This window comes from Geotrypetes seraphini, chromosome 8 (genome assembly GCF_902459505.1).
Source record: "Geotrypetes seraphini chromosome 8, aGeoSer1.1, whole genome shotgun sequence".
Lineage (NCBI taxonomy): Eukaryota > Metazoa > Chordata > Amphibia > Gymnophiona > Dermophiidae > Geotrypetes > Geotrypetes seraphini.
Window position 1 is genome coordinate 66,037,941 of NC_047091.1, and position 72,089 is coordinate 66,110,029.

The 72,089-nt window shown below is 45.3% G+C and overlaps 1 protein-coding gene across 3 annotated transcripts; it reads left to right on the plus strand.

Annotated features, from left to right (window-relative positions):
- The first annotated feature begins 1,951 nt into the window (after positions 1 to 1,951).
- On the plus strand, positions 1,952 to 54,641 carry RIN1 (Ras and Rab interactor 1). 3 transcript variants are annotated; one of them, XM_033957244.1, is made up of 11 exons: positions 1,952 to 2,104; positions 5,490 to 5,633; positions 16,014 to 16,194; positions 20,688 to 20,802; positions 23,818 to 23,890; positions 24,013 to 24,104; positions 39,152 to 40,219; positions 40,933 to 41,238; positions 42,326 to 42,451; positions 45,870 to 46,027; positions 51,954 to 54,641. In XM_033957244.1, the coding sequence occupies exons 1-11, from the start codon at positions 2,004 to 2,006 to the stop codon at positions 52,299 to 52,301; spliced, it is 2,712 nt and encodes a 903-aa protein (XP_033813135.1). In that variant the 5' UTR covers positions 1,952 to 2,003; the 3' UTR covers positions 52,302 to 54,641. The 3 variants fall into 3 exon arrangements, with proteins under 3 accessions (XP_033813135.1, XP_033813134.1, XP_033813136.1); XM_033957243.1 differs by having other exon boundaries at positions 1,956 to 2,104; positions 42,326 to 42,457; XM_033957245.1 differs by having other exon boundaries at positions 1,994 to 2,203; positions 42,326 to 42,457.
- Positions 54,642 to 72,089: the final 17,448 nt, after the last annotated feature.

Genomic DNA, 72,089 nt, shown 5'->3' on the forward strand with positions numbered 1-72,089 from the left:
GGAATCCTGCTGCAACAATATTTGGGACTCTACCAAGTACTTGTGACTTGGATTGACCACTGTTAGAATCAAAATACTGGGTTAGATGGACTATCGGTGTAATCCAGTATGGCAATTTTTTATTTTTATTATTATTATTATTTTGTTCAGGATTTAGATACTAATGCCTTCATTACTATTGGATTTAAAGCAGGGGTGTCCAACCTGCGGCCCGAGGGCCGCATGCGGCCCCAAGAAGTATTTTGTGCGGCCCCGGTCGAGGGCGATGCAGTGTTTTCCTCTGCTACCCCAGAAATTTTTTTCGGTCAATGCGGCCCAGGGAAGCTAAAAGGTTGGACACCCTTGATTTAAAGAGAGCAATGTGGACTCTTTATGTCACATATTCAAAATGGAAAGGATAATTGCTATGCAGCAGGGAAATTTAGAAAAATTTCAGGTTATTTGGGAGCCATTAACAAGATACTGTAAAGATTGAAATTACTGTATAGAATAAATATTATTTTTTTCCCTTTGGTTCATACACGTCCAGGGTGGGGTGGGGGAATGGGAATATTTTATGATTGCTTTTGCTTATGAATCACTATTGGATATAAGAGAGGGGGATTACTTGATGCACTATTAAGGGGTCCTTATACAAAGGCGCGGTAGCGGTTTAACGCGTGGAATACCGCACATTAAACCACCTGCTGTGCTAGTACCTAACGCCTCCATTGATGAGGCGTTAGGATTTTAGGCTGCCGCGGGGGTTACCGCGTGATGAAATGTCCGACGCGCTAACCCCCGTAAAGTGCGCCTTGATAAAAGGAGCCCTAAGTGTTATTAAGGTATAAATGATTGTATTATATGTTACACTTATTGTGAGCTTTAAAAATGTGAGCAAAGAAATGCCTAAATATGAGCACATTGCTCTCTTTATTTTTTTTTTTTAATTAATCTTTATTCATTTTTAAGCTCACAATAAATGTACATAAGAGCATAAGCAGTGCCTCTGCTGGGTCAGACCAGAGGTCCATCATGCCCAGCAGTCCGTTCATGTGGCGGCCCATCAGGTCCAGGACCTGTATAGGAATCCTCTATCTATGCCCTGCTATCCCCTTTTCTTTGTGGCGTAGTGGCTGGAGCTACCTCAGCCCCCTGGGGTTATGGGTTCAAATCCTGCGCTGCTTCCTGTGACCCTGGACAAGTCACTTAATCCTCCATAGCCCCAGGTACGTTAGATAGATTGTGAGCCCACCAGGACAGATAGGGAAAATGTTTGAGTACCTGATTGTGAAAAAAAAAAAAACCCAAACGCTTAGATAACCTTGATAGGCGGTATATAAAAAAAAACCTAATAAACTAAACTAAACTAAAACTAATAATAATTAAAGCTCACAATAAGTGTAACATATAATACAATCATTTATACTTTAATAACACTTAATATACCATCAAATTCTAACTTGCATCAAGTAATCCCTCTCCCTTATATCCAACAGTTATTCATAAGCAAAAGAAATCAGAGTAGCCATAAAAACAGAACCGAGGTTAACCCTAACAGTTTTATTAATACGTCAGGCTAAAAATCCCACCATCAACCAGGTGCAACAGGAGTATAAGTTACATCCCCAACACACAGAGCAGAGATCATACTCCACCTACCCTGGAGAAATTGTCCTCCCTCCCCCCTCCCCCGAGAGCAAATGGGGGTCAATGCTCGCTTCAGCCTCCCAGAGCAGAGATTAGCAGTATACTCTTACAGAGAGCTTCATGCCCAGCTCTCTCCATCCACCACCACACAGCCCAGGCAACCTTCTCGTCCACACAGCGGTAGAGGAGGGTGTGGAGTCTTGGGAAAAGAAGGAGGCGCAGGTGATCTTGAACTTGTGGCTCCCGGAGGGAATTTTCAGCGGGAAGGTGTTGGTGAAGTTCCTGAGAAGTGAGCAAGCGGGGCTCCTCCCTCCTGCCGAGCCACAGTCACTTCCTTAAGGGAAGGCTGGACGGCTTCCCGGGCGGGCTGCAGCATGCATACGCCGCTCATCGTCCAGTCCGTGGCCGGAGAGAGGGAGACAGTTGCGGAGGGAATCCCCTACCCTGGCAGGAACTTCTACGTGCTAGCATGCAGGTATGTCACTGGGATCCCACGGCTGTGTCACGCTCTTGTCTAACAAGTCACAGTGCCTGCCTGCTGCTGCTGTCACACACGGACACACCCGTGTTACTGGTTAGTGATCTGCCTTGTCTCTCTGTCTGTCTTTCTCTCTCACACACACACACGCACACCTCTGTTTTTACCTACAGTGATCATAGTTCTGTCATGCACATATGTCTACTATTTACAGCTCCTGCTGCCACACACGTGTGTCAGGTAACTGTCTCCTTTCATAGAACTTTCTCTAGAGTTACTGCTAGTGCTTCACATGACACAGAGGTGAAATAGCCCTGTGGCCGATGGGTCGCCCTTAATATACGGGTTACCAATGAAACAGCCTCTCTCTTCATGTTCCTTTGGCATGGAATCTGAATGTGATTGGGGCAGAGGTGAGGATTGGAGCCCAGTCCTTGTTCTGATCACATCTAGTGGCATGGCAGATTGGGAGGTGGGTGGTACAAGGGCATCGTTTCCCTCTTCGTCTGGTGCCCTGCTTTAGGAAAGTTCTGGCTCTTTCCTGCCAAGTTCTCAGATCAGTGCTGGTGCGCCTGTCTTAGATTTCACCATCAGGAAGCTGCTGCAAACCCATCCTGGGAGCGGGGGAGGGCATAGGAACATGTGTCTGAGCAGTCCAGCCTCAGATAAATGTAGCACTGGGTACAGGAGTGAGGTGCATTGGCAAAACTGGAATTTTCCTTATAACAAGCCCAAGTTCAGGCTGCTGCTGATTTCACTGTGACACATTATTCCAGCATGAGGAGGGAATCTTGAGGTTTAGGGCTGGCCAGTGTTGCCATGGATATGATGAGCTGTTTGAGCTGGGATGGTAGTGCAGGGTGTAATTAGAAGCGCGTGGGTCGAGCACAGACCTGCCTTTATACCAGAGAGCCTGAAGATATTGCCACGTGCATGCCATGCACTCCCCTTTCATCTACCCCAAATACGCACTCTGACTGTTCTTACACCCCCAACACATCCCCCACACTGGCAAATATCCAAACAAAATTCTCTCATACTACCAAATGCACACTCTTGACTCCTCTCATATCACAGATCCTTTCACAACCCCAACTCCCCTAACACTCAACAAATACCTACCCAAATACTTTCTCATCCCAACACCGCTCACACTGCTAGACACACACCTTAACTCTCCTCACTTCCCTCACTCCATCCCAGCACAATCCCTATATCCTCTCACAACCTTAAACAACCACCCTGACTCGCAACACACCCCAACTCTTCTCTCACCCTCAACACACCCTCATACTCGTACTGCCGCTCTCCAAAATCTTCATATATCCCAGACCCACACACACATACACCTCTGACTCCTCTAACACCCCAAACACCCATCCTCACACACCTAAACTGTCAAACACTCCCTACACTCTCACACTACCAAACACACTTACATCCTCTCATATGGCCTCAAACACCCACCCTGAATACCCTTACACCTGACTCCCCTCACACACCTAATACAGTCCCACACTACCAAATACCACTCGTAATTTTCTCACACCCCAAAATATACAACCTGACTTACTTCATCTCCAACACGCTCCTCACTGCCAAACATATATCCCTAACACAGTTCTCACTTCCAACACCCTCACTATATCCTGCCACATCCTCAAATAACCATACTAAACCCTGTCCACTCCAACACATCCCCATAACTATTACAAACACCCCACCTCCCCTTGCACTCCCAGATTCTTTCACAATCCCAAACACCCATCCTAACTCCTCTTGCACTCCCAAACATCTCCATACTGCTAAATATCCTGTCAAATCTTCCCATGCCCCCAAATATACACCCTGGCTTTCCTCATACCCAACACTCCCTCGTTCTGCCAAATCTCTCCAACATATACACACACACTGCCACACATTCTTTTTCCCATACACCCACAATTGTACCCCCAAATCCACACACAGAGCTTCCTCATGTCTCTAAAACACAAGCCTGATTCCTCTGACACCTTGACATTCCCTCTCACCCCTGACATTCCATTGACATTACAAAAGCTTCAGGACTCCAACCCACCTCCACACATACATCTTGACTTCCCTCACACCCAGTGTAAGGTTATTAGGCACCCTATGCAAAACCTATCTACTTTTTAGGATCTGCTGGATACTTATGACTGGGACTGGCCAGTGTTGTAGACAAGATGCTGGACTCTGGCGGACCTTGGTTTGACTCGGCATGCACAATCTTGTGCCCCTCTCTCCCTCAACTATCAGGCCCCAAGGCACCCTCCCCCCCCAGAGATTCCGATAATTAAATTCAACAATAATGGTAAGATCAACTTCAGCCTTCTCAGAGTGATATTGTAAAAATATTAAACTTTAGTGGGCGTGGGTGTGTGTAGCCCAGGCTATACATTCCATCCTATGAATAACCATATCATGGCAACCTATTTCACACACACCACGATATCCCATCCCTATACACTCTGAAACCCCATTACATCATCTGGGCACCCACACTTGGACACACCCTTTCACATATACTATTACACTTCGTGCCATCATCTGAACCTCCATACCCAGACACCTCACCACATACATATACCATTTCCTCGTCCGAGTACCCATATCTGGACTCCCCATTTCATACACACTCTGACATCCCGTGTTATTTTCTGAGCCCTCATACCTGACCTCAACCCTGTCACACTGTTCCATCCTGTGAGAATTTGTACCTGGATGTTCCTTCTCAAGCAATCCCAGACGTCCCATTCCGGTTCTTTGAGCACCCAAACCTGGCCACCACTTGGCACACTTCATTCCATTCTCTGAGCAGCGATAACCTGGAGACAACATCCTAAACACAGCTTGACACTTCATTCTACTCCCCCAACACACCTACCCTGTCACTCCTATCACCTCCTACACTCCTTTCAACAACATGACCCCCCCACACCGATACATCACTTCTCATCCCTTGCACTCTGCTCTCCTCTCCCAACGCACACATGCTATTGCCCCTCCCCCAGCTCCCCAAAATACACACACACTCACCAGTGTTAATGATCCATTTATTCAGTGTTTTGCATAAATAGTTTTATGACTCATATGCGTGGGGATCTGTTGCATTAAGCAGAGGCAGAAACAGGAGAGAGAACGTTAACAAGGGTTGCATCCCACCCCACCTACACACACACACACACAAACAAATATCTGCATGTGACTCTACTGAGCTGGGAAGGACTGTTTTCCCTTTTTCTGGCATTCCCCTGCCGTTGGCTGGAAGCTCTGGCACCCTCACCCCTCTCCATGATTCATGCACTTATCCTGTTGTTCCTAACGCTCCCCCACGCTTAATAATGCCTTTCTCCTCTCCCAGCCCAGGGACCCCATCACAGAGGCAGCAGCCTGAAGAGAGAGAAGGGACAAAGTCTACACTGCTGGTCCTTCAGAGGGCTCTGTTGAGCTGCCCTATGGAACCCCAGGATCTGGGAAACAGGGTCCCCCAGTCCTGTTCATCAAGGTAAGGAAGTGCAAAAGTTTGGGAAATAGGAGAATAGGATTGGACGGGGAGGTCGACTGAAGGGGCAGAAAAATGGACAAGTTGAGCCTGTAGAATCCTCCCCAGCACTGACTGACTCTGTCACAACTAAAAACTGCAGGTATCTCCTGCCTGAGATTTTCTAGAACTTCAGTCAGCAGCTCTCAGACTGCTCCTCTCTAGCTGTCTCAGGGTTAAATTCTGGAAACTCTATTGGTGTAACAGTTTGTACTTGTGTTGTCCGGGGAGGGGAACGTTCTAAGCCATTTTATGGATAAAGCAGTGGTTTCTCTATGGAAATATGACCTCTGTGGGAATGAAAGTACTTGGGCATCATGTTACCCACAGTGAAAAGAGGCGCTCCCAGAGACAGGCCTGAAGAGGAGTTGTATATGTACATATACTTTCAAGTTTCAAAGATATGTGCATATGTTTTTTGCTCAGGAAACTATTCCCTACAAACTAGCAGGTGTAAATGTATGCAGGTGATTTTCCTGGGGAATTTTTATAATGCAAGCTTGTGTGCATATTCACTTTGAAAATTGGAGTCAAGTATGAGGGTAAACAATACCCAATGGACTTTATACATGGGGACAGCTGGAAAATGATCCTCCCTAATGGAATTTTCTGAGAACTTGCAATACTTGCTGACTTGCAAGAACTTTGAAAATGTCCTAAAAAATGTGTGTATGAGCCTACATAACTGGGACTTAATGTTCTTTATTCTTTTTTTTAATGTCTTTATTCCCCCCCCTTATACCCAACAATTGTACTTAAGCATAAGAAATCATAAAGTATTCCCTCCCCCCCTCCCCACCCTGGACGTGTATGAAAAAAAGGAAAAAGGCAATGTTCTTTATTCTGATTTTGATAGTGTTGACATTTTATATTGGGCCAACTTAGTCTATAGAAGAATCGTATGACAGTTAATTTAAAAGACTCCTGATGCAGGCTGTATGCCAAAACACAGACAGAGTTGGGTCATTGACGAATAAAGAACATTAAGTCCCAGTTCTGCGGGCTTGTATACTTCTTTTTGGTGTAATTGGCTTTTTGTGTAGTTTTAGTTCCCTTTCTTTATATTGGCACAAAAAAATGTGTGAGAATTTCAAAATAAAATAAGTATAGGCCCCTGAGCCACTTCATTCCAGGCCTTCTCCTGCTCTGCCCCTTTAGCCTGTGAAAAAAGCACGCATAACATTCTGAGATCTGAAGGGCAATTGTCCCATTTACCTGAGGAGAATCCATTTGAAAACAGACCTCAAAGGGGGCAATTTTCAAACATTTGCAACATGAGAAATTCCATGTGTACTTTTTACCGTATATACTTGAATATAAACTGAAGTAATCTTCCCCCCCTCCCCATAAAGGAGGAAAAAAGGTTGACTCGAATATAAACCCAGGTGTTTATATTCAAGTGCCTTGCCCTACCAGGCTCTGCAGCCAGCCCCCCTCCCTCCTTGCCCTACCAGGCTCTGCAGCCAGCCCCCCTCCCTCCTTGCCCTATCAGGCTCTGCAGCCAGCCCCCCTCCCTCCTTGCCCTACCAGGCTCTGCAGCCAGCCCCCCTCCCTCCTTGCCCTACCAGGCTCTGCAGCCAGCCCCCCTCCCTCCTTGCCCTACCAGGCTCTGCAGCCAGCCCCCCCCTCCTTGCCCTACCAAGCTCTGCAGCCAGCCCCCCTCCCTCCTTGCCCTACCAGGCTCTGCAGCCAGCCCCCCTCCCTCCTTGCCTTGCCAGGCTCTGCACCTTATCCCTCCTCTGTCCCAATGCCTGGTGGTTCAGCAGAGACAGGAGGGATCCCTCCTGCCTCCCGCCTCCTGTTGGTTTCAGCAGTGAACCTGGGCAGAAGCGATTTCCCTACATTTTTGCCCTGTGCAGAGCTGCTATCTGAAAGGCTATCGCGAGTTCTCGCACCAACCTCACATGTTCCCATGAGAATTTGTGACAGCCATTCAGATAGCGGCTCTGCACAGGGCAGGAGTGTAGGAAGATCACTTCTACCCCAGTTCACCGCTGCACCACCAGAGACTTTAAAGGTATGCTTTTACTAATTGGGGAGGCGTGAGGGAGGTGAGAGTTGTTAGATTTGGCCAGGACAGGAGGTGGGAGCGATCCCTCTTGTCCCAGCCACCGCAGGACCACTATAAGAATTGCCATTCTGAGACAGACTGAAGGTCCATCAAGCCCAGTATCTTATTTCCAACAGTGGCCAACCCAGTTCCCAAGTACTTAGCTAGATCCCAAGTAGTAAAACAGAGCAGGCCAAAAGATTGGGGCATATAGAGGTAAGTCGGGAGGATGTCCTCAAGCAGATTGACAGACTGAAAAGCGGCAAATCACCGGGACCGGACGGGATCCACCCAAGGGTTCTAAAGGAACTAAGTCAGGAAATAGCGGGCGCAATCCAGCATGTTTGCAACCTATCCTTGAAAACTGGAGAGGTACCAGAGGACTGGAAACTGGCGAATGTCACACCTATCTTTAAGAAGGGATCGAGAGGTGACCCCGGGAACTACAGGCCGGTGAGCCTGACTTCAGTTATAGGGAAGATGGTGGAAGCAATGATCAAGGACAGCATTTGCGAGCACATCGAGAAAAATGGCCTACTGCGGACAAGCCAGCACGGATTCTGTAAGGGAAGGTCGTGCCTGACAAACCTTCTGTATTTCTTTGAGGGAATAAGCAGTCAGGTGGACAAAGGGGAACCCATAGACATAATTTACCTCGATTTTCAAAAGGCCTTTGACAAGGTGCCACATGAAAGGCTGCTTAGGAAGCTGTGGAACCACGGGGTGGGCGGGGATGTACACAGATGGATCAAGCACTGGCTGTCAGGTAGACTACAGAGGGTCGGAGTAAAGGGCCAATATTCTGACTGGCGTGGAGTCACGAGCGGTGTGCCGCAGGGATCGGTGCTGGGGCCGCTACTCTTCAACATATTTATCAATGACCTGGAAACGGAGGCAAAGTGTGAGGTTATAAAATTTGCAGACGACACCAAGCTCTGCGCCAGAGTTAGGACCAGGGAGGAGTGTGAGGAACTGCAAAGGGACCTCGATAAGCTGGAGGACTGGGCAAACAAATGGCAAATGCGCTTTAACGTAGATAAATGCAAGGTCATGCACATAGGGAAAAAGAACCCGTTATTCGAGTATAAAATGGGGGGGAGATTGCTGGAAGACACCGGACTTGAGAGAGACTTGGGTGTGCTAGTGGATCCATCCATGAAACCATCCGCACAGTGTGCAGCAACCTCGAAGAAAGCCAACAGGATGCTGGGCATCATCAAGAGGGGCATATCAACCAGGACGCGGGAAGTCATCATGCCGCTGTATCGAGCGATGGTGCGCCCACATCTGGAATACTGCGTTCAATATTGGTCGCCGCACCTCAAGAAGGACATGGCAGTTCTTGAGAGAGTCCAAAGGAGGGCAACGAAACTGGTAAGAGGGCTGGAAAACTGCCCATATGCTGAAAGGCTGGATAAACTGGGGCTCTTCTCTCTGGAAAAGAGGAGGCTCAGGGGGGATATGATAGAGACCTTCAAAATACTTAGGGGCATAGAGAGGGTGGACAGGGACAGGTTCTTCAGACTAAAAGGGACGACAGGTACGAGGGGGCACTCAGAGAAACTGAAGGGAGATAGGTTCAAATCAAATGCAAGGAAGTTTTTCTTCACCCAAAGGGTCGTGGACAAATGGAATGCGCTCCCGGAGGAAGTGATCCGGCAGAGTACAGTGCAGGGATTCAAACAGGGATTGGACAGATTCCTGAGGGAAAAGGGGATCGTGGGGTACTGAGGGAGGTGCTGGGGTGTTGCATAAGTATAGACAGCTCACCAGGTCGTGCAGGTGCAAGGCCGGAGGGTTAGGACATTGATGGGAAGATAGGACTTCGATGAGAAACCTAGGGGGCAAGGGGGCCCCTTCTGGTGATTAAGGCAGGTCATGACCTGTTGGGCCGCCGCGGGGGCAGACTGCTGGGCGGGATGGACCTCTGGTCTGACCCGGCAGAGGCACTGCTTATGTTCTTATGTTCTTATCCTAGGAATAAGCAGTGGATTTCCCCAAGTCATCTCAATAATGACCTATGGTCTTCTCTTTTAGGAAATGATCCAAACCTTTTTTTAAACCCCGCTAAGCTAACTGATTTCACCACACTCTCTGGCAACAAATTCTAGAGTTTAATTTCACGTGTGAAGAAATATTTTCTCCAGTTTGTTTTATATCTACTATTTAGTAGCTTAATCCGTGTTCCCAAGTCCTAGTATTTTTGGCCCGATGGAGGCCTGCAATAGGTTCCAGAGGGGGCTGACCCAAATATAAGTTTAGAACCCCATTTTTAGGCCATTTTTGGCCCCCAAATCTTGGTTTATATTCGAGTGTATACGGTACTTGTGATCTTTGCACCTAGTGCTAAACATTTTGGAAATTAACTATTTCAGTATACTTTTTCTTGTCAAATTTATGTATTATGGTTTACATTATTGTAAACGAGTCGAGCTCCTCTTGGTTGATGACTCGGTCTATAAAACTAAGTTTTAGTTTAGTTTAGTTTAGTTTAGTTAAGTCTGACAGTAAAGGTACATACTTCCTTGCATGCTAACACCACACTTCTGTCCTCCTTTCTATGCAAGTACCTTTTCCATAGAGAATAGCACACAGAGATTTGTAAAATATTTTGGGTTTGGGGGAGGGAGAGGGGGAGTTGGCCTGGTAGTTCCTTTTCTTCTTCTAGTTCATTTGGAACCAGTGTAAAGAGCCTTCATTCCCAACTCCCCGGGAATTTTATCGCTATTTCAGAGCTGCCAAGTTACCCAGGTCCAGGAGAGAGACTTTTTGGTCAGTGAGTTTATAGTTTAGTTTCTGTACATTTTCAATACTGCCTTTACTTTGTTATTTGTTACTTATATACTGCCTATCAATGGAGATTGTCTAAGCGGTTTTTACATTCAGGTACTCAAGCATTTACTCACTGGCAGGCCAAAGTAGTGTAAAGGCTAAATAGAAGAAAATAACTCCAAACTAACCGCCCCCCCCCCCCCCCCCACACACACACCCTTTCACTAAGCCACGTAGAGGTTTCTACCATGGCCTGGAGCATGAAATGCTTTGCCACTCATTGAATTTGTATGAGCATCAGAGCAGTGTCGGAGCATTTAGTGCTCCAGGCTGCGTTAGAAACCTCTACCATGGCTTAGTAAAAAGGGGGGGAGGGGGGAATAAAATAGGAAAGTCATTAAAATATCTTCATTCACTCTTGCAAGACATAACAGACAATGAAAACAGATATAGAAGATACATTAAATGGAGTGGCCTGTCCACATGCAAATGCGTCATCCATTGGAAGCCTCAAAAGCCTGCTCGAATAGCAAGTTTTTATTGCTCTCTTAAATTTCTTAAGTGACAGTTCTCTACGAATAGACAAAAGTAAATTATTTCAAGTAAATGGATCTAAAAAACAGAATGCAGAATTCCTTGTAGATTTCAATTGGGCAAATGTTGGTCCAGGCAGAACCAATCAGTGGCATATTAAGGGTAGAAGGTGCCCCCACGACCCCCCCTCCTTCCTATCCCCCGTTCCACACTTGTGCTCTCCCTCCCCACCCCCATGCACCTCTAAATCATTGCCAGCATGAGTGGCTTCAGCAGCATGCTCCTCACACCAGTGTTGGATTTCCCTGTGATGTCACTTCCAGACCCCGTGACCCAGAAGTGATTCAGAGGGGAACCAGGCTGACGCGAGCAACAAGCAGAAGTTGCTTGCGCTAGTGAAGATAAGACAGGGGTACGGGGTGGGGGAGGGGAAGGGAACGTGGTGGGGCATGGCGGAGAGGTGCCAACACCCCAACCAAATCGGCACCCAGGGCGGTCCACACCCCCCTTACTACACCACTGGAACCAATTGTTGATCATTCAAAGACTGAGGATCCAAGGAGGCACATATGGAATCATCCAAAAGTTTAAATAAGGTTGAATAACCCATCCAGAAAGCTTTAAAAATGAGAAAGAGGATCTTAAATTTAATTCTAAGTTCTACAAGAAGAACGTTTAGGGTTTTTTTTTTTTTTGGTTTTTTTTTTTAGAAGAGGGGTAACATGATGAAATCTACTTGCATGACATAGAAGACAGAGAGCAGCGTTTTGTAAGGTCTGAATTTTTTTTCAGATTAATTTTGGAAATCCCACAATGCGCTATATTGCAATAGTCTAACTCTGATATTAGTAATGCATGAAGCAATGAATGGAAGGCATCATAATCTAAACTATTGCATACAGAATGCAATTGGCAGGAAAGACAATAACACCAGTCATTTGTAGGATTAAAAGATAGCAGACCATCTAATACAACTCTCAAAGAGCAAAAAGATTCAACTGACTGAATATGTATTCCAAAATGTGTGAGATTTAACAGCTCAACAACAGAGATGTCCAGTCAACCAGCAGGCAGTATTGCCCAAGTTACTTTCTAAAAGTAATATATAACACTTACTATTTACTTGTTTAGGGGATGGGAGTTGTGTACTGTTTCCGAGGCCACTGTGAAGAAGCCATATGTGTGGTGGCCCTGATTGTTTTGTTTTTGTGTTATTAGAAATTCAATAAAAATTATTGAACTAAAAAAAACCTTCCAGGGCACAATTTGAACATTTGGATTAGACCTGTTTTAACAACAAATAAGTTCCAAAAAGGTGTCCAAACTGAACAGATGACGGCATGAATGATTCCCCCCCACACACACACCTACACTCTCCCAGTTGACACTGACCCCTTTCCCCCAAATATGTGAATGAAACAGTATATAACTTCCTGTATGACAGTTTCAGATGTTATGGCCAGTCCTAGTAGAGCAGGAAGCAGGTTCCTGGAGTAGCCTAGGGGGTGGTTTAGTCAACCATAGAGATGAGGACTAGAGAATGACGCGGGGTCAAAATTGTCCCCATCCCTTCCCCACCTCACCCCTGTGAACTCTGCCTTCATCATCATCACCATCACCATTCTCTGTCCCTATTTCCTTCCCGTGACCACCATCACTCCTCTGTGTCCCTATGCCCCTCAAGTCCAGTATCTCCTTTCTGTGTTCCTATTCTCCACCATGTCTAGTCATCTTCCTTGCATCCATATACCCTTCCATGTCTGGCATTGCCCCTCTGTGTCTATTTACCATCCCTTTGCAGCGTTCCCTTTTATGTCCCTGTCTCTGTGCTCCCATCCATGCTCACCATCCCCCCTCCTTTAGATGTCTCTCTGTATCCAGCATCTCCCCTCCCTTACACCAATGTGTCTCTCATCCTCTCTCTTTCCTCCCTTCCTTCACTTTGTTCAGTATTTCACTTCCTCTTCCTTCATCCCCTTGATTCAGCATCTTTCTTTACCTTCCCTTCTCTCTCCTCTCCCAGGTTCAACATCTCCCTCCCTTTCCGCCAGAACCAGTCACACACCCCCAAAGGTCCAGCATCTCTCTCCATTCCCTCCAGCTCCAGCCACCCCCACATGGGTCCAGCCCCTCTGTCCCTTCCCTCCAGCTCCAGTGGCACCTCCTGCAGGTCCAGCCCTTCTGTTCCTTCCCTCCAGCTCTAGCACCCCTCCCATGGGTCCAGCACCTAAATCCATTTCTTCCAGTTCCAGTCAACACCCCCCTTTTGCAGGTCCAGCACCCTGTTTGTCTCTTCCCTGTTTGTCTCTTCCCTCCAGCTCTAACCCCTATCTCCCTCCCCCCCAGCTCCAGCCCCTATCTTCCCCTAGCCCCCAGACCAGGTTCAGCACCTCTTTTCCTTCATTTCTCTTCAGCTCTGCAACCAGCCAGCATCCCCACCCATGGGTCATAGAGACAGCAGCAGCAGCAGAATCCTCTCCCCCACCATGAGTCCAGCAGTGACAGCGGCAATCCACCCAAGTGGGTCAGCACCTTGGTGCCTTCCTTCCCAACTCCCCACTTGTCCTGTGCCTATATTATCTGAATAAGCCTCAGTCATGTCTCAAAGAAGAATCAGAGGCCAACTCTGGGGCCTTCCTTCTGCCGAGTCCCTCCGTGATGTAACTTAAAGTGTTTGAGGCTTATACGGATGACAGATCTTGCAGGGATGGGGCAGAGACAAGGACATAATTCACGGGGATGGGACAGGGAAGGAGATAGATCCCGCGGAGAAGTGCCATTCTCTAATGTGTACCTGGGACCTTTAATGTGAAGTTCACTGCAGTGCCCCCTAAAGTGCCCCACAGCTCTCCTGGGATGTCTGTATGGCCAGTCTACTACAAATGCTGGCCCCTCCTACATCCTAATAGCTTGTTTTGTACACATTTCTTATGGACTTTTTTTTTTTTTTAAAGATAGATGCATTGAGGATATGCACATCTGAGAAGTGACCATTTTCAAAACAAAAGATTAGCTGTTATTCTGTTTTGAAAATGGTCATGTTCGCTACTGGATTTTTATGTGTGATCCGCAAAATGTCCAAACTCAGATTTGTATGTCATATCAAAAATGCCCCTCCACTTAAAGTAATGAGACATCATATTACTCATTAGTGGAAAAAGTAATGGTGATTTTATTAGTTTGCATGAGAGTAATCATTACAATTACTTGTTACCAAACTTATGTGTCTGCCTGTCCTTCTCAGGTTCTTAATCATTTAAGATTATGAACGATGGTTTATGGGATCATTTCAGTGTGGATCATTTTGGGTTTGATGGTTGGGGGATGGGATTTACGTTTAAATGATTTTTATTATTCCAGCAGTAAGAAGCAAATACAAACAGTAGTGCCATTCAGGAAATAACATTTTCAACAATATAATCAGTTCCCCTCCCATCCCCCCCTCCCCTCCCCTCCCCTCCCCTCCCCAAGAATCCATGGCCAGTCCAACAGCTGAGAGTGGGAATAAAATCTTAAAGATTCAAAAGTCTACTGCGAGCACGTGGTGTGAGGTCCTGCCAGAAGGGGGGATGGGATTTAAAAGTGTAATCAACAAATTGCTACCTTTCATTTTCTATGGAGAGCTATAAGAGTCAAAGCTCTCTACATTCTATCAGTTTTTATGTTATTTCTTACTATGAATGTTTATGACAACTGTTCATTACAGTGTTAATGAGTTATATGTTCAAAATGATCAATGAAAAGATCTGAAACAAAAGTAATATATTAGCGTAATATATTACTGCCCAACTGCCGGCAAACTACAGTTTTCTTAGGATCCAAAACTAATCAATGGTCACTCAGTCAGTGAGAGACAGAATCTAAGTAGAAGGGGGGCCGCTGAAAAGTTCTCAGCCCAACTAAGAAGAGAATGATGTGGAGCCATGAAACTTTCAAGATATTCCACACTTTTCATTTCATATCGTTGAAACAAAGTGTCGAGAAAAGTGTGGAATAACTTGAAAGTTTCATGGCTCCACATCATTCTCTTCTTAGTTGGGCTGAGAACTTTTCAGCGGCCCCCCTTCTACTTAGATTCTGTCTCTCACTGACTGAGTGACCATTGAGTGCCGTGCGCGCTAGACGCTAACGCCAGCATTGAGCCGGTGTTAAGTTCTAGCCGCGTAGCGTGGGTTTAGCGTGCGCTAATCTGCTGCGCGTGCTAAAAACGCAAGCGCACCTTAGGGCTCCTTTTACTAAGGGTGCGCTAGCGTTTTTAGCGCTCGCAGGAAAATACCGCGTGCTACACTGCGCGCTGCACTTCTAGAACTAACGGCAGTTCAATGCTGGCGTTAAGGTCTAGCGCGCGCGGCAATGTAGCGCGTGTTATCCTCTGCGTTAAAGCCCTAGCGCACCTTAGTAAAAGGAGCCCTAAGTATTGATGGATTTCACTCGGTTATGAAGCTAAAACTGTCTCTGAGCTATAATGAGACCAAAACCCTCACTGGGTTTTAAACTTATACCCAAAGCAGTGTTGGATTGCTTTGCATTTCCTGATTCCACCTAATGACGTCAGTGCTGAATGTCCTATAATTCACCAGGATAGGGCTGTCGGTAGTCCAAACTGGCCTAAAATCTTCCTAGAAATAGGTAACTCGGAAACTCTGTTATTCCACTCTCCCTGGACTGCTCATTGCTGTAACAGTCCTGATGCTCCTTCCAGAACTTTATTTTCTCTGCTCTAAACCCAGCCACCAGGTATCGCTCTTCTTCATGACTGTGACTGCTTTCCAACAACCTTCACCTGGAATCAGAAGTAAACTGAGATAAATTATTCACTAACTATGAGTTGAAGGACAAATGCCTTCTCTCCCTACCCCTTAGTTCTATATAATCCCTGGTTCTATCATCATCTCTTTGTGTGTGACCTTGGCAGTGAGTTCCTTTTCCATCTAATGCTGAGACCTTACAACAATTATGAATGATATAATTTGCTCCTCTCTCTACAGGCCTTCGACAGACCCAGTGTATGATTACCCAGACTCTTGCTCATCCCACAAGCCCATCCATCGTGGCTCACTAAAGAGCATCAGTGTCCTGGATCGCCTGCTCCTCACCCAGTCTGTCTGGCTGCCCCTCACCGTTAATTCTGCCACTTCTCTGCACATCCTGCAGAGGGAGCCACCAGGGGTGAGAACTAGACTCTCCAACAGAGAAGTCTGTGACTTAGGGCTGTCACTGCTACCAAAGTCTATGATTATGTTCCCTGTGGTTAGGCCTGGTTCAAAGCATAAACCCCAGGTGAAGCATTGGCTTAGGGTACCAAGCCTCAAGGGTGTCGAAAGCCTGCCTCACCTGCTCTGCCATCTCTCATCTCTCATCCTTCACATGTTTCCCTCTCTCTGCCCTGGTTTTGGTAATCCCCATCTTTCAATAACCTCCCATCCATGTCTCTCTCCAAATGTGTCTCCTTCCAGAAGGCACCAGAAGCAGTAATACTTCACACATTACTGCCAGTGTGAGTCCTAAAGCCTTCCCTCTGCTTTGTTCAGCACCCTGTGATGTAGCTTCCTGTTACCGCAGGGGCTGAACATGGCATAAGGAAGGCTTCAGTGCTGGCAGAGAGACTTGAGTGGGGGGTTAGCTGCTGGTGGACCACAAATAGGTGAAAAAGAGGGAGATACTCTATTTGGGAACAGAGGGAAAGGAAAGAAACATAGTAAACAGCAGGGGAAATGAAGGAAGAGAAAGAGAGACATATTAAGCCCAGACCCTGAGGGAAAGGAGAAGAGATAAGAACATAAGAACATAAGCAGTGCCTCCGCCGGGTCAGACCACAGGTCCATCCCGCCCAGCAGTCCGCTCCCGCAGCGGCCCAAACAGGTCACGACCTGTCTGAATAACCAGAAGGGGCCCCCTTGCCACCTTGGTTTCCCATTGAAGTCCTATCTTCCCATCGAAGTCCTAACCCTCCGGTCTTGCACATTCATGACTTGGTTGGGTTTCCATACTTATTACCTGGTTAGCTTTCTATACTTGTATTACATCCCAGCACCTCTCTCAGTATCCCACGATAGAGAAATGTTGGCTCCCTAGGGTGGAAGGGAAGGGAAAATGAAAACATGTTGGACCCCAGGGTAGAGGAGAGGTCACAAGAGAGGAAGAGGTATTGAGGCTGGGATGGAGGGGAGGGAGGGAAAATGTTGGACATGGGGGAACACAGATCAAAAGGAGATAGTGGACATGGGATAGGAAGGGGAGTCAAAAAGTACATGGAAGGCTGGATCAAATAGGGTGTTGTATAGGGAGATGTTTGATATGATGAAGACAGGGATATGGAAGGAAAATGTTGGACAGCAGAGAGAGAAATGGGGAGAAGGTGGACATGGTGAGAAATGGGAAGAGAGTGCAAATGCTGGATATGGGGAGAAATCAGGAGAGACGGTGCAGATGGTGGATACATGGAAGGTGGGAGATGAAAGATAGAGAGGAGATTCTGAATATGCAACAGTGGTTCCCAAACTTTCTAGGTTCACATTGTCCTTGGTGTTAAGGGATTTTTTCGTAGTGCCCCGATGGGGCTTGGGCATCCTCACCAGCCATTCCACTGAGTTCTTAAAATTTGCTATGGCTCCCCTGTAAGTTTGCTGTAGTGCACTGGGGCACACAGTTTGGAAACCTCTGACACAGGAGGATATGGGGAGATTAAAGAAACATAATGAACACAGTGAAGGGAGATGCTGGGCATGATGGGGTCATAGGGGCAAAAGAGATATAGAGAGATGCAGAGCAGATTTTGGATCAGGGGATAGAGACCAGGGGATAGAGGGAAGATACTGGAACCTGAGAGATGGAAGGGAAATGTTGGACATAATGGCATAGGAAAATGGACAGGATATACTGAACATTTGGAAAGATTAGGAAGGAGTGCAGATGCTGGACATGGGAGGTGGGAATTGATAAACCAAGGAAATGCTTGACTCAGAGGGCATAGAAAGATGGAGGATAGATACCAGATACAGGAGAAGAGAAAAAGGGATGTTTCCAAGTTTCCAAGTTTATTAGTTTTTTAATATCCCGACCATCAAGCAAATGTCTGGCCGGTTAACAGTGTTTTGTAAAGGCTAAAAATGTTATAAAATAATGTGAACGTATATGACGTAGACTAGACAAACTGGAGGGTGAGGGAGATAATGGGAGGAGGGGAGAAGTTACATAATTTAGTAAAGAAGGAGAAAGTGGGGAGGGGATAGAACGTGAGGATTAGGGTAACATTGTTGCAGCATATACTTATTCGCTGTAATAGTCAGAAAGAGGGAGAGTGGGAAACGAATAAGAGAGAGACTTAAGAGAAGAAGGAGAGTGATTTAGATTCAACCGAAAGCATCTTGAAATAAGAAAGTCTTTAAGCTGGTCTTGAATTTGTTTAAATTTTGTTCGTCCCGTAAATGTTGTGGAAGAGAGTTCCATAGTGTGGGTGCAGTTACTGCGAAATTGGTTTTTCGGGTGTAATAGAATTCTTTTAAAGAAGGAATGAAGAGGAGTTTTTGGTCAGAGGATCTTAAAGTACGAGGGGAACATTGTGGAATTAGTAGTTTATCAAGGAATAGTGGTTGATGGAAAAGTTTAATTTTAAAGGAGAGTAAGATGATTTTGTAGGTGATGCGATGCGTGATGGGGAGCCAATGAGCTTCTTTAAGGAGAGGAGTAACATGATCAAATTTACCTTTTTTGTATATTAATTTTATTGCAGAATTTTGTATTAATTGCAGTCGTCGTAGTTCTTTTTGGGGGAGTCCATTAAGGAGGGAGTTACAATAGTCTAGGTGGGAAATGACTAGTGAATGAGTCAAGATATTGATTGAATCAGTATCTAGGATAGGACAGAGTGATCGAATAATACGAAGTTTAAAAAAGCAGGTTTTTACGATCGAACTTATGTGGTCGTGAAAAGAGAGCTCTCTATCGAAGATAACACCAAGGAGTTTTATTTTGGTTAGCATTTGTAATGGTAAAGATTTGATTGAGATTGATGCTGGATATGGGGAGGGGACAGAGAAAGGAAAGATGCTAAACATGGGAAGAGAGAGTCAGGAATGCTGGGGGAGGCTAGTGAGAGAGGGGGAAACACTGGCACAGGAAGAGAGAGAGGAGAGGGAAGACACCAGATCAGTTCTCCTCAACCCAGTCTTTGGGGTCCACCCAGCCAATTAGGTTTTCAATATATCCACAATTAATTTGCTTGAGAAAGATTTGCATTAGAGAATGACACGGGGACAAATGTGTCCCCAGCCCCACAGGATCTATCTCCATCCCTGTCCTTGTTCCACCCCTGCAAGCTCTGTTGTCATCTGCACAAGCCTCGAACACTTATGATTTCAAAGTGTTTGAGGCTTGTACAGACGATGACAGCTTTCAGGGATGGGATAGGGACAGAACTTGCGTAGACGGGACGGGGATGGGGGCACATTTGTCCCTGTGTCATTCTCTAATTTGCATGCACAGCCTCTTCTGTGCTAATCTTTCTCATGCCTATTCATTGTGGATGTCCTGAAAACCCGACTTTCTGGATGTGCTCCAAGGGCTGGGTTAAGAAGCGTTTTTCTAGAGCTTTTTGCAAAGTGGTGCCTCTGACCATTAGTGACAGTCTTGCAGTATTACTGTTAGGGGTTCAAGCTGCCATATTTTTTTCTCTCATATGACAGTCTGAACCCCCTAGTGCAGTGGTTCACAACCCTGTCAAGGGGAACCCCAGCCAATCGGGATGCCCATAAATTAGAATTGCGTGTAATGGAGGCAGTGCATTCAGGTCTAACTCATGAATATTCATTGTGGATATCCTCAAAACCTGACTGGCTAGAGCTTCCCCAGGTCAGGTGTGGGAACCACTGCCCTAGTGGCACCATTTTGAAGAAGGCAGCCACCAGGGCAGCAGCACATGGAAATTGATCCTTCCTCTAAGACCCCTGGGATGAGTCAGGTTTATGCAGATGTGCTGGCTGGCTAGAAAGTAGCTGATATGTATGAGGAGGAGCTCCAAGATTGGGGGAGGGAAGGGTAGTACCCTGATATATGGAGGGGGGAGGGAGGGTTCTGAACCAAAAGTTGGCTCAGGGAGCCACAATCCTTTGAGCTAGCCCTGACTGTGTTTTTTAGAGAAGCCTGTGACTCTTATTTGAGTGTTAGAGGCCACCGTGACCAGGGATATGTGTGGAATTCTTCATGAAGTTTGTGATGGGCTAGGGATCAAATTTTTAGATAAGTCTGTGATCTGTCCCATAATTTTCAGAGAGGCTGTTGCCCCATATGATGCAGAACAGAATCAGACACTCCCTTCTTGGCTATTTTCCAGTACTCTGCTTATGTTGTTGCAGAGGTAAAAGAATATCCACTTGCTCTGTGGTGCTTGGATTGGAACCAGCTATATAGCAGTTCAAAATCCCTTTTCATCTGGACATATAGATTTTGAAGCACTGGATATATTCTTGCTGATAGAACAGAGGAAAAGCACATCCTGTGTTTTGTGCTCCATTTCCTGATGTGAGGAAGAAAGTGGGTTTTCCAGCAGGCAAACTGAGCAAGTCTCAGGTGGAAGTTAGAAAGTGGTCATGAACAGGCAGGGCGACGCCATAACCACCCCACACCTGATCTAACCAATGATTCTCTGTCTTTTTCTCCCTTAGACCTTCCTAGTGCGGAAATCCAAAACAGAGCAAAGGAAGGTCCTCTGCGTCCGCCTGTCTGACACCTGCCAACCCTCCTTTGTTGCCCACTTCTACATCCAGGAAGGTCCCTCAGGTAAGGAGACCCACTCTCTAGTGATAATATACCAAGCTCATGAGCGAGGTTAACAGTTGAAAAGCTGTGCCCCTTAGGGTCACATGAACCACTCATGGGGCCCTGGGTTTACGTTTGTGGATGGGGCTCCCCTGGTCCAGTAGTGCAGCTTACTTTGCTTCCCAGGGCTGGTACTGCCCTCAGAAACAGGAAGTGACTTCAGGATTGGGCAAGACCAGCAGAACCATCAGTGATATGAACTGACAGCAGCTCCGTGGCTTTATGCTGCTTTTTATCCCTGGGAAGCAGCTGCACCAATGGAGGGGAAGGAAAATGCTGGAGCGAAGTGAGCCTTGTGCTCAGAGTTCCTTTTATGTATTTATTGATCCCTTGTTAAGCTGGTCCTGGGGCAGCTGCCTCCTTTCCCATTGGTAAAAGTGTCCTTGTAGTCCTTAGGCATTCAGTTAATGGGTAAGGTGGTTCCACTTAGGATCTAGATCACAGGTGTCAAAATCAATGCCCACGGGCTGAATCCGGCCCACCTGGCCGTTTTATGCGGCCCACAGTGCAATCTGACATTTTCATTGCCGCCCCCCCCCGGGTGTTTTATCTTCTGGCTGACTCCCTCTACCTCATTTCCGCAGTGTGCACAAAGCCGCAGGCCCCTCTGACGTTGTGAAAAAATGGTGTTACAATTAGTACTTTTATGGAGGCGAAGTCTGGGGCGGAGATTGGGTGAAGTCTGGCCTGTGACTTAGCCTGTGTTTTAGATTTTGGCTCCTTAATGTGATTGAGTTTGATACCCCTGCCCTAAAGCCACATGTATTTATTTATTGCAGTGTCTCGCAAATTTTGTCAAGCCACGGCACACTAAATGTAGTGGCCATGGCTCGAAGCATCCAGAAGTGTACAGGTGTCGACGTCGACATGTTCCTGGAAAGAGTACTTCTCCCTTATAACCCCTCTCGTACACTTAAGATCAGAGGACAAAAATCTTCCTATACCTTTTCTGAGAGTCATAACCTGGCATCCTGCGGTTGTAGGTTCAAATCCCATGCTGCTCCTTGTGACCCTGGGCAAGTCACTTAATCCTCCCATTGCCCCAGGTACATTAGGTAGAGTAAGTCAGGAAAAAATGCTTGAGTACCTGAATGTTAACCACTTAGACTATTAGTGGTATATAAATACTTAAATAAAGAAATACATACAAGGCATAATACCCTTTTTTCAGTCACAGCCCCTCAAATTTGGAATTTATTACCTGCTCAGCTGAGGTAAGAAAAAAAAATCTTAGATAAATTCAAAGGGAAACTAAAAAGTTTCCTGTTTAAGGATGCTTTTGGATCATAACCTTTTCGAGGCTCAAATGCTTTTGAATCTTAAATCTAGCGAGGCTCTTGCTTAGAGATATGTTCAATCCTTATGTATTTTTCCTTTTTTGTCCTCTTTCCTATATTGATTATAGTTCCTCCTGTTTCCCGTTTGTTTTATAGTATACCTGTGTCCGTGTTCACGTCATTGTCTACTAAATTCTTTGTCTTCCCTATTTTTATTGTACATCGCTTTGAAATTCTGAAAAAGCGATCTAATCAAACTCTTAAATAAACTTGAAACTTGGGAAAGGACATTCAATGAAAGGGAAGAAAAGAACGACATAGAATGCTGCTCACTAGTCTGAGGCAGCAAATGAGTCCTAGGCATCCTTCAGGCCTGATCTTTATCTTTGATCTTTATCTTTATTTAAGTTTTTGATTAAACGCTTATCCAAAAGTACAAAGCGTACAAAATATTTAAAAATAGCTGGAAGATAAACATTTCAACTTATTAGACATACATTAAACTAATTATTAGACATACATGAACAATGGGAAAAGGGGGAGAACCACAAATTTTATAGAAAGAATACATAGAAGGAAAATACAATAGGAGACGGGAAAAGGTTAAAAATTGCTGGCACCTGTCGTACCCTTATTTTTTTCAGTTACTGCCCCTTTGATCTGGAACTCTCTCCCTCTATACCTAAGAGCCGAACGAAACTTGCAGAAATTCAAAAGCAGTCTAAAGTGTTTCCTCTTTAAAGATGCCTATAACTGATTTAAATCTAATACAGGATTCCTCCAGGTGAAGCGTTAAGGGGAGTGCATTCCAAAGAATGGGGGCTGAAACACTGAAAATTCATGTGCGAATGGAATCAAAAGATAGTTCTGAATGAAAATATAACCAATTGGTCTGAGTGAGTTGACAGAGGGTCCTAGAAGGAGCAGAGGGGATTAATAAACGAAAGGGGTAAAGGAGGCCCAGTGAATGGAGTTTGAAGGTGATTATATGAGAGACAGAAAGCCAGTGTTCTGTGCACAGAAGAGGGTTGACGTGGCCGTATTTTTTTGGAGTCGGTAATTAATGGACGAATTTTGTACAAGCTGGAAATTATGAATATATCTTGTACTCAAACATCCTGTAGTAGAGAATTGCAGTAGTCAAATTTTGTCATGACAAAGGAATGAGTTAGAATGTGTAGAGCTGATGTATCAAAGAGATGATGGACAGAGTAAATCTGTATGATATCTGAATGGGACTCTGATAAATAGCTACCTTTCAGCTGTCCGTGCTGTTTTCCTATATGTATCAGTGTGATATTTGCATGGAACTGTGATGAAGATCACCTTTCAGCTCTGCATGCTGTATTGCTGCTTTTTAAGTATCAATGTTGACCACTGCATGGGGTTCTGATAAAGATCTGCCTTTCAGCTATCCAAGTATCAATGAAATTACTGTTTCTCTAGAGACAGAGTTGATAATTTATTCTTGGTTTCTGTCTCTGTGAATTGTTTAACAGTGCTCAAATGTTTTCCTTTTATTTATCTGTTTTTCCTAGGTATTACTTGTACGATCTCTGACGGTGATACATGTTTAAGTTCTGCTGTTACAACTTTGTTTGGCTATTTAAACTATTTGTACCAAAGAGAATTTCTTTCAAAAGGCAAGTTATAAATCTTAGTAAATGAAACAGCCTTTCTGCTGGTTTTCACTTCTTAGGAGTCTCGCTGGAGGGATCCAGTGTCGCCTTTCCAGACCTCTTTCGTCTCATTGCGTCCTACTGCGTGAGCAGGTGAGAGAAGTGGTGGCCTGCAGCTTCAGGCACCGTGAGACGCAGGACCTTGCTGTCCAGGCACATGCGACCTTATTTCACATTTAATCATTAGGATCCCGAATTTCTTCTCTCTTTTGCAGGGAAGTCCTCCCATCCATCCTGAAGCTGCCCGAGGCTATCGTGAAGGCCACCTCACACAAGCAGCTGGAAGCCATCTCTCACCTTGGGGTTGGTAAGTGCCTATTCCACCCCCCCCCCTTCTCGCCTCCGTCCAGCCCACTGCCCAGTTCTTGTCTACATATTTAAAAAGAAATTTCAACACAGTCTTGCCCCCCTCTTTCACTAAGGCGCGCTTGCCGATTTAACACGCACTAAACGCTAACACATCCATATAATACGATGTTCGCGTTAGTATTTAGTAAAAGGACAGATTACAAATATCATAACATAATGCAAAGGCAAAATATACAGTAACTTAATAATAGCACACTAAGGCATCTTGTTACGAAGCATTATACCAATGGACATTAGTGTGCACTAAATGCCTCATGTCATTGGGGGCTCTTCAATACCTATAGGCCAGTGGTTCCCAACCCTGTCCTGGAGGACCACCAGGCCAGTCAGATTTTCAGGATAGCCCTAACGAATATGCATGGAGCTGATTTGCATGCCTGGCACCCTCATTATTTGCAGATCTCTCTCATGCATATTCATTAGGGCTATCCTGAAAACCCGACTGGCCTGGTGGTCCTCCAGGACAGGGTTGGGAACCACTGCTATAGGCCACATAATAATAATAATTTATTTCTTATATACCGCTATACCGTGAAGTTCGAAGCGGTTATGGCATTCAGCACTCACTAATTTCTGTTAGCATGTGCCTTAAAAAGGACCTTAAAAATACATTGGTTAAGAACTATAATATTTATTGATTTATTTAATTTTCTATCCCATTCTCCCCAGCGAGCTCAGAATAGGTTACAGGGTTAAACATACACACAATACTCAAAATAATCACAGATTTGTTACTCTGCAATAATCATCATTACTTTCATTATAATATTATATGTGAAGTGCTCAGACCCAAACCCAGTGCAAAGTGTTAATCATAACAAGGGCCACTAAAGGGACCATCATAGCATCCACGGTCTCATACCGCCTAAAAATACCTTCAACCGAAGCTTAATACATATTCAATACGAATGAAAGGGACTTATCTTATTTAGCTTTTCACTGACGTTCTTTGCTGCTTAATTTCATAAATGTGCCATATACAGTCCGAACGGTTACAATATGTCACGTTTATGATAGAATGTGACTGAGAGGCCGTACAATGAGAGGCTAGAGAAACTGGGCCTCTTCTCCCTTGAAAAGAGGAGACTGAGAGGGGACATGATCGAGATATTCAAGATAATGAAGCGAATTGACAGTAGAGAGAGAGAGAGAGATTGTTTACCCTCTCCAAGGTGGAGAGAACGAGAGGGCACTCTCTAAAGTTAAAAGGGGATAGATTCCGTACAAACGTAAGGAAGTTCTTCTTCACCCGGAGAGTGGTAGAAATCTGGACTGCTCTTCTGGAGGCTATTATAGGGGAAAGTACCATCCAGGGGATTCAAGACAAGGTTAGACAAGTTCCTGCTGAACCAGAACGTACGCAGGTAAGGCTAGACTCAAATAGGGCACTGGTCTTTGACTTAAGGGCTGCCGCGTGAGCGGGCTGCTGGGCACGATAGACCACTAGTCTGACCCAGCAGCGGCAATTCTTATGTTCTTATACTTGTAGGTCATTAAGAGGAGTTTGAACTGTCATGTGGAAGCAGATAGGGAGCCAATGAAGTGGCTTGAGGAGAGACGTAATGTGGGCATAGTTCCATTGGCGGAATATGAGGCATGCAGCAGAGCTCTGAACAGATTGAAGGGGAGAGAGATGGTTTAGTGCAGGGATCTCAAAGTTGAGGGCCGCAATCCAGTCGGGTTTTCAGGATTTCCCCAATGAATATGCATTGAAAGCAGTGCATGCAAATAGATCTCATGCATATTCATTGGGGAAATCCTGAAAACCCGACTGGATTGCAGCCCCAAGGAGGGACTTTGAGATCCCTGGCTCTTTAGCGGAAGGCCAGTGAGAAGCAGGTTTCAGTAGTCTAGGTGAGAGGTCATTAGGGTATGGATGAGGGTCTTGGCAGTGTGCTCAGAAAGGAAGGATCTGATTTTAGTGATATTGCAGAGAAAGAAACGATAGGTTTTGGCAATCTGTTGGAGAAAGATGAGTCAAAGGTTACCCTGAGGTTGCCAGCCAACCACTGCACTAACCATTCGGCTACTCCTCCACTCAACTCCACCCTGAAAAGTGAAGGAATGAAGATTTCGTAAGCTGATTGCCTGAAAAGATAGTACCTCTATTATATTTGCTGATCATGGTGTTTATGCAAGATGGTACAATTTAAGAGTCCATAGTTTTGGCATTTTTGTGGCCTTATAAACAAATAATAAAAATTTTTAATTGGATTTGCCATAGCACAGGAAATCAGTGTAAAAAAGACAAAACATGCATGATGTGATCAAACTTAAGACAGTTAGATACTAATCTAGCAGCCGTGTTCTGAGTATCTTGTAAAGCACGGAGGACATAAGCAGGTACCCAAAAATATAAGGCATTACAAGAGTCAAATGAGGCAATATTGTGCTTTTAAGACTGTCCAAAAATTGTCTGAGGTTAGAGAATCTCACCAACCAGTTTCGGTTGCAAAAGGAAGAGAAGTTAGCTAATACTGAAGATGGGGGAGGGGTGATGACAATACTTTTTCTAAAAGGTATTTTAGATCTAAGAGGAAGTGTAATAAAACTAAACTTTAAGAGACAAGAGGGGGAAGTGGAGGATGACGTTGAGGTGGACAAGAAGAAAACAGAATTGCAAAATGAGTATTTCTGTTTGGTGTTCACTGTGGAAGAAGGCTAGAGTAGAACCACAAAAAATGTCAATTATAGAAACAGAAATGGGTAGCTCTCAACCCCTTCTCAGAAAACTGTCTATGTTTGCCAGGAGCTAACACATTGCAAAGCAGATAAGACAGAAAGGTCCCGATCCAAGATGGCCGCTGCCTAAACGATCGGGTACACGCCCCCGATCGGAGCTCTTCTAGTTTAATGATTTTTGGCTGGTGACTGCGTTCCCGGCGTGCTCGTACCTATTTCTGCGACGCGATGCTGAAGAGGAGAGGCAGGAGCACTGCTGGCGCCTCGTGGTGCTCCGAGGTGCCATCCCTCGGCAACATCGAAGAACTCCTTTGCAGGATGCATGGAGCTGCTGCGGTGAATCCGAACGCTAGCCCGCTGAGGATCCCGGGTGTGAGTGAGACCGACGGGACTCCTCTTGGGCCAGACACCACCCTTAGCCCAGATGTTAGAGCACCGCCTCCTCCACCACAGTTGGCCAGCTCACCCAGGGGTCAGGAAACCCCGGAGGAAGGGGTATTACTTTCCCCAGAGGCAGACAAATTAACACCAGGAAGCTTGGAAATGGAGATCCCGGTTCGGGCAAACTCCAGGGAAGACTCTGTGGGATTTACAACACCCGGAGGAGGATTGAACCAGAAGGAACAGAAACCAGAACAAACCAAGGAAGGTGAGAGACTCTGCACTACAATACAAGCTACTTTTTGGGATAGACCTGCTGAGGTGACCTTAGAAGCCCTTTGGGACCTGGTAGCAAATTTTGGGAAGGTAATTAGTCCCAATTTCCAACAGATTGAAAATAAACTTATCCACCACTCAGAAGAATTAGAAAAATTAAAATTGGATATGACTTCTTCTAATAGTTTACTTGAAAAGACTGAGCAGGATATGGTTTCAATAAAACAACTCCAGGAAGCTATAATTAAAGACAACTTGAATCTTAGAAGAAAAGTGGAGTTATTAGAAAATCAGGCACGTAGTAATAATTTGAGATTGATAAACTTTCCAAGAATAACTATGGTAACACCTAGAGATATGCTCAGGAGATATTTATTAGAAATTTCGGAAGTTCCGGAAGGTAATCTTCCACCATTCGTTCAAGTTTATTATCTCCCTAGCAAAATTCTGCACCAACAGCAACCTGAGCCTACTAAAGGACAAGTAATGAATATAAGAGTTTCTGGAGAAGTCAGATAAGGAAGTGATAACACCTGCAATGCTTCTCCCTGCTTCTCCAACACAGCAACGGATCAGATGCATGCAGCAGCGACTGCTCAAGCCTTATCCACCCCCACCCCCAACGTCAATTCTAACATTGGAGAGGAAGTACCGGGCCAGCCAATCATTGCCTTGCTGGCCTGTAACTTCCTCTCCAATGTCAGAATTGACGGGGGTGGGGGTGGGTAAGGCTTGTGCAGTCGCTGCTGCATGCATCTGATCTGTTGCTGTGTTGGAGAAGCAGGGAGAAGCATTGCCTTTAGATCGCCTGTCCCGTTGTCCCCATGCACAGCTTTGGGATGCTTTTTCTGAAAACTGGACATTTCGGCGTCCCGAAGCTGTGCATGGGGACAACGGGACAGGCGATCTAAAAACGGGACGGTCACATTAGGTATATCCAAGATATTATAAGAAAATGGGAAAGATCTGGCCATTCCATTGCCAAACAAATTCCTTTAATTTCATTGAAACTTCTGTTAACACAGACATAATCCACTGCTGATCTCATCTTCTTATGCTTATGGCAATAATTTTTAGTCACTACCTGTAAAACAGACAAAACATCACTTAAACCCATCTCCCTCACACTGTACTTTACTGTAGCCAGAAGTGGTTCTGGAGATGGGCAGAGAGGAATGGCTTAACAATTGGGCAGATCAGGGTATCACCTAGGGTGGCAGCTTCTGGAACCGTATTGGTAGAGTTACCATATGGCTACAGAAAAAGGAGGACGGATTAAGACATCCGAGTTTTACTTCTACTGAAAGCAATGGAAGTAAGGCAGACATATAGAGACATCTGGGCTTTACTTCTATTGAAACAAATGGAAGTAAAACCCGGATGTCTCAATCCGTCCTCCTTTTTCTGGAGCCTGATGGTAACCCTACATATTGGTCCTCCCTTTTCTTTTTTTGCTTTAAATAATAATGAACTGCAATGCTGGCAGGTGAAAAACAAAAAGCTTCTCCTCCCCTCCCCATCACTTAAATAGTTGGAAGTCCCTCTATTCAATTCCTCACCCTAATCCTTCTTTTTGGAAAAGTAGGATTCCTTTATTGGACAGTCTGCCCCCTAGTGGTTTTATACATTGTATACCATGTTCCATTAAAGCAGTGGTCTCAAACTCGCAGCCCAGGGGCCACATGCGGCCCGCCAGGTACTATTTTGAGGCCCTCGGTATGTTTATCATAATCACAAAAGTAAAATAAAACAGTTTCTTGATCATATGTCTCTTTAGCTATAAATGACAATATTATTATTAAGACTTAGCCAAAAGGAAAGAATTATAAATTATAAAGAGTTTTACCTCTTGCAAAATTGTCATTTCTTTAATAAGACATTAACTATTTTTTTCTGAGGCCCTCCAAGTACCTACAAATCCAAAATGTGGCCCTGCAAAGGGTATGAGTTTGAGACCACTGCATTAAAGGTAGTGCTAGCATGATCATGCCCATTGAGTTTAATCATCAAAATCTTGGGGGAGTCTGGAGTCCTGAGAGTTAACTGAGGTTGGGCACAAGACTGAAGGTTTGCCCAGGGCACTCGATATTCTTCTGTTGGTTCTGATGGCAGAGGTCCCTCTTCAGCAAATGGAAAGTAGGGAGGAGGTTGGGAACCACAGGCCAGCTAGTCTGACTTCTGTGGTGAGTAAATGAATGGAAATGCTTTTAAAACAGAGGGAAGAGAGATTTCTGGAATCAAATGGATTGCAGGATCTCAGGCAGCATGGCTTCACTAGAGGTAGGTCTTGTCAGACAAATCTGATTCATTTCTTTGGGGAACCAGAGAGTTAGATCGAGGAAGAGCGCTAGATGTGGTGTACTTAGATTTTAGCAAAACATTTTAAAAAAATATTTTTATTTATAAAATTTTTAATTAACAATAAAACATGATGTACAGTATATATCATTTGGCTGCAATACATGCAGGAACAAGTTTCAGAGCAGTATATAAGAAAGAACAAAACGCATCAGTGTTTAAAACGTTATTGTTGTAGAACTATAGAATAAAAAATTATGGCCCTCTTTTACTAAGGCGTGATAAAGGTTTCTACCGTGGCCCCGGGCATTAAATGCTCCGATGCTCACAGGAATTCTATAAGCAACAGAGCAGCGTCGGAGAATTTAGTACTCCAGGCCACAGTATAAACCTCTATCGTAGCATAGTAAAAAAGGGGAGTTGTACATAATATCTCATCAGGGAATGAGAACAATGAGAGTCCAGAGGAGACCAAGCTTTATGAAAGACTGGCTGATACCCTTAAAAGCTAATACTTCTTTATGTGCACAGAGGGTATTCCACTACTCAAAATAAGATGCATTGAGATTGCTTTTTCCAGTTTAAAACAATAATATGTATAGCTAACACAGTCATTACATTGAACACTTTAGAATAATTGGGATTACTAGCAGTGGCGTAGCAGATGAGGTTGGCTCCTTGGAATCACCATGCCGTACACTCCCCTATTCTTCCCTTCCGCTTGAGGGCCCCTCCCCCTCTCGAAATGTTCACCGGCGCGAGTGGCATCTTCCACCTGCTGCTTGCACCGGCCTCAGCTCCCTTCTGATATCACATTCTGGTCCTACTTTAAGACCCATAAGTCACTTTTGAACTTAAATTTGTTCATAGACGGGATAGTGCCAATCTTGTTTTGCTGTTTGTTTTATTTTGAAGAAACGGAATAAACAGTAAATGAAGAAAAAAATGAGAAATAAAAGTCCAGATCTCTCCCACCACCCAAATTTTTAAATAGCTCTTTTCTAGGGTCTCCAAATTCTGCTGTACAAGTTCAGTTGTGCAGCGCCATTTAGAAAACAAGAAAGTGTCGAAGCAAATGCAACAGGGAGATTCCTCCTGCTTGAAGATCTGTGGTGCAGCCAGATAGGGTAGGGAGTGGGGGGTGAAGGAGCTCGGGGGGGGGGGGGGGAGGGTGAATCGTCTCAAACCTGGGAAAGGAGAGCAGGCCGTGGATGCTTGTAAGATTCCTGCAGTGGGAGGTTGTGGAGATCTATGATGTGCCAAAAGGGTAAAATCTAAAAATGAAACAAAACCCAAATGAGTCAATATTCAACCAGACTGGTTGGCATTTTTTAAATGCCAGATACCACAAGTACATTAAATCCAGATATTTAATGCTAGTGCCCAGACTGTGGCCAGCACTGAATATTGAGATAGAGAAGCCATACAGCTTATATACTCCGAGCCCTGCAACCCCTCTACCACCATAAAATTACCAAGAACCTGCCAAGTAGAAGCTTGTGACCATTTGGGTCTCTCACTGCGTGGCCCACTGCTACAGCCTCCATTAACTGCTTTTTTGAGTGTGGTAATCACCTTACCAAGTGTAAAACAGGCATCCTGCCTGACATGCCATGCAGCAATTCCCCTCCCCATAAAGTCCTGCTGTGCAAGGGGATCTCAGCAATGACCAGAACCAGGTTATCAGCCCCGGGTGCCATGTTGGTCGGGGTGCCAACACTCCTCCTCCTCTCTTCCCTCTCCCCCGCCTCTTCCCATTCCTTCCCTCCACGTGCATGCCCTCCTTCCCTTCCCCCATACCTCTAGTGGAAGTTGTTGTTCGCAGCAGTCAACAAAGTGCTCTTTGCGACCCCGTTGGCTCTCCCGCTGACATCACTTCCGGATGTCTTGCATAGGAAGTAACATCAGAGGGAGAACCTATGGGGTCACGAGGAGCACGTTGTTGACCAATGTGAGTAACAACTTTAACTAGAGGTGTACAGGGGAAGGGAAGGGGGTGCAGGCGGCAGGCAGGTTTTGGGAAGGAGGGGGGAGGCACGCAGCAGGGGTGGTGGAAATGAGGGCGGGGCAGGAGCGCCCCTCACCCTCGCTACACTACTGATCCATATGAACTCAAAAGTGGTCAGAATCACACATCTGTCCTCTGCTACATCTTATTTCCTCTTTCTCCTCATAGGAAAAGAGTAAGACTTTTAGTCCACGCATCCTCCCCTCACCCCCACCTCCCCCGGATCACTGCTGATATAAAGAGAACCAAATAATCAGGACTACTCAAATCAATTCACTTCCTAACCAATCAAGATGACCTTTATTCTATTCAATCACTGTGGTGCTATAATTCCAAAGCACACTATTTGGAAGCTTAAGGCTTGCTTCATCTGTCTTCAACTTGCTAGTATTAAGGAGGAGCTCTGCAAACTTAAACAGGAATTGAATACAATTAAAGCACTCCACAAAATCATACCAACTTACCACCTCTACCTCTACCTCAAAGAATAAAAACGCCCAGAAATAAATGGGTCACAGTAGGCTCAGGAAGACTGCGACATGTAACACAGAAACATCCACCTTCACAAATATTACTTCTAATGAATTCCATTGCTGCACTAGTACACTGTGATACTCAAGAAAATAGAAGGGAGGTGGGACTGGAACCAGTGAAAGTAATTCAAGAGAACAAGAGCACCCTAAGCACAAATAAAAAAGCCCAAAACAGAAAACTATTGCTGTTGGGGGATTCCATCATCAGAGGCATTAACCTTGGACGTCAGAGAAGGCTTCCGGTTCAGGCGCAGGACGCATGTTGGGGCCGCTGCCCATAGCAGTGAGGAAGAGGGAGCCAGCCTGAAGATAACCTGCCGAAACAGTGGGGGGAAAGAAAGTTGCGTCAGAGGAGAAGCTTCTGCCCGCAGACGCATGCGACTTCATGCAGGCTCCAGCAGCTTGCACAAATTACACTGTAACGTGCCACAAAGATAAGAGGGAGGGAGATGGTCAGACCGCGTGACGTGTGCTGAAGGGCGGTGGAAAGGAACAGACGCTGAAGGGGGTGGCGAGAGGGATGGGTTGTGGTGGAAAGGAATGGAACAGATGCTGAAAGGGAGTGGAAAGGAGCAGATGCTAAAGGGAATTGTGGAAGACAGAGTGGGGAGAAGACGCTGAAGGGACATGGGGAACAGAGAGTGGGGAGAAGACACTGGAAGGGAAGAAGACAGAAATGCCAGACTATGGGTGGAGTAGAGGGAAGAAGATGGGTGCCAGACCAATTGGGGGTGTATGGAGGGAGAGATGGAAGGGAGAGGCACAGTAACAGAGCAAATTGAAGAAGCAGAGAGAAGGCAGATAGTGGATGGAAGGAACTGAATGAAGAGAAATTGAGGAAAGAAGAAACCAGACAACAAAGGTAGAAAAAAAATTTCTATTTATTTTCTTTCTTTTTTTTTTGCTTTAGGATAAAGGAGTATATTAGTTGTGTTGATGAAAACAAAGCCCTGTCAGCTGAACATCTCTTTCTCTAGTTCAGCAGCCAGAACTTTGATTTATAAGGAAGGAATAAGCTAAATATTGCAGTACTGAGGCTTGTATGGATGCTGCGGGGACAGTAGTTGCGGGGATGGAGTGGGGACGGGGGCGGTTACAGGGACGGTGGTCATGGGGACGGGGCAGTGACAGGGACGGTGGTTGTGAGGACAGGGCGGTAATGGGGACAAATTTTTTTCTCTGTGTTATTCTCTAGTTCAAATACTTGAAAGGTATTAACTTAGAACAAAATCTTTTCCAGAGAAAGAAAAATGGTAAAATCAGAGGACATAATTTGAGGTTGAGGGGTGGTAGATTCAAGAGCAATGCTAGGAAATTCTACGTTATGGAGAAGGTGGTGGATGCCTGGAATGTGCCCCCGAGAGAGGTGGTAGAGAGGAAAATGGTGGCAAAAGTTCAAAGAAGTGTGGGATGAACACAGATCATCTAGAATCAGAAAATAATAGTAAATATTGAAGAACTTAGGCCAGTACTGGGCAGACTTGCATGGTATGGGGCTCATAATCGAAAGAGAAAAACGTCTAAAAACCGGCCTAAGTCGGCACTTGGACGAACAATGTCCAAATACGTCCAAGTGCCGATAATAAAAACGGGTTTTGGACATATTTCTAAACGACCTAGGCCTTCATAGTGCCACTGAACGACCAAAGCTAAATGGGGCGTTTCAGGAGGAGTGTCGAGGGCGGGACGTGGGCCAGCTTAGACTTAGTCTTACAGCATGTATAACCGAAAGTTATACAGGCCAGGATCGATGGAACTTGGACGTTGTGACTTAGACCATTTAAAACATGGTCTAAGTCACAAAAACCCACCTAAAGTCACCAGATAAGCACTGTAAACACATAAAACAGATCCCCCACACACTACCCCAGTGATCACCGACCCCCCCCCAACCCCATAAAAATCATAATCATACCTTTAAAATTCAGTCTCCAGACCATCATCACCTGGCAGCCTGGCATAGGAAAGCCTAGTCGTCCAGCACAGGCGGCTTAAGCCGGCTTGGGGGTGGGTTAGGGACTCATGGAGAGGAGAACCCATGCCCATAAGCCCCTGTAATCACTGCATTGATACTTAAATATGTGCACTCCCCTATACACCCCCAAAACCCTTTTTTACTGGCATATAAGTGGCTCCTGCAGCCATAAGGGCTATTAGGGTGGTAGATAAGTGGGTCTATGGGATTCTGGAGGTGGTTTGGGGGGCTCACCATGACCTATAATGGAGCTGTAGTGAGGAGAGGACATGGCACCCTTTTTGTGAAGTTCACAGCAGTGCCCTGTAAGGTACCCCACTATTTAGGTGCCATGTCTGGGTGTTCAGTCCATCACTTTGCAGACCCCTCCCACGTCCAACAGGGCTTGTTCTAGGCGTTTTTGACATGGACGAAAATGTGGTATAAAGATGGATGATTTAGCGACTTGGACGATCAGATCGGCAGGACGTATAATTAGACGATTTTCGAAAGAAAAAAATTTTGGACGTATTTTTCGAAAATGTGTCATAGGCTGTTTTTTACTTTGGACGACTTGCGAGTTAGACGAAAACGGACTTAGACGTTCCTTTTCGATTATGCCCTTCCACATGTCTGTATATGGCCTTTTGGTTGAGGATGGGCTGGGAAGGGCTTCAATGGCTGGGAGGGCTTCAATGTGCTGGAGTGAGCTTTGACGGAGACTTCAGCAGTTGGAACCCAAGCACAATACCGGGTAGAGCTTTGGATTCTTACCCAGAAATAGCCAAGAAGAAAAAATTAAAAAAATGTAAATTGAATCAGGTTGGGCAGACTGGATGGGCCATTCGGGTCATCTACTATGTTACATTCATTTTATTTCTATCTTACAGAAATAAAACAAAAACAAAGGAAATAAGGTAATATTCTTTGTATTGGACTAACTCTACATTTGGAACCTCCCTGCTTCTACATCCTGTCAGGGCTTTTGACTCTCCTTTCTTCTGATCCCTGCCCCTCTGACCTGGGGCCTTTTCTTGCAGTTTAGCGCCATCTGTTGTCAGACAGCTAAACTGTTTCCTGAGTGAGGAAGTGCTCCTTGCCATCTCACTTACTTTCTCACAATGATATAAATCACTGCTGAGAACACTGTGATACAGTATAATCTCATTATAACGGACTTGTTTATAATGGAACCTCGCCTATAACGGACGAGGTCCGCTGGTCCCGTCTGTGTGCCTTTATAAACATACAGAAAATCATCGCATATAGTGGACTCACATATAACGGACTTTCAAATATAACGGACAACCAATTTGGTCCCCAGAGCTGCTTGTAGCTGTAGTTTTGTTTAGCTATAACGGACATGCAGGCTCCGCCTACAAGGCACATGGCGTGCTGGTGATATAGTATCAAAATGCAGCCCAGAAGAAAATGAGAGTATTTTTCTTTCCAGTACAGTACAACATAATGCTTTAGAACAGGGGTGTCCAACCTTTTGGCTTCCCTGGGCCCCATTGGACGAAAAAAAAAATTCTGGGGCCGCACAAACACTAACACTAGCTGATGAGCAAAAAAAAGGTTGAGCAGGTCCCAAATTTGCAATCACTAATATAGAAGATGTACATATCTAATAATAAACCTTCATTAAAGGGACACTGTGGAGAGGAACCCAAAAAAGCAATAATGCTTACCCTGACTGAGTGATCCTCCACGTGCACCGCTGACAGTGGGAGCAGCCACAGGCTTCCACTTCCCCACTCTGATGAGCAGGGATGCGCGCTCCTGGTTCTCCCATTCACTTCTATTACAGCTACGGTGAGCCTCTTCAGAGGTGAGCCTTATCAGAGTGGGGATGCTGAATCAGCTGTCAGGAGCGCATGTGGAGGATCGTTTAATCAGGGTAAATATTACTGCTTTTTTGGGCCTCCCACTTTGAGCTTAGGCTCCTTCAAAATGAACATCTCCCCTGTTGTAGCTAGTAGAGATCCACAAGCCTCACCAATTTTCAGCCATCTTCCCCCCTCCAACTTCCCAAGTTCTGCAGCTGGCAGCAACATTGCAGAGCTGCTGCCTTCCCTCCTCCCTGCCCCCCCCCCCCTTTGGCTTTCATGCATGCATGAAAGCAGGGGCAGCTTGAGGATGTTGCCATTGGCTGCAAAGCTTGAAGATTTTGAGTTGCCAGACTGGAGGAAGATGTCTTCAGTTGGCAGAGCTTGGGAATCCCCACTAGCTCAAGTATTTATAAATTGCACTCAGGTGGGAAGAAACTTTGGTGCCCATCCACTAATTTTGGGTTCCAGTCCCTCCTCAAAATCAGCTGTATATGACTATGCCACTGAATACAAAAATAATTGTGATGCACATATCCCAAAACTAACATATTCCAGTTAATAATTTCAAAATAAAACAATTTTTTCTACCTTGTTGTCTGGATGTTTTTCCATCATGGTCCCAGTTTCTCTTTCTGCTTTTTCTCTATCTTCAACTAATTCTCTCTCCAGTGTCTGCTGTCCATTTTTTTTTCTCCTCTTCTCTCGTTCCATTTCCTTCTTATGCCTGTCCAACGTATTGATTTTTCCTTTTCAGCTTTCTTAACTTTTTCTTTTCTTTTTTGCCTCTATCCACTCAAATCTTGCCTTTTTTCTCACCCTTCTTCTTTTAAAATGTTGAGCTACCTCTCAAATTTCCATCTTCTCTCAGTCCCTACCTAGCTCTCCCATTTTCACAGCCTCCTATTCCCTTCTATCTACTCTCCATTACTACATTTCTACCACTGTACTCACTGCTCTCTCACTCATCTTGTCATCTCCCTTTTGACCTCATCCACATGGCTCACCACTTTAAGAATCCCCCTCCCTCTCTCCTCTGGTCAGGCTATAGCTTCCTGTCCCTTTCTTTCCATCTCCTAGCATATTCTTATCCCAGCTCTCTTCCCTCCTGCCCTCCCATGGGTCCATCTCTGCTCATCTATCCCCATGATCCAACATTTTGCTCCCTCTCTTTTCTGTTTTTCTTCTTCCCTCCTCCTTTGATGCTGAACAATGAAATGGAGGGAAAAAAAGAGATGCTGTATCTCTCTGTCTTCCATCCACAGGCCTAACATTTCTCCCTCCCTCCCTTCCATCCCAAGATCCAACTTCTCTCCCTTTCTCTTCCCAACTGCCCCATCCCATCTCTCCCCCTACCTGCCTGCCTCCCTTCCCCAGGTCCACCATTTCTCCCTTTCTCTTCCCAACAGTTCTCCCTTCAAGTATCTCTTTTCCTCTTCCTCTACACCACCCCAGGTCCAACTTCTCAGACCATTGCCCACCATCTCTGTTTCTGTCCCCATAAGCTCTCTCTCCACGCCCAATCTAGCACTTCTTTTAATACAAGTCCAGGAAGCTTCCTCGGCCCAGTATGTTCTCCCCCTTCTCTCCGCGCCCATGCATCTCTACCTCACTCCTCTCCCACCACCATGTCCAATAATCCTCTCTCTCTCCCTCCTCTTTTTTCATCTCCCTTTCTATTCTCTCCCTCATCTCAGCATCTCTTTCCTTTACTCCCTCCATTCTATCATCCTATAGCTCATGCTCCCCTCCCTCCTTCCCTTCTAAGTTAAAAAAAAATACCACATAACTTCTAGAAGTGGATTTTACACAACAGCAGGTCCTCCTTCATGTTTAAGCATGGAATACATCAGCATTGAGATTTTGCTTCAGAGCAGTACTGTAAAAAGCCCTTGTTTCTGTTGTGTTAATTGGGTTCTGTTGTGTTAATCGGGTTTTCAGGATTTCCCCAATGAATATGCTTTGAAAGCAGTGCTTGCACATAGATCTCATGCATATTCATTGGGGAAATCCTGAAAACCCGACTGGATTTGGCCCTCAAGGAGGGACTTTGGGGACCCCTGGTTTATATCCTGAAGAATGTGGACTTTAGAACTATACACAGTATTAGTGTTATTTATACCACAGTAGTATCAGCAGTGATTTATATAGTGGTATTATTTATATCATTGTAATCTCAGCACTGCTTTAACCACTAGGCCAGGGGTGGGCAACTCCGGTCCTCGAGGGCTGGAATCCAGTTGGGTTTTCAGGATTCCCCCAATGAATATGCATTGGAAGCAGTGCATGCAAATAGATCTCATGCATATTCATTGGGGAAATCCTGAAAACCCGACTAGATTCTGGCCCTCGAGGATTGGAGTTGCCCACCCCTGCATTAGGCTATTCCTCTATATCTGGCCCAGTTCTGATTAGACCAGGGGTGTCCAATGTCGGTCCTCGAGGGCCGCAGTCCAGTCGGGTTTTCAAGATTTCCCCAATGAATATTCATGAGATCTATTTGCATGCACTGCTTTCATTGTATGCTAATAGATCTCATGCATATTCATTGGGGAAATCCTGAAAACCCGACTGGATTGCGGCCCTCGAGGACCGACATTGGACACCCCTGGATTAGACTGAGGGAGCACTGAGCAAAGGCCTAGCCTGAAAACTGAATTCAGCTTTTCCACGTTGGCATACACAACACTATCAATGATTATTTGTGCTCCCCAAACCCTTCTTTCTGTCAGTGTTAATAATTCTGTGGTGTTAGGGCTGCTCACTGAGGTACAGAGCTGGGGGCAATGTGACATCTTGGGACCCCTCAGTGGCTGGTCAGGATTATGGCTTATGTCTGCAGGCTCTGTTACTCTTTCAAAGGTGTTCAAGCCAGGAAGCACGTGGAGAACCATTTTGTAGAGCAGACATTGAATAAATTCAACCTGATTTTGTCTAAATTTTAATTCTGGTATCTTATCTCTCTCTTTTTGTCCAACCCTCTCTTTGTCTATTCCTCTTCCTACCTCTATCATCACCCTGCAGAATTCTGGAACTCCTCCCTAAATGCCAAAGAGCCAATTACCGGTAGTAATGATACCCCAAACACAAGTCTTCCTATATCCATCAACGTCTCTGATTGCTTAGCTTCTCAGCAATCTGCCTTCAACTTCTTTCATCCGTTAAAGACCCGTGGCCCCCTGGAGCTGGATCGGGGGACAGGCAATGGTGCCCTCTGTTTCTTTAATCCTCTCTTCCAGGAGCAAGGCCTGGGGAATACTGGTAGTGGCAGCAACAGCAGCAGTGGGGTCAAGCGCTCCCAATTCCAGAGAAGCTTCAAGGTGCGGGTCTCCACAGAGAATTCCAGCCCCCTGTCTCCTCCACTTAACCCTCCTCCCCCCATCCCTGCTGCAGAGCTGCAGAGACAGAAGGAGCTTGCCAAAATTGTGCCCCCACCCCTACCACAGCGAGAACCAAATGGCAGACAGGACTATAAGCAACCCCGGATCTCTTTCCGAGTCCGGCTTAGAAGAAAACTGAGCAAGGGGAGCATGGAAGAGGGCAATGGAGCTCCACAGGCCCTGTCTCCCACATTGGAGGAGGAATACCAGATCCCCAAACCTGCTAGGGTGGGCGGGCCAGAGGAACAGTTGTCAGAAGCTCACTCTGAGGACAGCATTGAAGGGATGGAGTTTGAGTGTCAAAGGCTCCCTTCCCTTCAGGAAGTGGACAGCAGCTCCCTGAGTAGTCTGGAGGAGGTGGAAGCACCATCTCTGCGGCACCAGCATGCCTCACCACAGCCACGTAGGAAAAGTTCACAGCTGGAACGCAGGGTACGAGTGCCCTTACGGGCAGTGAGCGAGGTCTTTCTGTCCTTCCTGTCACCAGAGAAAAAGTTGCTGAGGATAGCAGAGGAGATGGCACAGGATCGGGAGACTGGCTTTGGGAACCTGGTGCAGGACTTCTTACGCCTGATGCGCATGGAACTGCAGGGGGAGACACCAGGACTGCTGGGAAGTGTGCGGCAGTTTCTGACACAGGCCAAGAGCTTCCTGCAGGACAGTGCAGAGTTAGAAGTACTCCTGGCCACCCTGCTGACAGAGGCAGACCAAGGTGAGAGGGAAGATTGATCAGGACTGGGGTATGATCTTTTGGAACCTGGTGCAATGATTTGCTGTGGTTGGGGTAGCAGCGGTATTTATGGGAGGGTCAACAGAGATTTGCCGCATAAATAATACCATCACTTTCAGGAAGATGTTAAAATCACTTCTATTGAAAGAGGCTTTCAATAGATTATGAAATATCATACATGAACAAAATATTTATGTATTGATAAGGAAATGGAAACACTTAAGGAATGAGCAAATTTGCTCAAATGCAAGATTTATGTACTGATTATTGGGTTTAATTGTAATTTTTATGTTTTTTATTATTGTTTTTTATTGATTATGTTTTTAAGTTGTAAGACGCTTAGATTTTTAGATAATGCAGACTATAATTTGTATAAATAATTAAATAAGTACATCAAAGTGTGAATATCAAGGGTTTCCAGGCATTTGGAATGTGTTTGGCATGTGTGGGAGGGGCAAAATGAAAATAAATGATAATTTGGGGGCTGGGAATACATAAGCAGGCCTATATTTGATATTCTGCTTTATACTGTACCAGTAGCATGGAATATTGCTACTCCTTGGGTTTTGGCCAGGTACTAGTGACCTGGATTGCCTACCGTGAGAATGGACTACTGGGCTTGATGGACCATTGGTCTGACCCAGTAAGGCTTTTCTTATGTTCTGGATTTTTCCATTCTTCTCCACCACCCCCAGACCGTGTCCTGGAGAAGGCCACTCACCGCTGCATCCTGAAGCCTCTCAAACTACATTTGGACTCCTGGCTGCGGAGGCTCCTCACACAAGATGGCTCCCTCCATCAGCTCCAAGAAAACCTGCAGCTAGTACAGCAGAAGGGGCCCCAGGCTCTTGAGGTCCGGGCAGGCCTTCCTGATGCCCAAGGATTGGAGAAGATTCGCCTGAAGCTTCTAAAGATAAGGAAAAGTTATTCACCCACAGACAAGATGTTTCTCCTCCTGCAGGCCAGCAAACTTATCTACACCTCCATGACGACACATTCAGGTACTGTGTGAAGGATTCTTTTCCCTCCTGAGCCCCTGACTCCGAACTCAGAGTATCACTAACCCCCTCTTTTACAAAGCTGCATGGTAATGGCCCCGAAGCTCTTTAAATCACTTTGGACTTCGGGGCCATTACTGCGCGGCTTTGTAGAAGAGGGGGTAAAAGTGGCCCGTGGGGGAAGGAAAGAGGGGCTGTGAGAGGCCAGATCTTACCTCTAGTTCAGTGTCCCGCAAACTTTGTCAAGCTGTGGCACATTAAACTTAGTGGCCATGGCTCGAGGCATCTGGAAGTGCATGGACGTCATCGTGATGATGTCACATGCCTTCGTGATGTCATCACGTGAACATCTGCACATGCGCGAAGGCTCTCCAGATGGGCCCTGAGCCACCAGTGCGGAGGTACCAGCTGGGAAGAGGTGCAGAGAGGTGCTGGTGCCGGCTGATTGCCTACAGGATGTGTCTTTCACCATGCCTCTCCTCCTCCCCAGTATGTCGCGGCACACCTGAAATCTCAAGAGGTACACAAGTGTGCTGTGGCACACAGTTTATGATACACTGCCCTAGTTCAATAACAGAATATGTAGATAAGTAGTAGATAAGGACAGGTTTTTCACCCTCTCCAAGGTAGGGAAAACGAGAGGGCACTCTCTAAAATTGAAAGGGGATAGAGTCTGTACAAACGTAAGGAAGTTCTTCTTCACCCAGAGAGTGGTAGAAAACTGGAACGCTCTTCCAGAGTCTGTCATAGGGGAAAACACCCTTCAGGGATTCAAGACAATGTTAGACAAGTTTCTGCTGAATTGGAACATACGCAGGTAGGGCTAGTCTCAGTTAGGGTGCTGGTCTTTGACCAGAGGGCCGCCGCGTGAGCGGACTGCTAGGCATGAAGGACCACTAGTCTGATCCAGCAGCGGCAATTCTTACGTTCTTATGTTCTCTCTTGCACTGACCTTGTACAAATGCCACAATGCACTAGCATGCCAGCTCAAAAGAAAACTTTCTGGGGATATCCCTTCTGCTTCAGGGATTTGGTCACCCAACAGCGATGAGATAGCTCACCATTTTCACTGTTTCTTGTCTATGTGCAGATGACACGTATGGGGCAGATGACTTCCTGCCTGTCTTATCCTACGTCTTGGCTCTGTGTGATATTCCTGAACTCCTGCTGGAAGTGGAGTACATGATGGAGCTGCTGGACCCATTGCTTCTCCTGGGTGAGGGTAAGGGAACTGATCAATCCCTCAGCACAGAGGAAATTACTGCTTTTGTTTAGAATCTCATGGAAGCTTCCCAAAGTGATTGAGTCAGTTATATAGAACATCTGCTAAAATGGCACAAGAAGAGACTCATCAAAATGTATAGCCTGGCAGTACCTAAGTATAGAGAATGACACGGGGAGCGATCCCCGCAGCGAACCGCTGCGTGGCTGCGGTTTGGCTGCGGGTTATGGTGACCTCATTAGCAAATCGCCGCAGACGCGGGGACAAATCCTTTCACCGACCGCAAAAACGGTGAATAGATTTGTCCCCGCAGGCCAATGTCCCCCCCTCTAGGAACCGCAATTTACCTGTGTTTTCACCGTGCTCCTCATTTGTCAGATCAACCCTTCCTGCCAATAGAACCCGCCCCCCCCCCCTCCCCGACGATCGCCCTCACTGGTAGGAGGGTGCCCAACCCCTCCTGCCGGCACCCCCAACGGCCCCCTATATCGCCAATAGGAGGGTGCCCAACCCCTCCTGCCGGTCCCTCCCCCAACAAACCCCGCCATCCCGAAACACCACCCTTAGTCTTACTTTCCAAGTTGGACCGGACAGCTCCTCGCTCGTCTGGCCAGCAGGCCTGCCTCCGTCCAAATGAGGCGGGCCCGCCCCTCCCCTCCCCTGCCTAACTCACAGGATCCTAGGGCCTGATTGGCCCAAGCACCTAAGGCCCCTCCTATAGCGGGAGTGGCTTTAGGTGCCTAGACCAATCAGGCCCTAGGATCCTGTGGGTTGGGCAGGGTAGGGGCGGGCCCGCCTCATTTGGACGGAGGCAAGCCTGCTGGCCATACGTGTGAGGAGCCGTCCGGTCCAACTTGGAAAGTAAGACTAAGGGGGTTCCGGGGTGGGAGGGTTCGTTGGGGGGGGTCCAGCAGGAGGGGTTGGGTACCCTCCTGCCGGCGATCTTAGGGGAGGCCATTGGGAGGACCGGCAGGAGGGGTTGGGTACCCTTCTGCTGCGATTGTCTGGAGGGCCGTTGGGGGGGGGTCTACAGGAGGGGTTGGGTGCCCTCCTGCCGTGATCGCTGGGGGGAGGGGAGACTTGCAGCCATTTAAAGTACATGTCGTGTTTGTTTTTGCATTGCTAGCCCCAGGGGTGGTGGAAGATTAGTGATTGAAAAACTGTATGAAAAATAACTATTTTAAATTTAGTGATCAAAATGTGTCAGTTTTGAGAATTTATATTAATTAATTTTTTCTCTGCGTGTTTTGTTTTTGTATAGTTATTAACTAATATTTAACTAAGTTTTAAAGTTTTAAAGTTTTAAAGAATGTTTCCTTTATACGTAAATAAAGAAAAGTGAATGGGATTGCAGTGGCGGTGACGGGGCGGTGAATGGGGTGGCAGTGGCGGTGACGGGGCGGTGAAGAGGATGGTGAGACGGGGACGGGGCGGTGACGGGGATGGTGAGACGGGGACGGGGCGGTGACGGGGATGGTGAGACGGGGACGGGGCGGTGACGGGGACCAATTTTTTCACCGTGTCATTCTCTACCTAAGTAGATCTCCCAACCACCCAGGCTGCAAGAATTTTTCCTTGATTTTGAGCCGGTTGAACTTGAAGTCTAGGAAAACAGTGTGACCTGCCCGAATCAGAGGCACTACCCAGAAGCAGAACTGAGCGAGATGAAGTGGTTTCCCCTAAGGTAGAGGTTCCCAAACCTGTGCTGGGGAGAACCTTAGCCAGTCAGGCTTTCAGGATATCTACAGTGAATATGCATGAGATTGAATTGCATATCAAGGAGACAGTGTATGCAAGTTGATTCATGCATATTCAATGTGGATATCCTGAAAACCTCACTGGCTAGGGTTCCCCCAGGACAGGATTGGGAATCACTGCCCTAAGGTCAAACACAGAATCAGGTACAAAGACAGGTATTAGAATTGAGATGCAGAAAGTTAAATGACTCCCCTAAGGACATACACAGAGGTAGGGACAGAGCTGAGGATAAGAACTGATGTGTGAAAGAGCAACTTGCATAGGGTCCTGCAGAAAGACAGAGCAGAAGCAGTGGCATAGCCAGACAGCCAATTGTGGGTGGGCCTGAGCCCAGAGTGGACGGGCACAAAGTTTTCTCTGCCCCACCACTCTCTTTTCCTCCCTTCTCATCTTTCCCTCCCTTCCCACTTTCCCAAACTGTGTAGCTTTGCCTCTTACGGTGTTTTTTTGGTTGCCGGCAGCAGTTTCTACACGCTGCCAGCAATTGACCCAGAAGCCTCTCTGACTCAAAATGCAAATACATCAGAAGGAAGGCTTCTGGGTCAGCCACTGGCAGCATATAGGAACTGCTGCCGGCGGCCTGTGAAGTCAAAGTCCTTTTCTGCTGGGTAGGGGGAGCCTAAGCCCAACCTGGGCGGGCCAGGCCCAACCCCATGGCCACTGCTTGCCCTGAATTGGTAGCATGGAATATTGCTACTCCTTGGGTTTTGTCCAGATATTAGTGACCTGGATTGGCCACCATGAGAACGAGCTACTGGGCTTGATGGACCATTGGTCAGACCCAGTACGGCTATTCTTATGCTCAAGCAGAAGGCTTGAATTAATATCCCAGGACAGAGGACCAGTGGATCCAAGTCAAACACCGCACCCCATTCTTCTTCCTGAAAGCAGAATGAATCACAGTTAGTCTGGCATCTGGGATGGGTAATTCTCCCTGTAGGCTCTGTAGATCATCCACTGATTCATGAGATTGGCTGAAGCTAAGATGCTAACTACTGTATTTGTTGAGCACCAGTGGCTTTATATAATTATGTTTGGCCTGAGAACTGAATAAATATCAAACCATAAACTTAAATTGAACTAAATGTGCTCAGTGAAAAGCAAACAAGTGAATGTATAAGAGCAGCAGACTCCACCAGCTCTGGCTTTGTGACATCATAGCACACCTCCCTGCCTTCCTCATATCCACAGCATTAATCCACAGGTGGGTGATCTTAATAAGTCTTTGCAACAGATGATAACAAATAGAAAAGAGTTGTTACTTATCTTTCAGCTGCTGGGTTTCACTGTTTCCACTGCTAGCAATACTCCTGCTCTTCAACGTGCTCTGTGCTCCCCGTTTCATGTGATTTTACAAAAAAAAAAAAAAAAAAGGCCATTAAACTGAAAACAAAATCCATCCATACAATGGTTTGATATTTATTCAATTCTCTGTATTAAGAATACTGAAGTTCTAGTGAGGATTGAAGTATTTAATAATTATACTCCCATTTTTCAGATTGAGAGTGGCCTGAGAACTGCCATAGTCCAGCAGGAGCTAGGTGGGCTGAGCATAGATCTGAATCCATCTTAATGAGGGAGGTGTTTTCAGGTTGTATGAAAGGTGCTGTGAGTCTATGAGAATTGACCCCTGCTTGTTTCTGGTGCTTCTCAGGTGGGTATTATCTCACCAGCCTGTCTGCCAGCCTCTCCATACTGCGTGGGTACCATGAGCAGCCGATTGAGGGCAGCACACCCTCACGGGAGTTTAAGAGGTCCTTGATGCTGTGGCATTGCCGACGGGAAGGTCTTCCTTCTGTCAATGATTTTCAGGTAATGCTGTGCCAAAGAGCTGAATATTTACAATGTAGAGGAAACCTGCCCTTTTGTTGGGTGGGATCTGTATATGCCAGAGGAGGGCAACCATGTCTTCAGAGGGCCACAGTCCAGTCAGATTTTCAAGATTTCCACAATGAATATGCATAAGATCAAAGGAAGCAGTACATGCCAATCAATCTCGTGCATATTCATTGAGGAAATCTTGAAAACCCAACTGGGTTGTAGCCTTCAAGAACTGTGGTTGCACACCTCTGGTGTAAGGGAGACCTGTCCTTTCCTGCACATGAAATTTCCAAGAAAAAGCACCCCCCGCATTTTCCTTTTGATAATTTAGGAATCAGCAAATGTCACGGATAGTTCCTACTTTATAGCCTGTACTGCAGGCAGTGGCATAGTAAGTGGGGGGGGGGGGGAGGCGGGAGGCAGAATCCGCCCCGGGCATCCTCTTGGTGGGGGCACCAACACCCGTCCTCCTCTCCAACCCCTCCCTCCCCGCCCCCTCCCTCCCACTACCGCGCACAGCTTCCCTTCCCCTATACCTTTTAACGTTCGCGGCGCGAGCAGCAACCCGAACCTGTTGCTCGCGCCGGCTTTGGCTCTTCTGACATCACTTCCTGGACCTGCATCAGGTTGGGGTTGCTGCTCGCGCTGCGAATGTTAAAAAGGAACAGGGGATGGGAAGGGGCGCATTGCAGGAGGGGGTGGGAAAGTGGCTGGGGGGGAGAAGAGGGCGGGGGAGGGGCGCCTCTCGCTACGCCACTGACTGCAGGTATGTTTCACCCATTGAGTTTGCAGCAGTTTTCAAAAAGCACACAGACACGTGTCCTCTGAAAATGACTGGTTACTTGCCTATTTATTTATTCTCTTTGTGTGATCGCTATTTTAGATGTCTGTGACTGTCATGGATTTCTTTTCTTATCCTTTATTGCTATGATTTTGTTGCAAACCACTTTAACCTGTTAGTAAAGGTGGTACAGTATAATCTCGTTATAACAGACTTGCTTATAACGGAACCTCGCCTATAGCCAGTGGCATACCTAGGGTATGTGGCACCCAGGGCCCCTCATTTTTTGACAACCCCCCATGTAAAAAAATATTTTTTTGTAATAACCCATGAAACGGAATAAATAGTCAGAATAGAAACAGGCAGTGAAAATTTTATTTTATTGAACCTCATATATGTAACCATTATTCCAAATATAACATAACATAAACTTCTGGCCACTTCATTTTTAAGCTTAGATCTTTCCTTCCAAACAGAGACCTTGATAGATGTCAAATACAGCACAAGGTAACTTCACACAGACTTAGCTGTGCAGGAAATGTGAATCTCCTCATACGCCCACCATCTAGTGCAAAAATGTGCAAAGGTCTGTTTTTTTCTTTCGATCACTACATAGCCTAATGCCACACAAGCAGCGCTGTTACAAACATATTCTGAAGGTTCAATGATAAGGTTAACAAAGTTTCCTTTCTTGGACCACAAGGAGATATTGACAAACCACTGGAAGAGATCCCAAAATAACTACCCAGGCACAACACCCAAAGACCCACTCAGTGTGTGAACCAGTTGAGTGGAGTGGACTAACTGGGGGGTAAAAATGGGCCCGGAGTTTGCTCAATAGAATTTCCCAGACCATCTCTTCCTCTCAACACATTGACACGCTGCCACCACCACCACCACTAGGAACACCTCACCGGGTAGGCCAGCAATGCTTATAAACTTTATAAAACACATTATTATATTTTCTTATAAAGCACATATTTTAACTGAACTCACTGACATCCTCAGCCTTGCCATTCACAAAAATAGAAGGAAGAAAAGTTCCCATTTCCTCCGGCCTATACAATATTTTTCTTCTGCAGACCCTTCAAAAGTCTGACCAAATCCTCATTCCACTTGCATTATAAAGTACTGAGGATGCCATCCCTCCTCATTCCCAGGTCCTAAAGTCTAAGACAGTAGTGCAAACTAGTGCCGCCCGATTCAGGAAATAAAATTTCGATTCGATTCAGCCTATTGAATTGGTTTTTCGATTCAATTCGATTTTCCTGCCCAATTGGGTGTTTTTTTCAAACATCCTGGTGGGTTTATTTTATAGCTTTTTCACCCCCTTTGGCTTCTCCTAACCACACTGGCACTGTGGTGTAAACAAAATAAAGAAACAAAAAGGACTTTTCCTCTCTCTGTTACATCCTAGCTCACATTTGCGGTCTAACACCAACTCTGGCAGGAAACACTTTTCAAATCTGACATATTGTAATCACAAAACAGAAAATAAAATTATTTTTTCTACCTTTTGTTGTCTGGTCAATATTCAAATCTTGTTGGTCCCAGGCTCTGGTTGTCTTGCTTGCCATGGTCTCCTTCTTTCTTCTTTCTCCATGCTAATCATCCATCAGTCCATCTCTATCCTCCCCTTCCGTTTCCCTTCCCTCCCCCGGAGGTCTGGCATCTTTCCTTTTTTTTCATCTCTATCCACAGATTCACTTTTTCTCAACTACCCTTTCATCCAGCATCTCTCCCTCCTTCCCCACCACCCCAAGGTCCACCATCTCTCCCTTTCTCTTCCCAACTATCTTCCTATCTAGTATCTCTATCCCCGCTCCACACCATCCCTTGTGTCCAACTTCTCTCCCTTTCTGTTCCTTCCCTCCCTAAATCCCATTATCCACCATCGCTCTCCCACTCCTGTTTTTAGACCCATTATTTCTTCCCCCTAAAGTCTGGCATATGCACGTATCCTTCCCTCCCTCCCTCCCTCATGTACTTCTACACCAGGACCCCCTCCCTTGAAGGTCTGTCCCCCCCCTGAAGGCCTGTCCCCCCCCCCCCGAAGGACTGCACCTCCCCCTAAAGGTCTGCCTCCCCCTGAAGGCCTACACCACACCCCTGAAGGACTGTACCTCCCCTAAAGGACTGTACCTCCCCGCGAAGGTCTGTCCCCTCCTGTAGGACTGTACTTCCCCTAAAGTACTGTACCTCCCCGCAAAGGTCTGTCCCCTCCCGAAGGCCTGCACCCCCCTGAAGGCCAACACCCCACCCCTGAAGGCCTGCAACCCTACCTGAAGGCCTGTCCCCCCTCCTGAAGGACTGTACCTCCCCCCCGAAGGTCTGTCCCCCCTGAAGGCCTGCACACCCCTGAAGGCCTATACCACACCCCTGAAGGCATGCACCCTCCCTGTAGGACTGTCCCTCCCCCCTATCCCTGAAAGCCTGCACCTCCCCCCCGAAGGTCTGTCCCCCCTGAAGGCCTACACCCCAACCCTGAAGGCATGCACCCCCCCCTGAAGGACTGTACCTCCCCTCCGAAGGTCTGTCTCCCCCCGAAGGCCTACACCCCACTCCTGAAGGCCTGCACCCCCACCTGAAGGCCTGTTCCCACCCCTCCGAAGGACTGTCCTCCCCCCCTTAAGGCCTATGTGTTCCTCTCTGGCCTTCCATGCCTCCCTTTACCCGATTGTGGCAGATAGCAGCCTGCAGAAAGGATCGCGGGTACTTTAATGATCCTTGCAGGTTGCCATATGCCTCAGGAGCTAAAGTACCCGCGATCCTTTCTGCAGGCTGCTCTCTGCCGCAATCAGGTAAAGGGAGGTGCGGGAGGCAAGGGGGAAGCCGGACACTGCATGGCTTCCTGACTGACCCTCCCTCCTCGCCTTCTAAAACAGGAGCGGCAGCGCCGGCCAGCAAGAGGCAGCGCTGCCAATCCTGCTTTAGGGGGCCATGAGAAGGGAAGTTCCCGGGCCATGACTCCAAGGCCGGGAGCACCCCCCTCATGGCTTGTACCCGGGACGGACCGTCCCACCACCCCCTCCCTTGGTATGCCACTGCCTATAGCGGACGAGGTCCGCTGGTCCCGGCCGTTTGCCTTTATAAACATGCAGAAAATCACTGTATATAGCGGACTCGCATATGATGGACTTTTGCATATAACGGACAAACAATTTGGTCCCCAGAGCTGCTTTTAGCTGTAGTTTTGTTTGGCTATAATGGACATGCAGGCTCTGCCTACAAGGCACGTGGCATGCTGGGGATATAGTATCACAATGCAGCCCAGAATAAAATGACAGATTATTTTTCTTTCCAGTACAGTACGACATAATGCTTTAGAACATCTTTTAGTGTTCTGGTTTTGGCAATCATTTTATGCCATACCAATGTTTTGCTGAGTTTTGTTAGTGATGTTGCTGATATGCTTGTGCAGTGACTGTTGTTCATTGATTGTACGTTGTTTCAAGTTGACCTAAATAAAGTTTTTAAAAAATGCAACTCTGGATATAATGGACTGTTTTTCCAGGTCCCTTGAAGTCTGTTATAACGAGATTATACTGTATAGCAAATTTTAGTAAACACTGAACATTCTATAAGGATATGTGCCTATGTTTGATAATACACATTGCAATCTATGCCTGAACAGCATCCTGAAATGTCTCTGTCAAATGTGTGTAGAAGTAGTGCATCATGGAACAACATGCCCTGATGCACAGTTTTCAATAGACTCATTTCACGGGTATCTACTATAGTTGGTCCTCTGTCACCTGGAGAGAGACCGGCCTTGGAGACACCACAAAGTTATTTATTTAACTATGGAAAACGATTGAAAAATGGGAAAAGCCTTTGGCAAAAACACTCTCACATCATACAGAGTAGAAGGGTCTGGCTGGATTAGGGGAGATTGCTTTCAAAGCCTCAGGTGAACAAAATATCACTGTTAGAGCGAGAAAAGTGAAGAAAATTCTCTAATCTGTAATTTCTCAACAACATTGAGGGTCGATATTCGGTGCAATTTAACTGGCCAGAATTGGCTCCTGGATTGTTATATGGCCTGTTCGGGGGTTAATAGGTAATTTTCAGCAGCACTTAATTGATTAGTGCCGTTGAAAATACCTGGTTAGTGTTAAACTCATAGGTAGCTATTCTGGGGGCTTTCCAGGGGCAGAATCAGCACTTGGCCGGTTAACCCCCCCCCCCTCCCCCCATGCCTTTTATCAAGCTGCATTAGGGCTTTTTATCACAAGCCACAGCAATAAAAGTTCTGACATTCATAGGAATTCTATGAGCATTGGCCTTTTCAAATGGATGAGATAGACCGGGACTGCAGTCTGCATTTATACAGGCTATTATATGATTTTAAAGTAAATATTTTAAATTGGTTTTAATAGTTTTGAATTTTATTATGTATTAGAAATTTTGTTGGGCTTTTTTGGTCTTTTCTTTCCTATTTAAAATGGAGTTCTTTTATATATTTGAAGTTACATTGTAAACCGCATTTGATCATTTTTGGCCATATAGCGGTATATAAAGATTTTTAATAAACATAAACCTTAACACGGCTTGATAAGGGGGGGGGTTAAGTTGACTGCATAATGGGACCACATAAAAAGCAGTCCTATCTTTTTACAGTAACCCATAGCCAATTAAGTACTGAATATCGCACTTAACCAACTGTTAGCCGGCTCTGTGAAACAGATTTGTTGCCAGTGCCTGACTGTGGTCTCTTGACTCCAATTGGCCATGGTCAGAGACAGGATGCTGGACTCAGTAAACCCTTGGTCTGCCCAGTATTATGCATCTTATGTACTAAGTAAAACATTATTTAACCCCTGTAAAAAGATTTGAAAATTGCCAGCTGTAATAGATATGAAGTACATTCAGTATGCAGAGCACACACAGGGATTTCCACCCCTTTTTGGCTGGAGTCCTTTTACCTATAGAGAGGAAGGGCAGTCAGCTCTGAAATTATCTAACTGCTTAGTTACCCTGGGAAAAATCATTTGAAAATTACTTCCCCTGTGACTTGCTGAAGATCTTGCCAACAATTCATGAGATTTCACCATCCAACTCTTTATTAAACTCTGAACTCCTGATATATTTTTTTCTTTTTTGTGTAACATTTTTGTTTTCCTCCATTCATTTCAGAACTTTCTGCGGATTGGCTATCAAGACCCTGAGAATGGTTGTACCTCAAAAACTCTCTTGGTGCGTCCCTCAGATACGGTTGAAGATCTCCTGGGCCGGTGTGCCAAGAAGTTCCAGGTCTTCCAGCCTGAAGCCTATGGGATTTTCCTTTATACAAACGAGAGCTACCAGAGGCTGGAACTCAAATCGCGGCCTCAGGAGATCAAATCCGAGCTGCAAAGCCAAGGGGACAGTTTTTACTTTGTCTACTGCCGGGTAGAGAGTGAGGAGCAAGGCGAGGAAGCTGCTACGGATGGAGAACAGAAGCTGACTAGCAAGGATGCCATTGGTGTGGAAGAAAGTTCATGACCTTGGGCTTGCATGAAGTGAAAGAGTGAGGGAGAAATCTGACAGGGTCATAGAGGATTTTTATAGAGGCTTCAACATATTTATTTTTTGGATGAAGGCCTTCTTTGCCTTATTGCTCCATATTTTTAAAAAACTTCTAATCCTGGTAAACACAAAAAGGGACAAATTTCCAACTGCCATATTGCTTCAGCAGCAAAAGTACTTGGGGTGGGAGGGAGAGACTTCCTTTACACTTTGAAAAGTTTATTCCAAGTTTCCAAGTTTATTCTGAATTTTTTCCCCTGCCCATCAAACAGCTTGTCTGGGCCGGTTACAATCTTAGTAGGGTAGAGGGAAAGTGAGAAATACGAGACGAAGGATAGCTAAGAGATGTGAGTTAAAGCAGTGATTCCCAACCCTGTCCTGGAGGACCACCAGGCCAATCGGGTTTTCAGGCTAACCCTAATGAATATGCATGAGACAGATTTGCACATAATAGAAGTGACAGGCATGCAAATCTGCTCCTTGCATATTAATTAGGGTTATCTTGAAAACCCATTTAGCCTGGTGGTCCTCCAGGACAGGGTTGGGAACCACTGAGTTAAAGCATGAACCCCAATGTCTGATAGTTGGGGGAGAACTTCCATTAGGGAAGGAGTAGGCTTGCTGTTGGCATCACCAGAACAAGGAAAAATTAGGTGTAGGCATGAGAGAAAAGGAAGGTTTTGAGGTCTGATTTGAATTGTTGTAGGGAAAAAGTGAGTCTAAGATGGAGGGGTAGCTTATTCCAACATTAAGGGCCCTGTACAGAAAAAATTGAGTCGAGAGTCAAGTAATGAGAGAGGAATAGGGATTTCCTGGAGTTGCGGGTTTTGAAAACTAAGAGAAGTAACTTAAATCTAATTTGATGGGAAATGGGCAGGCAGTGGGAGAATTTGAAAAGTGGAATATTGTGATCGTATTTCTTGTGTCCTATAATAAGTCTGATAGCAGTATTTTTTTATGATTTGTAGGTGGCAGAGGTCTTTCACCCTGCCTTTGTAAAGTGGATTGAAGTAATCCCAAATGGTTAATGACTAGGAAGTGGATCAGAAAACAGCCATGGGAGTAAAGTCTCTCCCCCCCGCCAAGTGTTTTTTTGCTTTTTCTGCATATTTTCCTACGGAAAATAGCAGGTAGAGAGTTGAAAATCTCATTCCATTAAAGTAGAAATACTTTTCCATACCCAAGGCAATGAACACCATAAAAAATCCAACCATATAACGCATCAACTTTAAAATGAGGAAACAGTATACAGCAAGATACTCCTAGGAATGCCGCCTCTGAATTTGGGTAAAATTACAGGTGTTATGGAACCTGATACATACGGTACTTTAGCTGAGTTAAGGATGGACAATTTTACCAAATAAATGTTTTTCAAAAATGTTCTTTCTCACACGTATACAGCATAAAGAACTGAAAAGAGATCTAAGAGACCCAAAAGATGAATGCAGCACAAACAACTGAAGGGCGATCCTAGGGAAAGAGACAGTTAAAGACTTCCAAGGGGCTGAAATCTTTATGTTTAGCCATTAATATTTTTATTTTCACAGTGTTCAATGAGTCCCTAGAGTGGGAAACTAGTCTTTTTAAAAAAGAATCACCAAACAAAAGAATGGCAGTGAGGACCTTGGATTCTGGAGCATTTTCGGAAGATTTGCTGGGGCAAAAGCCTTCTGAAAAATTTCCCATTTGATAGGCAGGGAAGGAGGGGGTGGTGGTGGTGGGTTTAGGGTGGGCATCTACACAACCTCCAGGAGAAAGAGGCTCCACAGCAGCATTCCACCAGAATAATTTCAAAGGGAAATCTGTACAAAGTAGTCAGGGATCTGCAGGCACTCTGCAGTGGGTACCAGATACACTAACCCAAGGGTGTCCAACCTTTTGGCTTCCCTGGGCCGCATTGGCCCCAAAAAATGTTTCTGGGGCCACGCAAACGCTGCAGCAAGACAGAGGAGGGAGCCAGCAAGACCGTAAACACCCAGGGGCAGCAGAGGAAAACACTGCATCGCCCTCAACCGGGGCCGCACAAAATACTTCACAGGGCCGCAGGTTGGACACCCCTGCACTAACCCATCTGTTTGTTTTCTAACTTGATTCTGATTCCAACTTGTATAGCAGACTAATCTAGTGACTCTGTTTAGCTAGTATTACAGTGACCTCATCCTGGCTATGTCTGGAAAAGAAATACATTTTTTAAAATATCTGATTGTATCTAAAAAGGATTTGCTGGTTCAAACCCTTTTCCTGTTCAGTGCTCTGCCTGTGTATTAATGTAATATTTGTACAACAGATTGATGGAAAATAAAGTTTATTCTCTCAGCCTTCCACTCCCCCACCATCATGGCTTCCAAGCCTGTCTTCTTGGTCTTTTCTTCCTACTGGGCTTGTTAATTGAACCCAGAGCACAGACTCTGACCACAAGTGTGTTAATGCTACAGGCCCCTCAGTATCTCTCCTTATACGCCTCCCAAGAGCTCCATTCCTCCGATAAACTGCTTTTATCTTTACCATCCTCTTCCACTGCCAATTCCAAACTTTGGGCTAGATTCACTAAGCCCACCGATCAACTTCCGACCACTTAGCAACTCCTTTTATGACCCGATTTCCCTCCGACCCGATTCACTAACCTCTGTCCTAATCATCCTCCGATCCACGCATGCAAATGAGGGGGAACGGCATTCAAATGTAGGCAGGAAGTGATTCACTAAAATAAAAAATCAACACCGACTGGGCTGGCCGATCCAAAAATAGGTCCTTTTCAACTGCCTTGCCTTCTGCCACCATGCTCTCTGCCCTGCTTCTCTGCTCTCAGCCCCGATCTCCTGCTGCTGCCCTGAATTTCTCCTGCTGCCCCGACTTGCCGCCCTGTTCTTGCCCTGAATCTCTCCTGCCACTCCAACTCACCGCCCTGCTCTCGCCCCAATCTCTCCTGCCACCCTGACTCTCCTGCCCTTCCCCGTAGTGCATGCCCGTGGTTTTAACCCGCAGGCTTAAAGCGGGTTAAAACCACGGGCTCGTGAAAAAGTTAAAACCAGTTTAAAAAAGTAAAATTAAGCTCTACCTCAGCCAATCAGAGCCTTAGGCCCACCACGTGCATCACATGATGCACCAGAGCGGGGCCTAAGGCCTCAGAATTGTCGCTGGAGGCATTGGAGCAGGAAAGATTGAGCACCCTTCCTGCTCTGTTAAAGGTACGGGGGGACCGAGGACAGTCTGGGGCCTTTACTTGGCATCCCTCTTGCCATAGGTAGCGACGGCAGCGTGCATCAGCATGTGGGGTGTGGGGTACGTGGGTTAAAACCGCAGGCTGGCAATGTGATTTTTGCTGAATTCCTTTTTTATATATTTTGCAAAAGTGCATTGCCAGCCCATGGTTTTAAAGGGCAGGTTAAAACCATGGGCTTGCACTGCCGGGAAGGGCAGGAGAGTCGGGGCAGAGAGTAGAGAATCAGGATCAGAGCAGAGAGCAGGGCGGCAGAAGACAGGGCAGTCGGAAAGGACCTGAGCGACTGGTCCTCAGCGGTCGCTTATTTATGGATCGGTCAGCCCAGTCGGTGTCCCTCATTTTTTTTAGTGAATCGCTGCCTGCTTACATTTGAATGCCATTCCCCTTCATTTGTATGCGTGAATCAGGGGATAATCGGGACAGAGGTTAGTAAATCGGGTCGTAGGGAAATCGGGTCATAAAGGGGTTGCTAAATGGTCAGAACTTGATCAGTGGGCTTAGTGAATCTAGCCCTTAGGCTGGGACCTGGAAAGATAAAAGATACACAGGGTGAGAGAGGGTGGAGTATAGAGAGAAATACTGTATGTTTAAATCTTTTTTATTAAACAGATACAGATAAAGACCATAATGCAATATAAATGTTTTACAATAGAAACTATCTACCATGGAGGACTGAACTCTCATATCCTCCACAGCTATTGCCAGACATTAACCCCCCCCCAGGTCCCCAAAATCAGAACCCCCCCCTTTTCCCCCCTCCCCTTCCCCCCCAATAAAAACTAAAACAATGCACAGTCTGAGGTCAGATATCATATAGGCATGACAGAATACAATCGAAGTTGGTTCAATATATGGCTGCGACTCTCAGGAGATAAAATGTTCAAATAAGGAGTCCAGGTGTTAACAAAGTCTCTGCTCCGGTGTTGAGAGGAATATGTCAAGCGAGCTTCCCAGCCCATCAGCTCATGTAGTCTATTTCTCCAATACCAAAAGGAGGGTGATTTGGGAGAAAGTCAACAAGTCAATATACATTTCTTCCCCCAAATGAAACATTTACTAAGAAACAGTTTTTCTGCAGAAGTGTACACAGAGAGCATGGAGAAGTGAGCAAATAACATAGTAAGTGCCAGGACAGGCACGGCACAAGTAAAAGCTTCCGCAAAAAGGAATCCATTGATTTCCAAAAGTCTTGGATCCCATCACAACTCCAGAGCCCATGAAAATAAGAATTCACCTCAACAGAGCAACACAAACACAACTGAGTATCAACACAGCCCAGATAAAAAGCTTGACTTTGAGAAACATAAGCTCTCAAGACAGTGCGTTGAAGATATTCCTGTAAGTCAGCATTATAAACCAGGCCTGCAGTGCATTTCAACACCCTTAGTAAAAAAAATCTCTCCCTAGGTCCCACCCCAAATTGCGCTGCCATGCCTCCTGAACTAAGGGCGGCTGAAGGGTCATGATCTGTTTATGAAAATAAGAGATCGAGACCAGAGTTTCCAGATCCACCTCAAAACACAGAAGCGGATTCCAAAATATCCACCCAAGGAACCCCCCGGTAGATAGCCCACATAATGCCGCAGTTGACAATAGGCAAAAGGAAGCCCAACCCTAGGGACTCCCCGCAGCATCAGGTCTTTATTGGAAAGAAGGTCCCCATCATTCTGCAGAACATGCCGTGATAGCTCAACACCCCGAACCCGCCAACCACTGAAAATTGAAGGGCCAACCCTCAGAGGAAAAGCTAAGTTCCCAACCAAGGGCAAGAACACACTCACTTGAGAGTCTTGATGCCACAATCGGAAAATCTGCTGCCACACCACCCATAGAGGCCTAAAAAGAACACTACTCCTACACAGGCATGGCAACTTTGCCAAGGGGACATGGAGGAGATAAAGAAGATGAAGCGGATAGAAATAGTCCCTTTCCAAGGAAATATTAGTGTATAGCCTAACACCCAATTGTTGATATGGCACAACAAACATACCTGATTATACACTAGGATGTCGGGCACACCAAAATCACCCTCCGTGGTAGGATCCACTAACAAAGACCAACGCAATTTAGGTCTCCGCCCCCCAACAAAACCATGATAACAAAGAATATAAGGCTTTCACATCCCGCTTCAATAAAGACAGAAGGAGAGTCTGTAGAATATATAGCCACTTTGGGAATAAGACCATTCGATAGAGATGGATTCTACCCAACAAAGTGAGTGGGAGATCTTGCCATTTAACCAAAAGCTGTTTAGTAGCAACAAGAAGTTTATCGATATTAAGATGATAAAGGTATATTAGGTCCATAGTCAGCCAGCTCCCCAGGTACTTAAAGGAAGACCCAGCCCATTACAACGGAAATTCTCCCCTCCAATGCCCCTGAAGATGTTCCAAAGAAGCCAAAGCCTCCAACTTAGCTAAGTTCAGCGTAAAGCCAGAGAAATCTCCATACTCACGTACACTCTCCAGCAACATAGGCAACGAGCTCTGGGGGTCAGTCAAAAACACCAGGAGATCATTAGCGAATGCTGCAAGTTTAAAGTGAGCCGCACCCAGAAATAACCCTCGGATGTCAATATTGAATTGGATTTTGCATAGTAAGGGATCTAAAGAAAGGACAAAAAAGAGTGGTGACAGCGGGCACCCCTGCCGAGTACTGCGACTGATCCGGAAAGAATCTGATAATTCCCCATTGACCTGGATCTACGCAGCAGGATCACTATACAATGCCCTAATCGCATTAAAAAAGAAAGGACCCACTCCATATGTGCAAAGCACCGTGAAGAGGTAGCCCCATCGCACCTGGCCAAATGCCTTCTCGGCGTCAAAGCTAATAAGCAAGGAAAGGCTACCCTCCAGATGCACCCTTTCCAACGCCAGCAAAATTTGCCAGATATTCTTAGCCACTGGCCGGTCCCGTACAAATCCTACTTGGCACTCCGAGACCACAGAGGGCAACACCCGCGCCAAGCGATTAGCAAAAATTTTAGCCATTAGCTTAGCCTCATAGGGAAATTGGTCTATACAATTCTGGTAAGTGAGAATCCTTGCCCGGCTTCAAGAGAACAATAATTTGTGCTAAGTTCAAATACCGGGGGAGGAAACCCTTGGAAACGCTAAGGTTGCAAACTTCTGCCAAGACCGGTGCAACCTCCTCCATCAGTAATTTATAAAACTCCCCCTATACCTATCTGGTCCCGGCGCTTTGCCCAAAGGGCTCTCCCTCATTGCCCACTCCACCTCAGCAGCAGTAAAGGGATGTTCCAAAGCTCCGGAATCCCTAGGAGACAAACTGAGCAAATCCACACTATCAAGGTACACCTTCCCATCTAGGACCTCCAAGCCCAGATCCACATATAAGTCTGCAAAAAATGTCCACAAGAACCCACAGATCTCCACGTCTATGACACAGAATACCGCGGGAATCTCGAAGAGTTGTAATGTCTTCCCGCCCATGCATATTGACCAAATGTGACAACAGTCGGATACTTTTATTGGCGAATCGAAATAGTTGAAATTTAAAATGCTCTCGCGCCCAGGTATAATAACTCATTCAATTCCTGTTGGATCTCCAACAGCTGCGTCCAAAGAGGAAGAGACAGCCGACCACTATATTGACTTCTCAACACGGTTCCTCGTCGCTCCAATCCAAGTACAGTTTGGTGTCTCAGCTTATGTTCTCGAGCCACATAAGCAATAACCTCTCCCTGCAACACAGCCTTTGCCGTCTCCCAGTAAAGAATGGGATCCTCACGATGTTGCTGATTAGTGTGTTGAAAATCTTTACACTGTTGCATCAAAAACTCCTGAAATCAGACATCACGGTAGAGATAGCACGGAAACCGCCACCCCCTCCGACTGCTCCAAGAGGCACCCCACGTCCAATGAAAACCCACCCAAGTGTGATCAGAAATTTCAATGAGTCCCATCTCCACCCCCTGTACCTGGGGGAGCAGCGCCCGTGAAATAAGAGTAAGTGAGAATAATCCCGCTATGAAGGTAGTAACACTCTCCAAACATTGAGCAACCCCAAAGTAGTTTCCAAGGTTAGGACCCCCATACAAGTCTTGGTAAGCTCTCTTCCAGTAGATTTGGAATGGTCCAGCTGGGGATCGGGGACTTCATTAAAGTCCTTCCCAGAAGCAGCGGAAGATCAACAAATTGCAAGAGTTGGTTGTGAAGCCCCCGAAAAAAATGAGCAGACAACAACAACAAAGGCCGATTATGGAGCAAAACAGACGCAATACCATAACGACCATAAGGATCACGGATCAGTTGAAGACTTTTATGTATAAGAACGATCACTGCCCCCTTCCCACTTTAACGGTGGATGCCTCCAAATGAGTGCCCACCCACCATGTACAGAGCTTGGCATGTTCTGCAGAAGATAACTGGGTCTCTTGTAAGAATAGCTGTTTTAGAGTATAGCTGTTTTAGAGTGATTCAAATGTAAAATTTTATAACGTTTTATGGGGGAGTTAATCCCCCCTACATTCCACAAAGTTAAGGTGTACTCCAGCGAAGTCTAATCAAAGGGAAAAATACAGAGATGACTATCCCCCATAAGGGCACCAAAGGGGCAGCCCAGCCTCCACCCCTCCAGCTCCAACCTAACCCCAAAATGAAGTCCATACCCCCACCAGTCTGTGCAAAGTCACCCCCCTTCACCCCCATCCCCTTGCAACCCCCCCAGCCCCAACCCAACCACTCTCCTTCCCCGTTACACACCCTTCTGGGTGTCACTTCCAAGAAGCTGTATATACTCTCCCGCGGGAACCCAACAGTATCACCCCACCGAACAGCCACAAGACCCCCCGAACGCCTGGAAAGTCCTGAAAAAGATAATTCAAAGAGCACTGACCTAAGGAAAGCCCAAATGACCACCATTATAATGGCCCTACGCACCCCCTCCCCCTTCCCTGAACGCTCAACCACCCAGACACAGTCCAAAAACACTCCACCTCCCCGTAAAGCCCCCAGACTCTACCAACTAAGAAACCTCAGCCCCCCCCCCAAGGAAAGAAGACACCAACCAGTCCAAGAAAGAAGAGGAGGCAAGAGGCAACACAAAACAAACCAGCACCCTACAAACTACCCAATCAAACAGCCCATATCAAGCCAAATAGATCTCCCCCAGCATACCCGTCAAGCCCTCCCGAGCGGGACACCACCCAACAGTGTCCATACAAGAAAAGTAAGGGGGGGAGCCATGTTGATGGCAACGAGCGACTTCAAAACTTTTTGAAAAGAATCAAAACTCTACTTTTCAAAAAATTTATCCAGATATCTTAACCCAACCCTTCCCCCTCCTCCTAGATAAATTCTCCCCCAAAACCTCCACTTAAATAAACTCTTCCTCCCCAAAACACCAAGTATTCAGATCCCTGAAATGTAACGTAATCTTATTTGTACTCTAACTGTAATCTATTTGTTATATCACACTGTAACGTACAGTCAATTTAATATCCAATTTGCAAGTTCTTCCGGAATTAATCCAGCTACCTCTCCTCCCTTGTAACCAAAAAAATACACAAAACTGTTGTAACTTCACTGGAAATGTCCAGTTATCTCTTTTGTAATCCGCCTTGAACTGCAAGGTATAGGCGGAATAGAAATCCCTAATGTAATGTAATGTAATGCTCTCAGGAACCACAACCAAAGAAAGGGTCCCAAATAGAGCTAATGTCCACCAGCAATCCTCCAGCACACAGAGAGGCACCCACACTGCTCTGCAGCCCCTCAAGAGGGGCCTTCATGGATCTGGACTGCTATGAAGCTCTGGGCGGACTCCGGTGTGTCAAAATGATGAGCACAACCCATATGGACCACCTTTAGGCATGCAGAGTATTGGAGAGAAAAGATGATTTTCCTCTGGATCAGCAAGGTGCAGAAGGGGGAGAAACAGTGCCAATGCTATGAAACCTCTGCTGAGTAATCCTGGAAACATAAAATGGGCTTGTTGTCATACTGGAGCTTTCTTCCCTGCCATAACACCCGCAACACCTCAACCTTATGGCAATAATTTAGGAGGCAACAAATGACCACTCACGAGTGGTCAGAGCCCTTCCATCACTGGCCCAAGCGGTGTGTTCTCTCAATTTGTAGAGGACCTAAAGCCGGGGAAGAAGCAAGGACTCTTACAACCAGTGCTCCAAAAACTTCCCAAGCTCCACCTCCTTCATGGACTCAGGCAGGCCCAAGAACCAAAGGTTGTTCCTTTCGGGACCGATTTTCAAGGTCCTTCGCCTGCAGAGCTGCTAACGATCTCATGTGAGCTGCTTATTCCTGGGTCAGGCACAGCACTGAGTTCTCCGTCATGCTGAGATGCTGCTGGGTCTCCTTCACCTCTAAGATTAGTGAGGTAAACCGCTGATCCAGAGAGACCAATTTGTCTAAAATCCTTTGTAATTTATCGCCCAGGGTCCCCTCAATAGCCCCTTGCACCTCCACGGTAGCCTCCGCCATCCACAGCGAGCTGGGAGAATCCGACAATGGGGAAGCCACGTGCGCTGCCATTTTGGACTCTGCCGGTCTGCACCGATTGCGGTCCTTACGGGTCAGCCTAGACACCATCCAACTCCGAAAACACAAAAGTAGATCATGCCAGACCAATAGCCACTCTCAATAGGGCCACCTAGCAGAGCAGAAAAGCCGATTATGTGCCACTCCATGGTCGGGTATATCGGAGCTGCAGGAACCCGTTGCCTACAGCACCATGTTTCCACTGGAAGTCCAGCGAGAGAACTATAAAAGGCAATTTACAATTAACTACAACCTACAGTTTCAGAATGGGGCCTGGAAAGGTGAGGGGTGTGTGTGTGGAATAGAGAGTGAGAAGTATAAAAGGCAATTTATAATGAACTACAATCCACAGTTTCAGAAGGGGGCCTGGAAAGATGAATACTCCACCCCCCTCTCTCACCCTGTGCAGTCAGTGCTCATCAAGCCATGGTACGCCCCCACCTGGAATACTGTGTCCAGCACTGGTCGCCGTACTTGAAGAATGACATGGCACTATTCGAAAGGGTCTATAGAAGAGTGACTAAAATGATTAAGGGGCTGGAGGAGTTGCCATACAGCGAGAGATTAGAGAAACTGTGCCTCTTCTCCCTTGAAAAGAGGAGACTGAGAGGGGACATGATTGAAACATTTAAGATAATGAAGGGAATAGACTTAATAGATAAAGACAGGTTGTTCACCCTCTCCAAGGTAGGGAGAACAAGAGGGCACTCTCTAACGTTGAAAGGGGATAGATTCCATACAAACGTAAGGAAATTCTTCTTCACCCAGAGAGTGGTGGAAAACTGGAATGCTCTTCCGGAAGCTGTTATAGGGGAAAACACCCTCCAGGGATTCAAGACAAAGTTAGACAAGTTCCTGCTGAACCAGAAAGTACGCAGGTAAAGCTAGACTCAATTAGCGCACTGGTCTTTGACCTACAGGCCAACGCGGGAGCAGACTGCTGGGCACAATGGACCACTGGTCTGACCCTGCAGTGGCATGATAACCTTCTCCGATCTGTTCGTGATTCCCTTCTTAATCATTCCTAGCATTCTGTTCGCCCTTTTTGCCGCACATTGCGCGGACAGCTTCATCAACTTGCACGAGGAAGATTTGCATGCCCAAATCTTCCTCATGAATGTTCATTAGGGATATCTTGAAAACCCAATTGGCGAGGGGCCCCCAGGATAGGTTTAATAGCCACTGGTCTATCCTAAGCCAGTGCAGTTTATTTAACAGTAGAAAAGCTTCATTATATTTTCCTTAAAAAAAAAAAAAAATCAACTGTACAGCTATATTTTGCAAAAACTGCAGTTTCTGACAGTTTAACTGATAAAGAATAGTACAGTGAATTACAATAATCTAAATAAGGTGTCAGAACTTCCTATGTAAGGATTCTAACATTCTCTGGACTGGGGGGTGCTAGTGAGCTTCAAGAGAGATGGCAGCTTGAATTAGAGCTCCAGGAACGCATAGCGATAAAATCAAGAGCACTCTCGCTAATCTTTATCTAATCCGACCTCGATTGCATATTTCTCTCTCTAAAGGCAAGCTGACCTCAGTTCTTGCCAATGTCAGCTACGAAGAGCGGCAAACGGACTAAAATTGATCCTCCCTCTCCGTCGAAACAACCGGGCCCTAAATCTGATGATACTTCCACGGATATGATTTTGGAAGAACTTCGTGCCATTAAAGACATGGTCTCTGAGACGAACACCAATATTAAAAACATCAAGCAAGATATCTCCACAATGAAAACAGGTTTGCTTCATTTCCGCACCAGAGTGGCGTCCTTAGAACTTAAACAAAACGCTACGGAAGAAAATGTTGAAAAGACATGCAGCGCCATCTTAAGCGCGTGGTGCAACTGGAAAAAGACCTGGATGAAGCTAATAATAGGGCCCGAAAACAGAATTTTCGGATCCTTGGCTTATCGGAAGGGAGATAGGGTCAAAATTTAATAAAGTTCTTGCATGATACTTTGCCTACCTTCCTGGATATCACCTTTTCTCAGCCCTTTGAGATTGAATCGGCTCATCACGTCAACACGCAGCGCTCTGCTCAGGATAACTTTCTGAGACCGATCATCGTGAGCCTTCTCCGCTTCAATCAGACCTTCGAAATCATGCAGAAGACGAAATTGAAAGCTCCCTTGAAGTTTGAAGGTCGCAACATTATGTTAGTGCCGGATCTGAGCAAGGCTTCTCCCGGCAACGAAAGCAACTTCTCGAGTACAGGCCTCGCCTTAAAACCCTCAATGCTCGCTTTGGCATGTTCTACCCTGCCCGCATGCGGGTAACCATTCCAAAATCGCACTAAGGATTTCACTGATCCCAATGCTCTCGGTGACTTTCTGGAATCCATCTCACCGAGTACCATCGACGTCACTTGAGAGTCTTGAGACCTAATTTCCCTGCCATTTCTTTATACTTTATAATTGCCTTTTCAGGTTTATTACGATACTATACCGTGGTTGCCTGTTTTCTTTTGCAGCAACATTCTTCTGAAGTTGAATTTCTACTTATCTGCCTTAGTTGATCCATTAGCACCTTGCAGTATGATTATTGTGTTGTTTTTTTTGTTTGTTTGTTTTTGGTTTACCTCTCGATTATTATCTTTCTTGCTCTTGTTCTCTTGTTCCTTCTTTCTCTTTCTATTAACTGCTTTTACTTTCTTTTTTTTCTCGTTCCTCTCTGCTTTATAGACTACTCACTCTGATATATACTCTCTTGTCGGTCAAGCAAACTGTGTTCTTGAGCTGCTTCATGACTTTTTCTTGCTGCTCTACTTACCTAGACTGCATTAAAGATGTTTTTCTTTTCACTAATTGCCTTTTCTTATGATAATAGTATTTCAAGTGTGTTTATACTGATTACTATCTAAGATTGCTATGCTTATCCTGGTGTTCTGTTCATTCCTGTTCTCTCTCTCCCTCACTGACCCGTTGGTCTTCTCCTTATACAACATGTTTTTTTCCTTTGTATAAGGGGATTCAGTTTAATGGAAGTGCATTTGTTTCATGGTTTATATGTACAGTGCAAGTAACTGTTGATTTTCATTGTTCACATGCCTTTGAATTGTGTTTCACTTAATGTTAAAGGTTTGAATAACCCTTTAAAGCAGATCAAAATACTTCAATACGAGAATCAATTTCAACCGGATATACTGTTGTTACAAGAAACCCATCGTGGCACACCAGAAGCCTCCAAATTCACTGTCTCCTGGGCACTGCCTCCTATCTTCTCACCAGCTACTGACAAACGAAATGGTGTCATTACACTAATTAGAAAGTACCCTGATTTAACTGTATTAGATCAAGCTCACGACACTGAGGGCAGGTGGGTGAAGACCACTATTCGTATCCAAGCCACTGAATTGTCTATCTTTAATATATATGCCCCGAATAGTGATTGCCCTGATTTTTTCCACAATCTGGCCGACTCTATAACTCTGGAGGGGTTAATGCCTATTATTCTTGGAGGAGACTTTAACCTTGTCTTACAACCAGAACTGGATCGTAAATCATTAGCGTCTTATAAGGTTACCAAGGCTTGGACGACATTTCAAGATATACTTCACTAATTAAATCTTTGTGATCCATGGAGGATTTTACACCATAAATCGAGCAAGTACACTTTTTTTCCTTCTCCACACTCATTTTCAAGAATATAATTTTTCTTGATCTCATCATCCTTGTTACCCTGGGTCTCTGTGGCAGACATTAAACCCATCACTGTGTCCGACCATGCTCTTATAACTTTAAAATATTAAACATTAAAAATGTTTATAACTTTATAACATTAAAAATGTTGAGCTTCCGCCTATGAGATCTTGCTGGCGCTTTGACTCCACATTACTAGAAGACCCTGAATTTGTGGACTACATCTCTACTCATATACAAGACTTCTTCACTTTCAATACTACTGACCAGGTCAGTCAGACCACCCTAGGGGACACTTTCAAAGCCTACCTTAGGGGTGTAATCATTTCCTTTAAATCTAAACGTACCAAACTCTATAAGAAAGATCTCACTCATTTGGAATCTCTGATTCATTCACTTGAAACAACCCACTGTTCTAATCTGTCTGATGTCTCTACGATGAAAAAATTGAGATCTGCTAGACTTCACTATAAAATTACATTACATTACATTTACATTACATTTGTGATTTCTATTCCGCCTGTGCCTTGCGGTTCTAAGCGGATTACAATTAAAAGAGATCAGGACATAACAACCTATTGGCTAATTCTGCGGGTAAAACGTTATTCATGAAAGAAGCTACATACTATGCAGAACATGATACCGCTGGTCACTTGTTGGCCAACTATTTAAAAGCACAATCTGAGCGTACTTACATCACATCGATTAACACTAAAGATGGACAAGTTCTGACTGATGGTTCGAAGATTCTTGCTAGATTTCATGAATATTATACTGAGTTATACTTCTCCCAAAAGCCGGACTTACATGATGATCGACAATTTCTTCAATCTTTGCAGAGTCCAACAATTGATGCTACTGATAATGATGTTTTCTGCTTACCCATTACAGATGCTGAAATTGCTGAATCTTTAGAAGCGATGGCCAAACATAAAACGCCTGGCCCAGACGGTTTTCCGGTGGAGTTCTACTCAGCATTTCAATCATTGTTACTTCCTAAGTTGTGAGATCTCTTCTTACATCTGATTGAATCGCAAGCGGTGTGTGGCACCTTTACTGAGGCTGTGATTGTGGTATTACCAAAACCTGGCAAGGATAAACAGCAAGTCCAAAGTTATAGGCCTTTATCCATGATAAATGTGGACGCCAAGCTATACACGAAGATTCTTGCTGGGAGATTTGCAAAGACTATTACCTAAGCTGATCTCTGAAGAACAAACTGGTTTCATGCAGGGACGCTTGTCTCATGACAATATAAGACTTTTCTTTAATATTCTTCATAGAGTGGAAACTTTAGACTCTCCTCATGTCGCCATCGGGTTAGATGCTGAAAAGGCGTTTGACCGTGTGGAATGGCCTTTACTTTTTCAAGCTTTGTCTTATTTTGGTTTCTCTGAATCTGCCATCAACAGGATTAAAGTCCTATACACTGCTCCATCAACTAGAATTCTCATCAATAACCAACTGTCGGAGGCTTTTCATCCCAAGCGTGGCATTCGACAGGGGTGTCCAGTGTCACCACTTTTATTCAATCTCGCACTGGAGCCCTTGCTTCTCAGTATTAGAAACAACGTCAATATCCATGGTATCACTATGGACTCATAGTGCATATGCAGACGATATTCTTCTCTACACTACTCCTCCTTCTCTTCCACATTTACTGGACACAATACAAAGGTATGCCACAGTCTCTGAATACAAACTAAACCATTCAAAGTCTGAAATTTTACCTCTCAATACTCCAGAAATCAGACATGAATTTGATCTTTTTGGCTTTTCTTGGTCTGATACGATGCTGAAGTACTTGGGTATCTTCTTTGCTCCAACAATTGCTGAAACCCTAGTGCTTAATGCGTCTAAGCTGTCTTCACTGATTAAAGATCTTCTATCTCGATGGTCACCTTTACGCCTCTCCTGGTGGGGACGTTTGAGCACTTTAAAAGATGATGGTGGCCCACAAAATTAATTACTTTCTGAACATGATACCAATACTATTCCCGAATGCCTTATATTCCTCCATTGAAAAACAGCTAACTACCTTTTTATGGTGTTCTTAGCCTCCTAGAATTGCGTTGGACAAGTTAAAAGCTAGTAAGGACTGTGGGGGGTGTCAATTTTCCAGATTTTCATAACTATCACTCTGCTTTTATAATGCAACAAACTTCGTTTTGGATCACTCCTGTACTTTCCAGTTATAGACCTGTGTGGCTCCATTGGGAATCTCTTCGCTATGCGGATCTTCCTCTCCAACTCATTCCCTTTCAACACTGTAATAACTCAGATAATCCAATAATTTGCAATGCAAAATAAACTGTCTCAAGAATTGAGTGTTTCTCCAAATTAACTTGGTCACACACTATGTCTGCACCACTTTGGAACAATAACAACTTTCGGATCAACAAAGAAATTCTGCGTTGGAAAGATTGGAAATTGTGTGGTATCCATATGGTGAAGGACCTTAGAGATGAAACATCCTGGCTGCCATTTGACCAGCTGCAACAACGATATTCTCTCTCTACCATCCAACATTTCAAATGTATACAGTTGATTCATTGCTTGACCACATTTATGCGCAAGACACCGATATCATCTGCTGCTCCAAGTGTGCCGGTGAAAGTCTTCAAATTTCATGATACATCTGGCTATGCCTCGAAATGGTATAAATGGTTGCAGGTAGAACAATTTATGCACCCGATTGGTACGGAACATACTTGGGAATTTGATTTACAGATTCCATGGGACTCTTTAGTTTGGTCACAAGTATGGCTTTCACTGCTGCACACCTCTTGTTCATCTTCGTTGAGACAATCTATGTATTTTGTCCTACACCGGGCAATTTGGACACCACATAAAGTACCGTATTTGCCGGCGTATAAGACAACTTTTCAGTACCTTAAAATCCTCCCCAAAGTCGGGGGTCGTCTTATACGCCGGGTACTGTTTACATGCCCTTACTTTACATGCCCTAACATCTCCTTCCTTACCTCCTTACGGTGCTTACGGTACTAGTAAACCTGCCGGGACATCAGCGGGGCCATGGCGGGACATCAGTGTGACAAGGGTGCCAGCTCCTTCATCCTGCGCAGCGGGAAGCAGCGGCGCTCTGGCCCCACCCCTTTTCTCTTTACTACGTCTCTCGCACATGCGGCCGTGTGTGGAGTCTAGCCCTTAAGGAAGTTGCGGGGGCGAACAGGAGGCTTTTGAAGGCTTTTAAAGGGAAACTGTCATGCCAGCAAACTTGCTAGGGACTTGCCCAGCACTTGCTCTCTCTCTCTATGTGTTATCTTCCTTCTATCATTGACAGTTTCAGTTTGGTTAACAGTTTAGAAAAAAAATAGCATGGCAGCTCCCATGGGTTTATTGTTCTATTCAGCTTTAGTGAATTAATTAAAATTGTTGAAATAAATTCTGATGTTCTTTTAAGTTTTATTTGTTGTGCAGAAGGTGTGCGGAAGAAGGGGTAGTCTTATACGGCGAGTATATAACAAACTCTATATTTTAACTGTAAAAGTTGGGGGGTTGTCTTATACGCCCAGTTGTCTTATACGCCGGCAAATACGGTAGCCCATTTCAAGTCTTCAGAAACCGGTACCTGCTGGTCATGTAAATTGGATAAGGATACTTTCATACACCAATTATACTACTGTAAAATGATAACTCCCTTTTGGCACTCCATGTGGAAGCACATGCAAAAGCTGTTTGTTGTCACAGAACCCCTTTCTCCTGCTATTGTGATTCTTGGTAGCAATTGCTTACTCGCATCTCTGTCAGAGGGGGAAGCCAAATTATTTAATGTATTGATGCAACTTGCTACGAAATTGGTGTTGCAATATTGGAAGAACACTTCTGCAGTGTCTGTTACCATGTGGTGGAATATTATTTGCACCGCTGTTAAATACGAGCGAGCTGCTGCACTTAAAAATAGATCTTTTGCTTCATTTGCACGCGCCTGGAAGCCATTGTTGGACATTTCTCTACCACCTCATCATTCTTGAAAAGGGTTATTCTCTTTAATTGATCTTATCACATAAAGATTATAATTGATATTGCGTTGTCATGAATGTGTTGTTTGCACTTCCATTTTCCCTTTTGTTCACTGTTTTTACTGCTGTACTCAGTTGTTGTACAATGCTTTTTCATTTTGTACCTTTTTCTAAAACTAATTGAACTTGAAAAAAACATCCTCCGAACTAAAGGTCTTAATATGGTTCTTAATGAAAGTGAAAGAAGAATTTTCCTGGTAAGTTCATTCAGATGAAATTCATGATAAATGTGAGTCAAGAATTAGGGAAAGGGGAGAAAGGAATTGGGACTTGTATACTGCCTTTTGTAATCATACAACCACACTCAAATTGGTTTACATTTCCCTATCTGTCCCGGTGGACTCACAATCTATCTAATGTACCTGGTGCAGTGGAAGATTAAGTGACTTGCCCAGGGTCACAGGGAGCAGCAGAGGGTTTGAACCCCACAACCACTAGCTTTAACCACTACGCTATACTTTCCTCCAAGAACCCTGGATTTATTTTCAATCTTAAGTAACTCTTCTGATGATAACTTTACAATAACATTTCCAATTATGCTTTAACCTCCAAACCAGAGTAATTTGTTTTTATTTCTATTCAGTTTGAGGAAATTGGCAATTGTCCAAGTTTCTACTATATTAAGATAAGTTGGTGCTTGTTTTATAGTCTCATCAAATATTTGACACACTGGACAGAGAACAAAGATATCATCAGCATAAAACAATGAAAAAATGTTCAGGTCAGCCAAAAATGTACCCAAAGGACTTAAATAGACATTAAACAATTGCTGTGACATTGGTGGGAAGCTGTAGTAAAGGGAAACTTTTGGGGCCGCTAAAGGCAGCGTGTTTACTTTATTCATGCGGCCTACGGCCTGATGAATGAAAGAATGCAGCGCTTGTGCTGGCTTCCCCAAAGGATCACAAACAGATAAACTCTTTAAATCTGTAGCCAGTAATATTACCATACTGAACTCTGTGGTTTCTTGAACAAGTTTCTTTAATATCAAACTTTAAAAATAATCAAACTTACAGTTTAATTGTACTTAACAATTTCTTCTTTCACAAAATTGACACTCAACCAGCACCTACTATAGTTAAGGCAAGATGGGAATGTATATCACACTTTGTGAACATAAGAACTGCCATCTCCGGACCAGACCTTCGGTCCATCAAGTCCGGCGATCCGCATACGTGGAGGCCCAACCAGGTGTACACCTGGCGTAATTTTAGTCACCCTTATCCCTCTATGCCTCTCGTAAGGAGATGTGCATCTAGTTTGCTTTTAAATCCTAGAACGGTGGATTCCGCAATAACCTCCTCTGGGAGAGCATTCCAGGTGTCCACCACTCGTTGCGTGAAGCAGAACTTCCTGATATTTATCCTGGACTTGTCCCCCCCTTAGCTTCAGTGCATGTCCTCTTGTCCGTGTCACATTGGACATTGTAAATAATTTTTTTTCCTGCTCTATTTTGTCGATTCTTTTCAGTATTTTGAAAGTCTCAATCAAATCCCCTCGCAGTCTCCTTTTCTCAAGGGAGAACAATCCCAGTCTCTTAAGTCGTTTCTCGTATTCCAAGTTCTCCATGCCTTTTATTAGCTTCGTTGCTCATCTCTGCACCCTCTCCAGCAGTTTTATATCCTTCTTTAAGTTGGGAGACCAATGTTGGACACAGTATTCCAAGTGTGGTCTGACCATTGCTCTATAAAGCGGCATTATAACTTTCTCCGATCTATTCGTGATTCCTTTCTTTATCATGCCTAACATTCTATTTGCTTTCTTTGCCGTTGACGGGCATTGTGCCAACGGTTTCAGGGTCCTATCTATCAGTACACCCAGGTCCATGTCTTGTTCACTCTTACCCAGAGTTGCACCTGACATTCTATACTCGTGTTCCTTGTTCTTTCTGCCTAAATGCATTACTTTGCACTTTTCCACATTAAACTTCATCTGCCATTTCTCCGCCCATTCTCTAACTGACACAAGTCACTCTGGAGTTCCTCGCTATCCTTCTGCGATCTGATTGCCCGACATAGCTTTGTGTCATCTGCAAACTTGATGATCTCACTGGATGTTCCTTCTTCTAGGTCATTGATGAAAATATTAAATAAGATGGGCCCAAGTACCGAGCCCTGGGGCACACCGCTGGTCACTTTCTCCCAGTCTGAGAACTTCCCATTTATGCCCATTCTCTGCTTTCTGTTCTCCAGCCATCCATCTTAAGTATATCTCCCTCTATTCCATGGCTTTGTAGTTTCCAGAGAAGTCTTTCATGTGGAACCTTGTTGAATGCTTTCTGGAAGTCCAAGTATATTATGTCCACCGGATCTCCACTTTCAATTTGTTTGTTCATGG

Excerpts from the sequence above, each read along its gene's own strand:
- RIN1 (XM_033957243.1), top strand. The coding sequence starts at position 2,004 with ATGCATACGCCGCTCATCGTCCAGTCCGTGGCCGGAGAGAGGGAGACA. Across the intron at positions 20,803-23,817 it reads CATCCAGGAAGGTCCCTCAG|GAGTCTCGCTGGAGGGATCC; the intron begins GTAAGGAGACCC and ends TTCACTTCTTAG. Across the intron at positions 40,220-40,932 it reads GCTGACAGAGGCAGACCAAG|ACCGTGTCCTGGAGAAGGCC; the intron begins GTGAGAGGGAAG and ends CACCACCCCCAG.